This window comes from Trifolium pratense, linkage group LG7 (assembly GCF_020283565.1).
Source record: "Trifolium pratense cultivar HEN17-A07 linkage group LG7, ARS_RC_1.1, whole genome shotgun sequence".
NCBI lineage: Eukaryota > Viridiplantae > Streptophyta > Magnoliopsida > Fabales > Fabaceae > Trifolium > Trifolium pratense.
The window spans coordinates 28,632,984-28,702,156 of NC_060065.1; the positions used below are offsets into that span (position 1 = coordinate 28,632,984).

At 32.3% G+C, this 69,173-nt stretch overlaps 4 protein-coding genes, 1 long non-coding RNA gene and 1 pseudogene across 6 annotated transcripts; 4 read left to right on the forward strand and 2 right to left on the reverse strand.

Annotated features, from left to right (window-relative positions):
* The first annotated feature begins 16,679 nt into the window (after positions 1 to 16,679).
* LOC123895694 (probable methyltransferase PMT15) lies at positions 16,680 to 23,071 on the forward strand. 2 transcript variants are annotated; one of them, XM_045946174.1, is made up of 7 exons: positions 16,739 to 16,856; positions 16,898 to 17,662; positions 18,757 to 18,967; positions 19,906 to 20,206; positions 20,797 to 21,189; positions 22,509 to 22,586; positions 22,722 to 23,071. In XM_045946174.1, the coding sequence occupies exons 2-7, from the start codon at positions 16,949 to 16,951 to the stop codon at positions 22,945 to 22,947; spliced, it is 1,923 nt and encodes a 640-aa protein (XP_045802130.1). In that variant the 5' UTR covers positions 16,739 to 16,856; positions 16,898 to 16,948; the 3' UTR covers positions 22,948 to 23,071. The 2 variants fall into 2 exon arrangements, with proteins under 2 accessions (XP_045802129.1, XP_045802130.1); XM_045946173.1 differs by having other exon boundaries at positions 16,680 to 17,662.
* A 601-nt stretch (positions 23,072 to 23,672) lies between these two features.
* LOC123895696 (plant UBX domain-containing protein 9) lies at positions 23,673 to 30,009 on the reverse strand. Its single transcript, XM_045946175.1, has 11 exons — positions 29,752 to 30,009; positions 28,757 to 28,818; positions 28,099 to 28,609; positions 27,917 to 28,000; positions 27,728 to 27,847; positions 26,968 to 27,090; positions 26,665 to 26,868; positions 26,467 to 26,586; positions 25,873 to 26,016; positions 25,020 to 25,076; positions 23,673 to 24,031 (listed from the first exon to the last, which is right to left on the reverse strand). Exons 1-11 carry the CDS (start codon positions 29,833 to 29,835, stop codon positions 23,924 to 23,926), a joined length of 1,617 nt encoding a protein of 538 aa, XP_045802131.1. The 5' UTR covers positions 29,836 to 30,009; the 3' UTR covers positions 23,673 to 23,923.
* Positions 30,010 to 31,190: 1,181 nt separating this feature from the next.
* Positions 31,191 to 32,193, reverse strand: LOC123896190 (annotated as a pseudogene).
* A 3,709-nt stretch (positions 32,194 to 35,902) lies between these two features.
* Positions 35,903 to 40,477, forward strand: LOC123897293 (COP9 signalosome complex subunit 1). The gene is made up of 6 exons (XM_045947881.1): positions 35,903 to 36,483; positions 38,300 to 38,620; positions 38,814 to 38,930; positions 39,023 to 39,108; positions 39,610 to 39,844; positions 40,074 to 40,477. The coding sequence occupies exons 1-6, from the start codon at positions 36,088 to 36,090 to the stop codon at positions 40,248 to 40,250; spliced, it is 1,332 nt and encodes a 443-aa protein (XP_045803837.1). The 5' UTR covers positions 35,903 to 36,087; the 3' UTR covers positions 40,251 to 40,477.
* A 2,118-nt stretch (positions 40,478 to 42,595) lies between these two features.
* LOC123895545 (probable pectin methyltransferase QUA3) lies at positions 42,596 to 48,757 on the forward strand. Its single transcript, XM_045945956.1, has 7 exons — positions 42,596 to 43,609; positions 45,212 to 45,415; positions 45,721 to 45,931; positions 46,020 to 46,281; positions 46,765 to 47,139; positions 47,273 to 47,368; positions 48,242 to 48,757. Exons 1-7 carry the CDS (start codon positions 43,169 to 43,171, stop codon positions 48,447 to 48,449), a joined length of 1,797 nt encoding a protein of 598 aa, XP_045801912.1. The 5' UTR covers positions 42,596 to 43,168; the 3' UTR covers positions 48,450 to 48,757.
* Positions 48,758 to 50,320: 1,563 nt separating this feature from the next.
* Positions 50,321 to 51,674, forward strand: LOC123899343. Its single transcript, XR_006805571.1, has 3 exons — positions 50,321 to 50,844; positions 50,940 to 50,991; positions 51,531 to 51,674. It is a non-coding gene; the product is annotated as an uncharacterized LOC123899343 (long non-coding RNA).
* Positions 51,675 to 69,173: the final 17,499 nt, after the last annotated feature.

Sequence of the window (69,173 nt, forward strand, 5' to 3'; positions counted from 1 at the left end):
TTCTAGAAACATGTTTTATGGAAAAATTCCGGCTAGTCTATCAACTTGCTCTAACATGAAAGTGTTGAATTTGAACCATAACAATATAACAGGAAGCATTCCTTCCCATATTGGTGAGCTTGTTAATCTTGATTTAATTGATTTGAGTTATAACTTAATAAGTGGCAAAATACCTTATCAACTTGGGAATGTGAAATACACAACAGTATTGGATCTTAGTTTTAATCATCTCATTGGAACTATTCCAAGTTCATTAGGAAGATTAACTTGTCTTATAATTCTCTAGAGGGTGAGATTCCTTCTAGTCTTCAAGAATCTGTCGCGCCGGACGCATTGATTGGAAATGAGTTTTTATGCAACCAATTCAGATATTCCGATACTACCTGTTACTCCTTGTTAAATAATAGTTATATTATATTATTGTAAGGGTAGTTTAGTCTTTTATAATCCCTAATTTATATATTCTATTGTAACTCTTGTTCCTTATGTTTTTTGGTTTATTGTAATGGAAAACCCTAGCCTCCTTTTCTCTTTGAATAATCTCAATAGTTAACATGGTATCAAAGAGCTTGGTTAATCCATTAGCAATTTGTTGAAGATAAATAAAAGTGTGTATTTGTTGTTGGCTATTTTTATTGATTTCTTGAATTGATATTCTCTGCTCTTGCTATTGGATTGGATCGCACACTTTGGTCAAAATGATGCTTTGAAGTCGATGCCAATTTCAAAGGAGATTAACATCTTTAGGTTGTGATTTTTCATGATTATTTCAATTTGTGATTTAATTAGTTATTGTTTAGAAGGAAGGTTACGTAAGTGTTGGCTTATTTGAATGCTTAAGCAATTCTTTTGCAATATTTCTATTGAGGAGTAAGCCTAATTGGTTGGTTTGCATATTGCTTATTGAATTTGTTATTGGTTGGCTCCGTTGAGTTTTGGCATTGGGGGTGATTGGTTGGACTTCTACATTTGAAGCAATTGTTTGTTGGTTTATTTGATTGTTTGATAATATGGCTATATCTCGTTTGACTGACCCTTCTTCCGTTGGCATTGGTATTGATCATGTATATCCATATGAGACTACTTCAAGAGTGTTTGATCTTGCTGAACAGTTCCAAAAATTTCTCGCCACCCAGCCACATGCAACATCTGTCTCCTCTATTAAAGGTTTGACTCCTTCTAATTGTTCAAGTATTTCTTCTATATGGATCCTTGACTCTGGAGCATCACATCATATGTCATATGATCGTAAGTCTTTTTTGTCTTTAAATCATACTTCATCCATGTCAGTTATGACTGCTGATGGCACTCCTATGCCATTAGCAGGAATTGGGTCAGTGTCCACATCTAATTTGTCTCTTCCCAATGTTTATTATATTCCTAATCTCACTTTGAGTCTTGCTTCTGTTAGTCAGTTGTGTGATTCTGGATACTCTGTTATGTTTTCTTCTACTCATTGTCATGTGCAGGATCCACATTCAGGGAGGTTGGTTGGGAAAGGTCGTAGACATGGGGGACTTTATGTTCTGGATGAGCTAAGAGTTCCAGATACTGCAGCCTCAACTTCTACTTCCACTGATTTATCATCTTTTCGATTAAGTTTATCATCCTCTAACTTTTATTTGTGGCATTCTCGTCTTGGTCATGTTTCTGCATCTAGATTAAAATACTTGGCCTCTACTGGAGCTTTAGGAAAATTACAAATTAGTGATATTTCTGATTGTTGCGGTCGCAAACTTGCTAAATTTTCTGCTTTGCCATTTAATAAAAGTGCTTCTGTATCCAAAGCACCTTTTGACTTAGTTCATTCTGATGTATGGGGTCCATCACCGGTTCTTACCAAAGGTGGATCTCGATATTATGTCTCATTTATCGATGATTATACTCGTTATTGTTGGGTTTATCTAATGAAAAATCGTTCTGAGTTTTTTGACATTTATCATATGTTTCGTGCTATGGTTAAAACTCAACATAATGCTGTTATAAAGTGTTTTCGTTGTGATCAAGGTGGTGAATGTACTTCTAATAAATTCTCTGAGTTGCTTGCTTATGATGGTACAATTCACCAGACTTCTTGTACTGATACTCCTCAACAAAATGGCGTTGCTGAAAGAAAACATCGTCATATTGTTGAAACTGCTCGTTCTCTTTTGTTGTCTGCTTCTGTTCCGACTGAATTTTGGGGTGAAGCATTTCGCACTTCTGTCCATGCTATTAATAGAATTCCGTCGTCAGTCACCTCAGGTTTGTCTCCCTTTGAAAAATTGTATGGTTATAGTCCTGATTATTCTTCTTTGAAGGTATTTGGTTCTACTTGTTTTGTTCTTCTCCCACAAGTAGAACGAAATAAATTGTCTCCTCGTTCTATCATATGTGTTTTTCTTGGTTATGGGGATGGTCAAAAGGGTTATCGTTGTTATGATCTTTTAAGTAAAAAATTGTATGTTTCTCGTCATGTTGTGTTTCTTGAGCACATACCATTTTTCTCTCTTTCGTCTGATACACATACTCCTAGCAAGTCTGAACTAACTAATATTGATCCTTTCGGTGTCGATAATGATATGTCTAGTGACTGTAATTTTGAGAACTGCAGGGATGGTACTAGTGCTACTCCAGATACATATGTCCCTTTTGTCCCATCAGCTACTCAACAACCTCCTACGACTGTTGTTCCTGCTGCACCTCCTCTACCACCTCCACCACCAACACCACCACCTTCACGTTATCCTTCTCGTGATCGTAAGTCTACTCAATTGCCTGATTTTGTTTATTCAATTTATTCTGATTCTTTTGCTTCTTTTCTTACATCTGTTCATAGTTTGTCTGAGCCCTCGTCCTATAAAGAAGCTATTCTTGATCCTCTTTGGCAGAAGGCTATGGCTGAGGAACTTACAGCTTTGCATAAGACAAATACTTGGGACATAGTACCTCTTCCGCCAGGAAAACGTGCTATTGGGTCTCGTTGGGTATACAAGGTCAAAACCAAGTCTGATGGGTCAGTTGAGCGTTACAAAGCCCGTCTTGTGGCTAAGGGATTTTCTCAACAATATGGTATGGATTATGAAGAAATATTTGCTCATGTGGCCAAAATGACCACTATTCGCACTCTTATTGTCGTTGCATCTGTTCGTCAGTGGGATATTTCTCAAATGGATGTTAAAAATGCCTTTTTAAATGGTGATCTTCAGGAGGAAGTTTATATGGTACCTCCATCTGGTGTTTCTCATAATCAGGGTGAAGTATGTAAGTTGAAGAAAGCTTTATATGGTTTGAAACAAGCTCCAAGAGCTTGGTATGAGAAGTTCTCTACTGTGATTAGATCTCTTGGATTCCGCTCTAGTGATCATGACTCTGCTTTATTTGTTAGGACAACTTCTCATGGTCGTATTATACTCTCTTTATATGTTGATGATATGATTATTACAGGTGATGATGTTGATGGGATTTGTGAGTTGAAATTACAGTTAGCTAAAAGATTTGAAATGAAGGATTTAGGTCCTCTTCGCTATTTCTTAGGGATTGAAGTTGCCTATTCTCATAAGGGTTATCTTTTATCTCAATCCAAGTACGTACATTGCAAACATTCTTGAGCAAGCTGGTCTCTCTGATACTCGAGCAGTCGACAGTCCTTTAGAGATGAATGTGAAATATGTTCCCTCTGATGGGGTTCCTCTATCAGATCCAACTTTGTACCGTACTTTGGTTGGAAGCTTGGTCTATCTTACAATTACTAGACCCGATATTGCTTATGCAGTGCATGTTGTTAGTCAGTTTGTTGTTTCTCCCACTACAGTACATTGGGCAGCCGTGCTTCGTATTCTCCGTTATCTTCAGGGAACTCAATTTCAGAGCCTTTTGCTTCCGTCATCCTCTTCATTAGAGTTACGTGCTTACTCTTGGTAATCCTACTGACCGTAAGTCTACCACAGGTTTTTGTATTTTTCTTGGAGATTCTCTTATCTCTTGGAAGAGTAAGAAACAAGATATTGTTTCCCGCTCTTCTACAGAAGCTGAGTATCGTGCTATGGCATCTACCACTACTGAAATAGTTTGGTTGCGTTGGTTACTTTATGATATGGGTGTGATTGTTTCTGAACCAACTCCTATGTATTGTGATAACAAGAGTGCCATTCAAATTGCCCACAACTCTGTATTTCATGAACGTACCAAACACATTGAGATCGACTGTCACTTCACACGTCACCATCTTCAACATGGTACCATTACCTTGCCGTTTATTACTTCCTCCTTGCAGATTGCTGATTTGTTCACGAAGACGCATTCTATTAAACGTTTTCGTTTCTTGATTGACAAACTCTCGATGCTCCATGTTAACACATCGTGAGTTTGAGGGGAGATGTTAAATAATAGTTATATTATATTATTGTAGGGGTAGTTTAGTCTTTTATAATCCCTAATTTATATATTCTATTGTAACTCTTGTTCCTTATGTTTTTTGGTTTATTGTAATGGAAAACCCTAGCCTCCTTTTCTCTTTGAATAATCTCAATAGTTAACACTCCTCACCTACAAAAAGTAGACTTAGGACTCATATGAAGATTTTCCTTCCACTAATAGCTTTTCTTGCTCTTATATGCTCTTTGTATGTGTTCTTATGCTGGTGTAAGGCTTGTAGTTTCATGTCTAGAACAAAAGCTATGAAGAATGGTGACTTTTTTTCAATATGGAACTATGATGGTAAAATTGCATATGAAGACATAATTGAAGCAACAAAAAAATTTGATATTAAATATTGCATAGGAACCGGTGGTTATGGTAGTGTCTACAAAGCAAAGCTACCTTAGTGGTAGAGTAGTTGCATTGAAGAAACTCCACAATGTAGAAGCTAATGAAACATTGATTAGAAGGATTTTTAAAAATGAGGTGAGAATGTTGACAAAGATAAGGCAATAGAAGTATTTTGAAGCTATATGGTTTTTGTTTACACAAACACAATAGATGCATGTTTTTTGTTTTGGAATTCATGGAAAAGGGAAGTTTGTATTGTGTTCTACACAATGATGTTGAAGCAGAGGAGTTAGATTGGAGTAAGAGGATTGACATTGTGAAAAGAATTGCACATAGCTTATCATACCTTCATTATGATTGCAAGCCACCAATCATTCATAGCGATGTGACAACCAAAAATGTTCTGTTGAACTCAGAAATGGAAGCTTGTCTTTCTGACTTCGGCATTCTAGTTCATCAAATGAAACAATACTTGCAAGAACTTATGGATATCTTGCACCAGGTGAGCTTTTTTTCTGTTCAAGTTGTTCGAAATTCCGCCTTAATTGTAGGCCTCCCCCTATCGCCTTTATTTCGGATTTTAGCCTCCGACACCTTTAATGTGTTGGGTTAGTGGGTCGGCTTTGTCTCGCATTGCTTAAAACTATGACCTAAGTCATGCATATATGACTTTAGCAGTCCTAATTGTACAATTTGATTTTATAGCGTTCAGTTAGGCCTGACCTAAATTCTAAGTTTCATTGCTTCGAATTCCATAAATCTGAATTAAAACAGCGTTTGTTTTTCTAACGTGATTCATTTTTCGTGCAGAACTTGCGTACACTAATAGTGTGACTGGGAAATGTGATGTGTACAGCTTTGGAGTGGTACATCCGATTAGTGCAGCTTATAATGGGAAAACATCCAGGAGAACTTGTTTCATCATTAAGATTTGCATCCACTAGAAACATTCTCCTTAAAGATTTATTAGACAAGAGATTAATAGAAACCATCAATCAGCAATCTTCTCAAAATGTCAGATACGTCATTTAGTAGTTCAGCATACTACAAAATCGAAGAAAAGCATATCGACCAAATGTGATAATGACCAAAACTGAGTTAAGAAACAAATACGCTGCACAATCACACATAATACCTCCTGAAGACCACCACAAAATTTCCTTCGGTTCAGAGCATTGATTGAGTCACCTGATCGCACTCCAACTTTATCAGCAGGCGATCCTTTATACACCTGTGCTAGATCATTTCAAAGCTCATAGAGTCAAAGATTACATAATATAGTGCCAGAAGTTGATCAAGAGATAGCTTGGAGGCTTGAACCAATTATGAGATAGATTTAAAAATTGTGATTCCAGATATGCAAAAACCGATAAGAAGAAAACGGACGATGAAAGGAAACAGACATGCAAAGCAACATCACAGGAGGGAGATTAGCAATGTCAATCACTCACAGTGAACCCGAGCCAAGGTTGCATGACAATCCTGCATAAATTGGATCAAACAATCCCATATATTTAATTTAATATTCATTTTTTGTTACTATTAGCAGTTTAACACAGTATAAAGCTAAAAGTGTTGGAGTAAGCCCTAAGAGCCAATCTATTTTCATAGTATTTGCTTTAGGAGTTTGAATATAAATATGGCATTTCTTTATTATATTTGTAAGGTTGCAAAATAATGAAGTCCCTAGAATAGAAAGTCCGTTTAATAATTAAGTGTGACTTAATCATGAGATAATATTAAACATAAGGACACTATTCTTAAAGTATCCGTAGTCGAGCTTTAAGGTAAAGGGGATAACCTTAAAAGCATAAAGACTATTATGAAGATAGACTGATGATCACATCTCATGGATCATGGGATAAGGAGTTATCAAGTCTTGACGTAGGTATAAATATTAGGAGTAATATTTATACTGGATTGACCCGCTATGAGAGTACTACATGCAAAGTTATGCAAAGTGTCATAAGTTACTCTCATGGTGATAATGGTGTAAACCGCCCTTAGACCTGAAACCACTTTGTACCCTAGATGTGGAGTCAAGTACTTTGTTGCTGATCTAACGTTATCCGTAACAGGATAACCATAAAGGCAGTTGATGGGTACTTCACAAAGCATGCTGTGGGACAGTAGTGACCTAGATGGAATTTGCCAATCCTGCATAACAGGATAAATGTCATGGGCCCAATATTGAACTGGACAAAGATGACACCAAGTATGTTTTGTGTTCAATATAGACATAAAGGGCAAAGGGGTAATTATACACACTGATATTATCACAAGAGGTTATGTTTAGATCACATGTTAATTTCTCGTAACTTGAGTAGCAGTGATGTGTTGCTAGATACCGCTCACTGTTTATTGTAATAAATAGTGATTTATTATAATTGTCAATGTTACGGAAACCTACAGGGTCACACACATAAGAACAATCTAGTGAGATTGGAACACCGTAAGGTACGGTGCACCTTGGAGAAATAAGGAAATATGATAAGGGTATTATGGTAATTAAAATGAGCATTACATCATATGGTATGATGTAGCAAGAAGGGGGTGCAAATATGTACTAGACATATTTACATGAGAATGGCGCCCACTATAGCCCATTTAGTTAAAAGGGCTTTAGTGTAATTTTGCCATGGCAAGTGGTTCTATAAATAGAACCCTTGTGGTAAGGAGAAATAGTTACACACTTTTGTTACTCATTCTCATGAGCCTTTGTTCTCTCCTCTCTTGAGAAACCCTAATCACCTTTCTAGAGTTTTTGTGAAAAACCCTAATCCTTATTTTGTGCCTCCTTTCTCCTAACCCTTCAAACCATTGGAGCTAGCACTCCATTGAAGGTTGTTGTTCGTGTGGACTGGCTAGAGGCGTTATACCTTTAACGCTTGTGATCAAATTCGTTGGTGACTTGGTGGTGACCTTGTTCATGACGGTTCGAGGTTCTTGTTCGTGACCTTGTTCGTGATTCGAAGTGTTCGATAGCCGTTCGTGATTTAAAGGGAGTTTTCGAACCAAAAGGTAAAACTCTAAACACAATTCATGACCATTCGTAAGGATCACAAAAGGAAAATTTTAAAATTCCGCTGCTTTTATCGTATCAATTTTCCTTCAGTGGTATCAGAGCCACTTACGAAACCATGAATTGATGTTTGTTTAAATTCATGAATTCAGTTTTAATATGATTAAAACAGTTAATAAAAGATTAAAATCGAGTAATTAAAATTTGACGGTTGTTTGTGTATAAATTGGATGATTAACATTGAAACGGCTCCGGAATCCGACACTTGTATGGTGGAGCATGCGATATGTTGATTGTCCTAAGGTTACACGAACAAGAACGGTCAATACTTACATGTGATGTAAGTTTTGTGTATGAATTGGGTAATTAACATTGAAACGGCTTCGGAATCCGACACTTGTATGGTGAAGCATGCGATATGTTAATTGTCCTAAGGTTACACAATCAAGAACGGCCATAAACTTATATATGATATAAGTAACCGTAATGCAAAATGGTGTATGTGATATACCGTTAGTAATTTCGTTAAAATTATTATGAAAGTTATTCAATTAAAGCGAGCCGTGTTCATTTGTTTCGGAATCCGACATTTGTATGGTGAAACAATGACATGTTGATCAATTGGATTGAATTTGGTCATAAGGAATTTTGACGGCATGAAAGGGTTGCACAAATGTTGTGTCATTAAAATTAGGATTTGCAAAACGTATCAAGTGTTGATGCGAAAAGTAGATGATAAATATATTTAATTTTGAAATCGTTTCAAAATTCTAGAAATATCTTTTAAAATTGTTTTAAAAGATAATATCATCAATTTTGGAAATATTTTATTCAAAAGGGTTTTGATTAAATAATTTTCCATATTTGACAAATATATTTAATTATGAAATCGTTTCAAATCTCTAGAAATATCTTTTAAAATTGTTTTAAAAGATAATATTACCAATTTTGGAAATATTTTATTCAAAAAGGTTTTGATTAAATAATTTTCCATATTTGGAGAATTGTCAAAAGATTTAATTCTACTTTAAAATAATGTTATTTATTTTAGCAAATTTTGATTCGAAATATTTAATTGTGAATTAAATATTTGAATCAAACTTACCTGATTTGATCAATCGCCGGATTTAATTAATTATGAGACTTTAATAATAATAAAGTTTGTTTGTTATTATTATATTTGATGATCGGTTATGGCCTTAGTTTATTTATTTTATTGCATTTGGTTTTTAAATACGGCCTGCGTGTCGTGCCTTATCTCTATTCTCTATATTCTCTTCTCATCCACTCCCTCGTATGTAAAACGAGTATTCTTTTATATTATTATGTAATATTATGAAGAAGAAGAACAATGGAGGTCAACCTTGGAGATCATGCTTGGAGAAGTATAGATCGTTTTAGGTTAGATTAGGTTCTCTCATTGGCTTGGGAGAACAAATGCGCTATGGGCCATAACTGTTTCATATTATTATATTATGTATGTTGATGCATGTTATGTATGGAGTGACGTCATTGTATGTAAGCCGTGGTAAGGTGAGATCAAATTAATTATAAAAGCCCTCAAAGGAATTAATATTAAGTTTTATTGCTTTCCAACGAATAGCGCCCTTCAAGATCAATATCGATCAATGTAGGTTTTGCCAACGCGAAGTGCATTGTCAATATTGATAAGTTGCGGTGAGGTAATTTATTTATCCGATCGCTATTTAATGGGTCTAACTTAACTAAAGAAAATATAATAAGATTATATGACTTTAGAAGCAAGTATTGGGTTATTCCATATGATGGATTAGAATAAGTGTTATTCACCCAATAGAAAGGATATGAGAGTTGTATGAGATACAATTGGGAAGGAGTTTCCTACCTAAATAACTAAGTTTTGTGTAATCAGCCCAACGCTGACTTAAAACGAAGTGAAATATGGATCTCATTCTCACTAGAAAATCTTCCAACGGGATTTTCCGAATCAAATGTCGAGGGTCATTTGTTTTGAGTAAAATAGTGAGGGAGCGTATTTAATTAAAGACCAAATTAAATATGATTTAGTCATAATATCTTACATATCTTTGTAATTAGAATTTCGAAATACAATACATATTAAGTTGTCCTTATGAAGGACAAGATTTTCAGAAAGGAGTTTCTGTATTGGTACAAATTGAGAATTGTTCTCAAATGCGAGAAAACTATAAGTCTTGAACTATAAACTGTGAACAACCTACCATAACTAGATTGGAAAAGGGATACTTGTTAGAAGCATCAAGTTGACGTCTAGATATAGAATATATAATAAATGATGTGATCATTTAATCTCAAGTAAGATCCTTTTGAAGGAACTTTAGAGTATGATAAATTTCTCAATGGATCAAAAAGTTGGTCATAGGATCAATCTAACAAATTATAATGGAATAGATATAGACAAAATTGTTTTGAATATCTACCGGAATTTGTTGAGTTGAATGAGAATTAATTTGCACTATCAAAGATTTGAGATATAATATAAATAAGATTTATATTCCTCTTATTTGAATAGTACAAAATGGTTGTCAAAGTAGAACGGCTATGGTTAGACCATTAAATAAAAATGACGTAAATAGTTCTTGGAAGAGTCAAACCAAAAGTATGAAGTGAGACTTCAATAATGCACATATTGTTATAGAAAGTCAAAATTTCTATTTCTACATCAAAAGTATATGATACAAGATGTTGAATCTCAATTTTTCGAAAATAGAGATGCTTAAAGAATTAGAACATTGGCTATAATTTTAAGTCAACCCATATCTAGAATGAAAATTGTTTCATTGATAATGAGAGCTTATGCAATGACTTAAAATCGAGTTTGAAATGGAACACAATAATTGTTATTGAATTCCATCTAGTAATAGAAGTAGCAATTGTATATCTTGTATTGACAATATATGAATTGTAGCCTTAAATGATAAGACAAGTAATGGTCCTATCATTTAAGCAAAGTTTTCTATACTATTACTCCAAGTCAAGTAATGGACTAGGGTTCCATGGTCTTGATAGGGTTATCTATAACAATCGTGATAAGAGCCAAATATGATTTGGACCTTAAATATATCAAGAGCATTGTTGTTTAGTACAAATATTCGATGTGTCAATAAAATAACGCATGACCTATTTGAACAATATACATGAGATGTATGTCGACCACTAAACATATTTTGTATATTGAGTTTATTTTACTTCATTAACATTGATGATTAAAATCATTAGATGTTGGTAGGTGTATGACACCAATTAGAAATCTTTGAATTTGTCAAAGAAATTCAACAATGAAGAAAATAGAACTCGACAAAAGTATTTAAGTTATATGAATGAGTCATATCAGTAAATACTTAATTAAAAGACTATAATAACTATTTTATCACATCATGTTTGACATGATTTAAGGATAGTTTAATTATATATTGACTCTTTCTATAAATCTCTTTACTTATAATTAATCTTCACCCACAATTAGTTCCCTTTTAAAATGATCATAAAGACACCATATGCGATATGGAGGTAAGAGTACCAAGTTTGTCTTTATGAGAATTTTGGATTAAAATTTATTAGATAAATCTAATTCCAAATGAATGAATGAATAAGTGGAAATATCCTAAAGAAAGGGATATTGGTCCTATATCACTCTTAAGGACAAAAGGTTGTTTTGTTGCTAGGTTTGAAACATTCCTCTAGTGGGAGTGTGTCTCTAAAAGAGACAGTGGGAGTGATATAGAACTTGAATAAATTCAAGTACCACAAAACATATTTATTTAAAAGGGAATGCAAACCGGTTCCTCAAGGTTGTTGAAGAACCATTGTTTTAAAGTTGCACAAATCCAAGATAAGTCTAACATATCACATATGGCTACAAGGTATGGTTTTATCATGACTCAGCAATGTGATATGATTCTCATGGAAGATGAGTCTTTGACTTTCTAAAAGGTCGTAAGACGATCTAGATTATGAGAAGTGGCTAAATGCCATGAAATCTCATACAGAATCCATATACACTAACCTTATGTAGATAATGGTTATGTCTTCAAGATGAGTAAGACTCATACGATGAAAGTGAGTATTCTTTTTGAACACTGATATGGATGGTATTAAGAATACCTTATAATATTTGATTGCTTCTGCTAAATGTTGTACTACATGTTTTGGTAGATAGATAACAAAGTTGCATTCCTTAATTGGAATGACCTCATATATATGCGTTGGACATATACGTAAGGGTTTTGTTGATCCAAATGATGCTAGAAAGGTATATAACTTGTAGCTATCTAATTTTGATTAGATAGAGTTCTCAGAAAATTAAATTATTGTTTGTTCCTTTTATGAAGTTTTATGAAAACAAATTAACAAGGACAAACCTATCTAACTTTGATTAGATCGAATAAATTTGAATATTTGTTCCTTTTGAAAGTTTTGTGGAAAACAAATGAAGGACAAATATAAATCTTGTGCATACAAAGTTTTAGTGGGAGTGATAATATCTGATATCATATTAATCATCAAGACATTTTTCTTATACATGTGAGACATGACTAAGAAAATAACTCTTGATGAAACACTTAGGCAAGAATTCCTAAAGAGTTAGGAATAACCTATGTACCAAAATTGAAATTAGTGTTTGACACTAACTTACCTTCAAGAATATCCCTAAGGACCTTAAAGGAACTAAGGCCTATTTCTTGAAATAGATAGGTATGGGAAGGATCATTATAAGGAAGTTATAATGAAGGAAGTTTCCATACCAATGTATTGTATATCATGGCTGAATACAAGCATTGAAAGCTATAAGATAAGCTTCGTAATATGTTTGTTTCAGTTAAATAAGTTGAGTATTTAAGATTGGATCGTTTGGCTCATGATTGAGCTAAAGATATGTTTCCGGTGTTACAAGTCACATTAATCACATTAGTGATGGTAATAGTTTAATCTTGCAAGAACACTTGAAAATAGATCTCACCGACGATTCATGAATATACTTAGACACTTATATATTTCGATAGAGATCGAAATAGAACGTTGAAAGATACGTAAGATACCAACATAGGAAATAGTTCCTTATCCACTAACAAAGCCTCTTGCGCAGTTGAAGCGTGATGGGCATACTAAGTCTATAGGTATTAAGAGAAACCTAGATTGGCTTTAGTGCTAGTGGGAGATTGTTGGAGTAAGCCCTAAGAGCCAATCTATTTTCATAGTATTTGCTTTAGGAGTTTGAATATAAATATGGCATTTCTTTATTATATTTGTAAGGTTGCAAAATAATGAAGTCCCTAGAATAGAAAGTCCGTTTAATAATTAAGTGTGACTTAATCATGAGATAATATTAAACATAAGGACACTATTCTTAAAGTATCCGTAGTCGAGCTTTAAGGTAAAGGGGATAACCTTAAAAGCATAAAGACTATTATGAAGATAGACTGATGATCACATCTCATGGATCATGGGATAAGGAGTTATCAAGTCTTGACGTAGGTATAAATATTAGGAGTAATATTTATACTGGATTGACCCGCTATGAGAGTACTACATGCAAAGTTATGCAAAGTGTCATAAGTTACTCTCATGGTGATAATGGTGTAAACCGCCCTTAGACCTGAAACCACTTTGTACCCTAGATGTGGAGTCAAGTACTTTGTTGCTGATCTAACGTTATCCGTAACAGGATAACCATAAAGGCAGTTGATGGGTACTTCACAAAGCATGCTGTGGGACAGTAGTGACCTAGATGGAATTTGCCAATCCTGCATAACAGGATAAATGTCATGGGCCCAATATTGAACTGGACAAAGATGACACCAAGTATGTTTTGTGTTCAATATAGACATAAAGGGCAAAGGGGTAATTATACACACTGATATTATCACAAGAGGTTATGTTTAGATCACATGTTAATTTCTCGTAACTTGAGTAGCAGTGATGTGTTGCTAGATACCGCTCACTGTTTATTGTAATAAATAGTGATTTATTATAATTGTCAATGTTACGGAAACCTACAGGGTCACACACATAAGAACAATCTAGTGAGATTGGAACACCGTAAGGTACGGTGCACCTTGGAGAAATAAGGAAATATGATAAGGGTATTATGGTAATTAAAATGAGCATTACATCATATGGTATGATGTAGCAAGAAGGGGGTGCAAATATGTACTAGACATATTTACATGAGAATGGCGCCCACTATAGCCCATTTAGTTAAAAGGGCTTTAGTGTAATTTTGCCATGGCAAGTGGTTCTATAAATAGAACCCTTGTGGTAAGGAGAAATAGTTACACACTTTTGTTACTCATTCTCATGAGCCTTTGTTCTCTCCTCTCTTGAGAAACCCTAATCACCTTTCTAGAGTTTTTGTGAAAAACCCTAATCCTTATTTTGTGCCTCCTTTCTCCTAACCCTTCAAACCATTGGAGCTAGCACTCCATTGAAGGTTGTTGTTCGTGTGGACTGGCTAGAGGCGTTATACCTTTAACGCTTGTGATCAAATTCGTTGGTGACTTGGTGGTGACCTTGTTCGTGACGGTTCGAGGTTCTTGTTCGTGACCTTGTTCGTGATTCGAAGTGTTCGATAGCCGTTCGTGATTTAAAGGGAGTTTTCGAACCAAAAGGTAAAACTCTAAACACAATTCATGACCATTCGTAAGGATCACAAAAGGAAAATTTTAAAATTCCGCTGCTTTTATCGTATCAATTTTCCTTCAAAAAGCTCTTCCAAATGAACTTCATTAGTGAGCCTGTTTGGAAATTAGATTTTTTGACACATACTGTTCTAACAAAACATGGTATCTAAAAAGCTAAAGTAGTTATCACAAGGTCAAACATCCTAAAAAAGTTTTTTGCTGAAATGATTCCACAATACAGAGGACATCCTAATAATTCAAACTCCAAGGCAGATTAGGAATTCTGACATCACTGATTAAAATAAATATGAGTGAAGCAAAAGGAAAAATTAATCATTTTGAACTTAAATTCCAAAACAACAATGGAAGGTATGAAAAAACATTACAAGATCCATTTCGCTGATGGTTCACTTCCAAAGTCAGTTGAGGTTGACTTGACACTCCCATTGAGTCTCCGGTTATATATGTTGTTCAAGGCAACACTAAGTAAGAACTTCAATAAGGATTTCCCAGATATGGTCACTTTGATGTTGTTGGTCACACTAAAGAAAAATGTTTCAAACTCCATGGTTATCCACTTGGATATAAAAACCACATCATTCAAAGCCACCTTTACACGAGAATAATGTCTCTGATCGTGCTACTGTAATTAGTCATTCTGATAGCGAGTTCAATTAGTAGTTAATTAAATAATTTACCAGTACAATTTATATTTTTATTTGAGCTTTTATTATATATTAGGTTTTTTAGTTGAGTTTTAAGAGAGTTTGTAGTTCCTTCCCAAAAGAGATATAGTCAACAGGAGAATGTTAACATGTGCTATAAGGACACATGTTAAGTAAATTTTTATCAGAACTTGTGCATTTAACTTTCTAAGCATTAAATATTTTATATCATTAAATGCTAAATTTATACTTTTAAGTAGCTTAATATGTGTTGTTATGAAACATGTTAATATGACATTATTCAATAAAGTGACTACTGCGAATATTCGATTAGGGTCGTTGCATTAATTGGCTCTAATTCTTACCACATAAATTCCTTTTCCTAAACGTTTTGTTTATTTTTTGATCAAATACCTACAAAATTGGTGCAGTGAGCATGGAGGTTTCAAGATCCAAGAATTGGGGGTCATCAAAATTCAAAGTTGAGAGGTTCTCCGGTTTGAATGACTTTAATTTGGTCTATGGCCCATGAAGATGAGAGCCCTCTTGGTGCACTAGGGATTGTTTCAAGCACTACAATAAGGAGAATCTAAGATGGATAGAGTTTCCTGATAAAGATAAGAAGGTAATGTCGGAGAAGGTGCGCATTGTGCCATTATCTTGTAGGACAAAGTACCCTCAATTGAGCACCGGCTTCCCTCGGATAAAATACTTCACTTTTAAATTTGTTGAATAATTAATAATTATGGATTTAATTTAAATTATAAATCAGAAAAATTAATTATTCAATAATCTAAAAAGTAATGTATTTCTTTTTAAAAAAAGACACGTGTGAGCATATAACATATAAGAAATTAATTTATACATTTTAGTCACATTTAGTATTTTCAATGTACAATTTATTTATGGAAAATGCTAAACAGTCCCTCCGGAATACTATTTAAGAAACCAGATATAGTAAAATAGTATTGAAACTTGTGCAGTCAACTCATCGAAATTTTAAATAGTGTTATTTTCAATTTAAAAATTTATGTTTTTTTTATTTCCTTAATCAATGTCCCGGAACACTAGTTAGCATGACCCTTCTTTTATTTATCTTTTTAATTAATTCTTTAACTAGTGGTTCAGAAACATTTTTTTTAATGGTAAATTGTTAATTATCAATATATTACAATATTATGTTAGTTTTCTTCTTGTCAAGACTTTAGATCTGGACCTCCAACTCCTTAACTCTTAACTCAATTAGCTTAACCAGTTGAGCTAGACATCCCATCCAAAAACACTAGTTAGCAAAACTTTTAATTGAATAGCATCCTCAACAAATATCTATACCATAAGATATAATTGAATAAGAGGAGTGCTAGCAACACACTCTTTAACAAACACACTCTAACACACTCTCTTCTATTGGTTAAAATTTATATGGGTCCCATAAAAGTTATATGGGTCCATATTTTTTTATGTGACCCATGTGAATTTCAACCAATAAAAGAGAGTGTGTTGGAGTGTGTTTGTTAAAGAGTGTGTTGCTAGCATTATTCAATTGAATAATGATGTAAAAGTTTACTAGACTATAAAATGTGTAAACAGTGTATAACAGAATTTGAGAATAATTATTGATTAAAAGACAAAAGCAAGTTGATAAAAGAGTACCCAAGACAGATGGAGAAGACATGTTCTTTTATCAAAAACATCAAACATACCATACAAGCATAAGTCTATTTATTCGTTAAACCAACCAACCACTACCACTTACCCCCAATCTTCAAAACTCAACTATATTTCATCACTCTTCATCACTTCAAACCCTTTCTCTACTATCACTCTATTTCAATTTTCAATCAATGTAAAATAAACAACTACTACTTGTTAATATGAATATTAACTTTGCAACACAATTTCACAGTTTCAAATCCAAAAAATCAAACATATTCTTGACCAAAATCTACTTTGTCACCTTTGCAACTATCCTTTGCACTTTCTTTTACCTCCTTGGTCTCTGGCACCATTATCCTTCCACCACCGTCATCTCCGCCACCGGAGCTACCTCTTTATTATGCTTCCAGCAAAACACCACCACCACCACAACAACCACAGAAGAAATATCATCAACATCATCATTCGATAAACTCGACTTCGCCGCCACTCACCAACTCCCTGATCCACCACAAACGACGGCGCGTGTATCACACATCCCACCATGTAATCCATCACTCTATGAATACACTCCATGCGAAGATCAAACAAGGTCATTAACGTTTCCTAGAAACAAACTTATATACCGGGAGAGACATTGTCCGTTACCGGAAGAGATTCTCCGGTGTAGAATTCCGGCGCCGTTTGGTTATAAGTTACCGTTTCGGTGGCCGGAGAGTCGTGACTTTGCTTGGTATGCGAACGTGCCGCATAAGGAATTGACTGTTGAAAAGAAAAACCAGAATTGGGTCCGGTTTAATGGGAACCGGTTCAGATTTCCAGGTGGTGGGACCATGTTTCCACGTGGCGCAAATGCGTACGTTGATGATATTGGGAAGTTGATTAATCTTAAAGATGGATCTATCAGAACCGCCATTGATACTGGTTGTGGGGTACGTACGTTTTTACAGTAATTTTATTTTATTTTATTTTATTTTGCAGCACCAATATCTGCTTTTGTAGTATTTTACCATAAATTTTTTTTTTGGTACAATGTCATAAACTTTTTTTATTTGCTTATACACTGAATTACTGATCAGGATGGACCACACAAAAAATTCAGCATAAAATTAAAAACATGGACAGGCTTAAAACAAGCGTACACTACATGCCACAAAACAAGTAGTAGTGACATAAATAGAATTAGAGAGTTCTCATTTTCGTAAATTTAACTCGGTTGGTCGTTATATTATATATGTAATGGGTTGAAGTTTGAATACTCTATTTATTTACTGTAGCTTTTTTGCATGCCACTTTGCTACTCTAAATTGAATAGAATCCTCCTCATGTCTCTCTATTTAATTATTTACTCTCTTTGGCAAAACTTTGATAAAAAATTGATATATTTGTTTTTTTTTTCAAAAGTAGTTCAGTGACTAAAAATTCATTTTTTTTAAGGTGAATAAGCGAGAGTAAGAGTTTAAAGGCGCCGTATATAAGTGGAACACCAATAAAAATACAATAACATACACCACTTAATAGAGGTTCACTTATAATCTCATACTTAGAAAGACACTCTTCAGCTTTCAGACCACTAAAAAAGATATCAACTCGATCCAAAAAGATGCTATTAGATACTAACTTACGTTTATAACATGGATGAGTGTATAATTTTTAAAGTAAATATGATTAAAGTTAAATATTTGTTTATGATTAGGTATTTACGATTAAATTGACAATATAATAAATTTATACACTCTTGGTGTACATCAATTATTAAGTTTTTGTTATACATTTGAAATTGAATAATTTTCTTTGCATATTTCTCTTTGGGATGTCAAATCTATTCTATGAATCTATGTGCTTTTTATTGGATCAATTAACATCATGTATAAAAAAAATGTACTCACATCTATTAACATCACGGGAACTACACCATGGCACGAGAATTTGTACCTAGCATGTGTTCATCCAACACATCAATGTTTATAATTAATAGAGACAAATTAATTTTGCATGACAAATATTATATTTTTTACAATATCAGGTTGCAAGTTGGGGAGCTTATCTTCTATCACGTGACATATTAACAGTGTCATTTGCACCAAGAGATACTCATGAAGCACAAGTTCAATTTGCTCTTGAAAGAGGTGTTCCTGCATTGATAGGAATTATTGCATCAATAAGACTTCCTTACCCTTCAAGAGCCTTTGATATGGCTCACTGCTCAAGGTGCCTCATTCCATGGGGACAGTATGGTACATTCATAAGACCCTTACTCTAATATTAAGAATCAAGTTTTGCATAAACAAGTTCAATCATATTTTACTATTTTATTATCACATTAGTATAATATTAAATCCTAATATCATGTTTACAATATGATTAAGAGCTAGCATGTTTGTTATATTTATTTTATTTTTAAAAAACCACTTTTTAAAAATAATAATCATCATTTTTAGAAGTTTTCATATGTAAAAATTGCTTCAAATGAGAAGTTGTTTTTAATAGTAATAACTTATGTTGATAATATTTTTGAAAGATGATTTTTTAAAAATATAAAAAAAATGATTTTATTCGTTGTACATAGACAAACACAAAATATCTTTTGCTTTTCTTAAAAAATCTCTAATAAATAATCTCTAAATTATTTAATGTCAAAATAACTTTTTTATATAATATCTAACAAATGGGCGCTATGTGTATACATAAAATAATGTAAATCAGACTAATGTTATTTGTCCGAATATATAGAATTAGACTGAAATTCCTTACGTAAGGTTTCAAATTCAAGCTTTGAAGATAAACAAATGTGGTTAGAATAGAAGGAGGCCACACTAAAAATACTTTAGATTTTCTAGCAAAAATTAGTCAACAAAGAAAGTTACAAAAAATAGTAAAAACCAATTTACATATATAATAGTTACAAAAAATAGTAAAAACCAATTTACACGAAAGAGTGGTCGAAATTTACGTGGATTTCACCATGAATACTTCATAGAAAATGTAACTCGCATAAATTATTACCTAGATAAGAGTGTCGGAAAATGTATTGCTAGCGCTTCTCTAAGTTGTGTAGTTACTACGTAGATTTTACTTATAAACCATGTTCACATTTTTAAGCATATATTTTTTGTGTGATGTGACACTAAATATGTTTCTTGCTTAATTGGCAATGTTTATTGGCACTTGGCAGATGGAATTTATTTGACTGAAGTTGATAGAGTCCTACGTCCTGGAGGATATTGGATTCTGTCAGGGCCACCAATAAACTGGGAAAGACACTGGAAAGGATGGGAAAGGACTCAGGAAAGTCTCAATGATGAACAAGATGCAATTGAGAATGTAGCAAAAAGTCTATGCTGGAAAAAATTGATACAAAAAGGTGACCTTGCAATATGGCAGAAACCAACCAATCATATGCATTGCAAAATTAAAAGAAAGATTTTCAAGACTAGACCCTTCTGTCAGGAGGCACAGGATCCAGATATGGCTTGGTAATAAGACACTTTTTTCAGTTTTAAAGTTTTACATTCTGGTAAAATTTTCGTAACATAGTAATTCATATTGAAAGTGTGTTTATATTTGACACCGACAGATGTGGTTACATTTAAATTTAATTACACAATTTTCTCAAAATATATTGAAGGCATGTTGATGTGTCAGGGTCGTGTTCTATGTCTATGTCAGTACTTAGTGGAGTAAAATCATTAAATTAACATGCTTGACTGATAATTATCAGATTGTGTAACCATGTGTTAAATATTTGACAGAAAAAATAAATGGCACTCATTCTTACGGCCCAACCTGAATTTTGAGATGGTATTGAGTCTATACATGATCCATTAGGTCACTCGGTCACTCGCTATTTGACCACTCGGGTCACGCTCTAGATTTCCAGTCTTCGGGGGGAGTATTGAGAGTCTCACAATGATAAAAATGTGTTTATAAGCATCTCGCATCTTAGAAGCCGATCAACCGATTTTAAGAATTTCTATCCAATGCCAATGGGGTTGGCCGAATGATTTTTTTTTCCAGTCACATTTTATTTTCAATTATTTATTAAATCAAGTTTTATTTACTGTAGGTACACTAAACTAGATACATGCTTAACCAAACTGCCAGAAGTAGACAACATCAAAGAAGTTGCAGGTGGAGAATTATCAAAGTGGCCAAAGAGATTAACTTCAATTCCCCCAAGGATTAGTAGCCAAAGTTTGAATGGTATAACATCAGAGATATTCAATGAAAATAATGAGTTATGGAAAAAGAGAGTGGCATACTATAAGACCCTAGACCCTCAACTAGCAGAGAGTGGAAGATATAGAAATCTTCTTGATATGAATTCTTACTTAGGAGGATTTGCAGCTGCACTAGTTGATGATCCCGTGTGGGTTATGAACATTGTTCCTGTTGAAGCTGAAATCAATACCCTTGGTGTCATATATGAACGTGGACTCATTGGAACCTATCAAAATTGGTAAGTTTTTTCGGAATAAATCGTCAATTTAGTCTTTAAAATATGGGTAATGTTAACTTGTGCCCTAAGGGTGCCCTAAGGGCACATGTTAAGCTATCTAAAAATAGAAATATAGCATTTAATGATACAAATAATTTAATGTTTAGATAATTGAATACACTACAAGTTCAATAAATTTTTTTCACATTTATTTTCTTAACATGTGCCCTTAAAGGCACAAGTTAACATTCTCCTTAAAATATACTCCCTCCGTCCCGAATTATAAGAGAAAATAAAAAAATCACATTTATTAAGAAAAAGTAAAACATAAAAATTTGAAATATGTTTTTGTGGGTTTTCCTTGGAATAAGCTGCATAGAAAAATGTAAAAATAATTTTTATTGGTTGTTGTTTATTGAGAAAATGGTAGAGAGAGAAAATTAAATGCAATTTGCATTTAATTTTATGAGAATAAAGGAAAAACATTCTTGAAAATGACTTTCTCCCTTATAATTTGGGACAAAAAAAATGGGTTTTTTCCCCTTATAATTTGGGACGGAGGGAGTAACTCTTTCTAATTTAATTTTAAAAATATCTACAACATGTTCACATTAATCCTTCTAATTTAATTCGTTATATTCACCTATAACATTTTCATAAAAGGTGTTAAAATGACGAATTCATATACTTTAAAAATTAATAATATAATATTATATACTTTAGTGTCTAAAAAGTTGAATGACAAGCAACATTGCTAGATGAGTTAAAATATAAAAGTACCTTTATTCCAAAATAAAAATATAAAGTATCTCCCCCTTTATGTACCTTTTTGTAAAAATATAAAGTACCTTTTTGTTATGCCTAATTATTTTATGAGTATGATCCAAGTTGATTATTATTTAAATGGTCATGCTAAATAGTATCCAGAATAATAATTTAGGAAACAAAAATAAAAATAATAGAATTAAATGTACATATTACATTTTAATTTTCTTAATTATTGTCTCAGATTACTTATTTAACACATTTTATATAGTCATGGACCTACCACTAATAACAGCTGTAAGAAAAAAACTAAAAGAGTTCAATTATTGTAACGTTATCTGTTTGTTACACGTAAATTTTCTGCCATTATTTATTTATTTTTGTCCTTTACTACTGTTTTATGACATTATTTGTTACAACAATTTTCTGTCATTATTCTTGTCCTTTTCTAGTGTTTAACAGATGCTATTGTCCAATATAGTATCATGAGACATAAGTAGTAAAATTTAAGCCAAACATTTGTCTAAGCATGTGGTAGTTAAAAATCATTACTTACTGCTTTTGTCTTCTTTCAGGTGTGAAGCCATGTCCACTTATCCACGAACTTATGACTTCATACATGGTGATTCAGTTTTCAGACCCTACCAAAACAGGTAATGATAGTATCAATTAGATGTAATGGCCAAATCTATAGAACCTAAAATTTTAGATACACCTTAATTCAATATATTAGACTATATAAATCAAGATAGTAAAGCTTTGTGATTAATCAAATTAATGTGTAACAGATGTAGTATGGAGAACATTCTTCTAGAGATGGACCGGATTTTGCGGCCACAAGGTAGCGTAATTTTGCGCGACGACGTAGATGTGTTGACAAAGGTGAAGAGTATTGCAGATGAAATGCAGTGGGATGCAAAAATTACAGACCATGAAGATGGACCTTACGAAAGAGAAAAGATACTTGTAGCAGTCAAGCAATACTGGACAGCTCCAGCAATAGAGGAAAACTAACACAACAAGTATTAGTTCGTTTTGTTTATGTCAAAACTTTCATAGGAATTCAATTCTTTCAAACATCAATATGTGTATGTGGTAATAAGAGAAATTTTGTTCATTAAGTTATGGCTCCTTAACATATTGAGGCTTATCAGTTATCACACTTTTTATAAATTGTTTTAATATAAAAGAAAATTTGTAAGTTAATAAACAAATGTATGTAATATTTCTTCATGTTGTTCCAAGATATCAGAAGTATTGTCACAAATGTGTCTGTGTGTCTTGGTGTCTCCTACATATGCATTTAGATCAAGTTTATGTAAACCACCTCCACAGCGATTTACACGAGGATGATTACACAGCTCTTCTTCAAAGTGTGCATTTAGCCAAGCCTCGTCAAGTTTGTCAAATTTTGAAATCTCCATATGGAATCAAGCAGGCTAATAGCCAATAGGTAATGGTTTGTCAAATTACCCTCATTCTTGCTATCCTGCAGACCCTCGCAATCTGAGGATGGCCATTACTTGCTTTCCAAGCATTTCAGTTTCTTTTTTTCCTGCTCTATTGATCTATGCCAGTGGCATCATATTGACCAGAAATTATTTGGATTCAACTAACATAAAGCAACAATTTGATCATGCTTTAAAAATCAAAGATTTGAACATTTTGACCAAAGCAATCACAAAGTTCACAATCACATAAGTTAAAATCTAATGGAAACTGGGATCATTCTAAATTGTGATGAATGGTGCACAAAGAAATTAGAGAATAAGCTCAATTAAATGGTCAAGTATAACCAACAGCTAAATCTTTCATATCCAAATATAATACTTGACATGTAACATGATATGTACAGACAGCCCTCAGTAGTGTTCAACAAATATTATGCGTCTCAAAGACAACGTTTATCCCTAGAAAAGTCAAGTGCTACACCATGATAATTTTGTGGGTTCTAATGAAGGACCAGGATACTCAATGGAAAATAGGTAAACTAAATCAACTCCAGAAATAAAGCCTCATTCTTGTTGCTAAGGCCTACTTCATTCAAGGTAGCTGAGCTATCATTAATACTGAATGCTCGTCGCGGGTATGACTTTACCTGTTCAAATATCCAAGCAATGACAGTTGATCAATTATGCATCTCAGTCACATAGGGATCATGCGCTGGTCAATTATAACCAATGATCAAGATAATTGTCCCCATGATACCAAAATCAGTTTTAACTAATATAGATATATCATATACTTTAACCAAAGAGGAACAAAATTTAGAATGCCCCATAACCAATGCCAATGGCAGTTTTCATAAACAATAATTGCAATGATTACCAAATTAATTTTAAGACATGTTTACTTGAAAGTGTTTATAACGAGGGTAGTTAATGGATCATGTAAAACAGACAGATCGGTAGTATAAAAATCATTATATTCTGATATGATTAGATCACATTAATGTGTTTTAAATATTACCAACCAATATAGATAAATGCATTAGTACTATTTTGATATAAACTAGGAACAACCATAATTCATCTTAAGCTATTTAGATTGAATCAAATATAAAAATCTTAAGCTATTTAGAACACATCTATTATCTATTATTATAGTACATAAACTAAATCACGGAACAATTAATTGACACCTAGCCTTCTATTTTGCCATGTCATCATGAAGAAATATCTATCCTTTCTTCTCTACACCTAACCAATTATTCACCCATTCACCTATTGCACCTCTTTCATCCCTAACTACACTTTGTCTCCTCTCATTTCCACCTCGAAATGGTCTATTAAGTTAGATTAATTTTTCGCACAAGTTTCACCCACTTATTTTAACTAATTCTTATATTAAATCTCACTGGTGCAACTAAATTCCACCCGCGCACAGCATCAAGTACTATATACTATAAAGTGTGACGTCCTTAAAGTGGTAAAAAAAAGCATAATTTAATCAATTATGTATGAAAAAGAACACTTGACAACAGATTATGCCACCACTGAACAACAAAATTGTCAGAAACCATGCCATAGTATAGTAACATAAAGGTTCAATCCATAAATCAATTGAATAGGATAAGAAACACTCACAACTCTATAAGTGCCAGGCTCCACTGCTCCAGAAATGTCAATGAAATCAAAAAGAAGCTACAAGGTAGCAAAATAACATATTGTTAGAAATAACAAATATCCGAACTCTGACGGTAGTGTAAAATAAACATAGAAGTTTACTTCATAAGTATACTATCATAAATTAAGGGAGAGATAAGGAATTTTTGTTTTCAATTTCCTTCCTGTTTCAGCTTCATGTCTCACAGCTGAAGAAAAGCATCAATGGCTCATCTAGTAGAAGATATTTTCCCAGTTGATTTGTTAGTTGGTTCTTCATTATCTTGACCAAATGTGTGTCGAGAATTTACTCAACTCGCCAAGCAAGGTTTTTTAAATTACTATTGCGGTTGCAAATACATAAAATCCTTGAAATTGTATAAAATTACAAGAAAAAAGTGGTTGCTGCAACCACAACTGCAATAACGGTGTGGTTGCAGAGACCACAAACCCTTTCTGTTGCAGCCGTAATCACAGTTTTAAACCACGTCACCAAGGGATCAATGGCAAATTGATCATACACTGATCAAATGGTTACCGCAACTCCTTGAGGGTGTTCCTTGAGAAGTTGGGAGAGTGTGTTTTTAATTCATTTCTAGTTTTCATACCTTAAGGACAATGTTGAACTTTATAGGGGTTGGTAAAGGAGCATAAAAGGATATTTGCTTGGAAGAATACAAGGAAGACAAACTCGTTAGTTCAAATAATCATCTGGACCTAAGGGTAGGAGAATTGTATTTTGAAAGAACATATCAAGTGTGTCGTAGTAAAAAAAGAAACCCTAGGAGGAGATCTTGTCAACTTTACAACCTTCAGATTCTAATAATGTCTTTACCTGAAGCTTGTCAGTTTTGAAGAAGCGACGTTCACAACGACCACCGTCCGGCATTCGAACCACAATAGTAATTGCATTTTCATCACCTAATGGTGGTTCATTTGGAAGCATGATCTTTTTTGTATCAAGTTTTTTCTCCAATTCCTGCAAAGAGGTAAACACAATTCAGTGCTGTTGTAAAACCAATGGAAACAAAACTATCCTGTCAACGCAATATAAAAAGAAGTCAAATATGAATATCCTGTCAACGCAATATTCACTAATTGCCACAAAGAAGTCAAATATGCAGGTCCTATCCCAGATGAGCTGCATGGAAAGTATGAATTTGTATAACTCTGTTGAAGGTTTCACAGTTTCAGCATTTCATGCCTCCTATCTCTCTTTCACCCCACAATGGTAAACGGTGAGAGTAGCTAATCTTAACCACTCATCTTGCAGGGATACTGAACATTAGAAGTTACTCAGAGGCTATATGACTTTAACTATACTTGACCATACATGGATAATCCAAGGGTCGGAAAAAAATATTAGAAAATGTTTCGTAGCTCATCTACAGAAGGAAAAATCAAGTTACAAACTCAGCAAATGTATTACCGCTCTTTTAGGCATCTTTTCATGTGATTCTTCTTTCTTTGAGGAATTGGTTTCAGCTTTTTTGAGAGAATTCAATTCTTTTTGTTTATCAACTAGTAGTGATGCTAAGTAGTCAGCATCCTGCATAAAAATGTTGTCATGTTATGTTATCCTTTCATGGACATTGATCAAACAGTCACTGCATGCTAGAATCTAAACCTGTTGTTGTCGTAGCAATTGAGTTAATAATTGAGACGCTGAACTGGATGAAGACTGCATCTTGGGATCCACATTTTTTCCTGAATGATGTTGCAGACCAGGCAAAGATGAACTTTTGTGAGAATTATGATTGGGAATTTCACTGAAAAGTGCAGTTTCAATCAGCAATGCTTCATTGAGCTCGTCAGAAGAAATACCACCCCACTACATTGCAAAATAAAGCAACAAATCATTAGCATAACCATCAGTTTTAGAAATGAAGCTTTGCACATGCATCACATACTCTTGGGTCTCAAATGTTACCTTCTCAGCAATGAATGGGTCTCCATGTACTTGATGATGACCACCAGCATTGTGGTTTAATGGATTATTAATGACTGGTTGTGCAACATCTGAAGCTACATTTCGACTGGATGATGGTCCTGGCTTCGCTTGGAAAAGATATATATATTTATCAAAAGAAAGAAATACATGATTTTTTTTAAGTGAGATTGGATAATATATATATATATATATATACACACACACACACACACACAATTTCTCCCATGAAACTTCTCTATGAAGTGCTTACATTCAAATGTGTTGTGTGTGTGATAAGAAGGCAACATGTACCAACTTAAGTTTTTTTTTAAGATGTACCAACTTAAGTTAATACATTTGAATCAGAAAATTTAATAGTTTTTCAAATTTACAAAATTAGGTCAGTCTTCTAACTATGACAGTCCATAATGACCTGAAATGACCAAACCCAATAGAATTTGGTATTTTGATAAACACTGGTTAGGCATGGGAATGGACAAAAGTAGGAGAAGAAAGTTGGCAGAACTAGAATATATAACCCCAAAGGCTTTTAAGTAAAACTAAAAATATGTTTGAGTAACATACAAATGCACCCAAAAAAATTAAGATCTAATAAAAAAAATCAAATTTTGTGAACTATGGAATGGCCATGGCTGCATGAATAATATAGAACCACCCAATACATGCAATGTCTCTGCTTTAACACCCAGGGGTCTTGCGTGTGTAAATAAAAATTGCATCAAGTTTATGAAATGCCCACCTCTAGTCTGCTTCTGCTTGTGTTGGTTTTCTCTCCCTTGGCTAATAAAGCATGAGTGCCAAGTACTTTCTTTTCCTCTTTCACTTGAAGCTCGCGTAGTGCTTCCTCTTGCTCTGCAGTCTAAATTCAACGCAATTAGGACAGTGCAACAAATTGAGTCATAGGATAGGATTAAAAAAAATTCAAAACCTGTAAGGACAGTGAAATGACATGAGCCAAATCATCATCTTCTTGATGAAAGATACTTTGAGGAAGCTCATCGTCGGAAAAATCCTGAAATGATATTTTTTTTCATGGAGGATAAAAACTTAGCAAACATAAAGAAATGAAAGTAAAAATAAAATAAAATTATTAAGCTTTATGCTATGTACATTAGGAGCATTCCATGAAGAGCGTTCTGTGCTCTCCTCTTTTGAGGCTTCGATTGCAGCTTGAATCATTGCATCCTCTACATCTAGATCACGAATACGTGGAGAATTTGACTGAGCTAAAGGGTAGTTATTTTGATAATCATTTGTCCCGTAATATCCTTGACCATGAGATGATAAATTGCCATTGTTAACTGCACCTGCATAGCTCAATCCTGGTCGATAGGGAGACACAAGTGCACTATCATTCCCTGTAGGAAATTCCCTCCCCTCTCCTTGAGGGGAACCATGTGGTGGTGTACTACTTGAAAGCGTAGTAGAACCCAACCCATTACATAGATCTCTAAGTTCTCTCCTGTAGTTCGAGTCAAGTAGTAGTGAAGGTCTAAATCTTCTAGCAGCATTGAAAAAAGGCAAAATTCCACGTGACCCGGCGCGGTTTTGGTTGCTTTGGTTATTTGCTTCAGAGTAATTATAGTGTGGAGTTGCGGTGGCAGCAAGATTTTGCTCCTGACTAGATAATTTAGACACGAGAAGAAAGAAAAAAAAAAGTCAACGTCTTATGTCTAGTAAGATACCAAATTCTGATAAAGGCATTAACAAAAGATAAGAGGATGCGAAAGGATAAAAGAAGTTCTTTGCATGAACTCCATTGCCATACATGTGACTGTTTCCTTCAATAAAATGCGCATTCACAGCTTCATTTAGATTGCCTCCATATTCCTGCATACAAAAGTTATAAAAAAAAATGTCAATAAATTATCTTTTTTTCTTTCTCCATACTCCATTGCCAATTGCCATGTCAGTGTAAAATGTTGTCAATAAATTTAGCCTTCAGTCTCCATTGCCATGTCAGTGTAAAACAGTTTTACATTGACGGTGTATGTCCTTTAAATTCATATTTAAAAGGCTAAAGTAAAATCAATCAAATGATTTGTACATATTAAAGCAATAAATTTTCTCCCTTTTTTTGGTTCAATAAGAGCAATTAATTCTAACGTAAACAAATATTATTATTTTTTGTGGAAAACATAAACAAATAGGTAAAAAATTATACGGACCGATAATAAAGAAAATAAATTTGTTTAAATAGAATAAAAACAAAATTTGGTATATTTGCAAACCAAGTGATTGGACTCGGTGTTCAATGAGTTCCCCTAGGACAAATCGTTCAAGAAAATCCAAGTTCAATTCCTAGAAGAACAATTCTTGGCTCGGCTTTACTTATCTCCTGGCCAAACTCCGAATTATCAGACCCTTCCCATTAGAACCAGAGAATTAACACAAAATTAACAAAAACACTCTCTAAATAAGTTACTCTTTTGTCCCTAATTAGAAGCCTTTTCCAAATTAAAAATCATCTCTAAATATTATCACATTTCTAAATTACTATATACATTTATTAATTATTTTCAAATATACTCAAAAGAACAATACACAAAATGTACCCATTAATTCCACATTATTTGGAGAGTGAAACAAAAACAATGTGAAAAAAATCAATTCTACTTATGAATGAAACTAGAAAAAGTAAGGTAGCAACGATTTTGATCCAAGATCGTGAAATTGGCGAGTGTATGTCTAAGATTGCGCAGATCAGAAAAATGAAGAACGTGAATGTGAAGTAGAAGATGAAGAGATGAGATATGAAACTACCTCTAATTTCTGAACGGCGACGAACTCCGATGCTCCGGTGATACGCATGAAGGTTGCAACGGCTTCCGGTGACGGCGTCGTCATTGCGGAAAAAATCTGGAATTCTTGAAAACTAACTTGTGTTTGTGAAAAGAAGAAAAGATGAAAGAAAAAACGGAGAGTGAGGAAAGAAAGTGTTTATTATCGAAATGCGCGCCACCTTTATTCAACTTTTATTTCATTTTTCGTTTCTATAGTTCATTTTGTTGGACTCGTGTTGATTAACAATATAGCTTCCCACCGTTTTATATTCATCACTCACAATAGGATAGTTTGTGGTGCGATTTGGTTCGGTTTTCGTAATCGCGAGATAAAAATGTATGTGGTTTGGTTCGATTGATTTTTAAAAAGTCATTCAAAACAAACAAAATCAATGTGGTTTTGATTGGTTCAGTAGGTGCGGTTTATAGATAACGTTTCAGTACCGAACAATTTTAAACATAAAAAAAAAATTTGAAGTTCCAAAATAGCATTGTAGTACCAATAAAAAAAATTTATCCAAACTAATATTATAGTATCTTACAGTTTTAAATATCCAAAAAAAAAACTTGAATTTCCAAAATAACACCGATAAAAGTTGTTTATCTAAAATAACATTACAAAACCAAAATAACATTACGGTGCAAAAAATAAAAACAACTTGAAGATTCATTAATTTGGTCTTGGTAATTGGACTATGTATATTGGAATATAAATATATAATAATAACTTAATGTTGTTTTTCGGTATCCGTTGTTTTTACGGTTTGCGGTTCAGTAAGAAAGTCATCCAAATACATCAAAACCAAATGCGGTTTTTGCGATTTTCGATTTGGTTCAGTTTGCAGTTTTACTTTTGGATTGGTTCGGATACGATCACCCTTACTTACAAATACACAATTGTGCGATAGGATATCAACCGAATTAAATTTATAGAAATTATATAAATCTTAATTTAATTAATAAAAATTATTATGTAAGTATGCGCGTAACATTATCCCCTACGATTCTCATATGTGTGTGACCGGTTGTGGAGGGATGGAGATAGCTCATCACTTGTTTCTTTCCTGTCCCGTTTTTGCTCCATTGTGGTATTTGGTCAGATTTTGGATTGGCGTATCATCGGTTGAACTGTGCGTATTGCAGGATCATTTTGTTCAGTTCATTCACTCGTTCGGAGGGCAACGAGCCCGCCGCTCTTTTTTGCAGCTCATCTGGTTATGATGTATCTAGCTAGTATGGACCGAGCAGAATAATAGAATTTTTCAGACAAAGGAAACGATAATTCACCAAATGTTGTACAAGGTTCAACTACATTCGCTTTGGTGGGTAAAGGCTTATAATGACAATGTTGGCATAAATTCTCATTTGTGGTGGTCGAGCCCTCTTTCTTGTCTGGGCATCGACTAATATTCTTTGAATTCATACTACTTGTAACTCTTTGAATTCATACTCTTTTGGGTAAAGGCTTATAATGGCAATGGTCCCAATGTCAATAACCACAAACTTTCCTATAATATTTTTGACAGGTAAAGGTTCTTCTTTGGGACGATAAATCTCATACTTCGACAGATCGCCATATTTTAGTTTTGCCAAATAGTGATGACTATATCCACAACACTAATTGGCATATTGTTTACCATTTGCATCCCTTTACGAATCAATTCTTAAGTGAAGACATTAAACTACAAAAATAAGTAAACAAAACAATTAATTTCACAACATATGATATATATGGGGAGGGATAGCACCCCAATTATGTAGGTCATAAGCAATCTCCATTTCCGAGTTACCACAACCAGCTATCAAAATGTTTTTTGGTTCATATTTTGAACCAGATTTGTAGTGTTTGGAATGTACCACATCTCCTTCAAAAGTTCCTAGTCCAGGCACATTAGGAATATAAACGTTTTTTAGTTCATATTTTGAACCGGATTTGTAGTGTTTGGAATGTACCACATCTTCTTCAAAAGTTCCTAGTCCAGGCACATTAGGAATATAACCTTTCCTATTTTCACTGGTGGAGATCACAAGATAACTCGATTCATAAACTTCCAATGTGTTTTCCCCGCGTGTTCTTTGCTTCAACCCTCCATTTGTTACTAACCTCATCATACTAAGCGGACATATCACATGACAAAAGCGAGGTTTTATATTGAAATATTCGACATATTTGTCTATGTATTGAATAAATTGATCTTTCGATAGGTAGGTTGAGCCAGAGGGTGGGTGAGGCATGAGAGGTAAAGAGCAAAACTCGCTAGCCAAATAGAGGTTTAAATGATCATAAGCATTTTTTCCTCCAAAGAGAAGCACGACAATTTTTTTTTAGTATGATATGAGAGATGAAATTTTGTGTTAGACAAGCTGAAATCCCTAGGTCAGAAGGACTGGCACCTACAATTACAACTGTGAATTCTTGCATATTGTTGTTGGCGGTGATCTACGATATAAGTATCTTTGATATTTTTAAGCGAGCAAGAAATTGTAGAATTTATAATCTAGTTTGGAAGCTAAAGAACATATAATAATGCATGAACGAAACACAACACAATCTTTTTCCCATTATATTTTTGTTTGACTTTACATTGATTGAATTAATATATATATTTTTTTAAATAATTTCTATATGACTATTGTAAAAAAAAATATATATATATATATATATATATATATATATATATATATATATATATTTTTTTTTTTTTCTATAAAAATTTCTTTATTAAACATTCATGTTAAAAATCGTATAGAAAAAGTGACAATGTACATGCATTGTTTTTATATTATTCCCTCCGTTCCTTTGGAAATGACTTTTTGAAATAATAATACTAAATTAGCCTAATGTATTTTTGCACATTTTCTTTGTATTATACCCTCATTTTAATTTAACGGAAAATTTCTATTTTTTTTGCACACAATTTTTTAGTATTAACTAATTTTATTGAAAAAAATAAGAGTAATTGACAAAGAGTATATTGACAAATCGTACCCGTAAAATACCAAAACGACAGTTAAATTAAAACGCTAAATCCATAGTCAAAAGACAGTTAAAACATAACACGGAAGTAATATTTTTATTTTTACCGAAGGAAACGTAATGCATTGTATTCATAATTTTTTTTTTTGAAAAGGCAAAATTTATTAAAGAGTGAATTGTGCACAAGAAATGCAAAATTCACTACTCCAATCCAAAATAGATACAAAGAAGCCTCCAACACAAAAGCTTAAACATCCAATTTAACCTTGAAATAATACAACAGACTAAATAAAACTAAATAAAACTGCCAAAAAAACAGCACCATACAATGGATGATGCATGATGCACTACAAGAGAAATGCCAATGCAGTAAAAAGAAGTCATGCCAATGCCAGGCAAACAAGCAGGAAGCACTTTAACAGCACAGTAGAAATTTGCCCAAAAAAACAACACATCATAGGGCTATGTTAACAACACAGCTCTCTCAAAAATATCACGTCTTGGGATCTCGCGACACGCCACTAATAAACTTTTGGGTTTTTCAAGCGGGGCTGCTCACAACCCAAGACAACCGGAAACTGACCTTAAGAGATGCCACTAAAACAGAATATTTATAAAGAGTTGAAAAATAGAAGAGTTTATCTTAATCCCTCTCCTCCTTAGGCTTTGTTTGGATTGGTGGTATGAGATGGAATGGAGTGGTATGTGATGGTATGGATTCCATCCCATTCCATCATTTTCTCTTATTTTTCTTCCCCTCCAATTTGGGGTGTATGGGATGGAATACAAAATGTCCAAACAATGGAATACATTTTATGCTTCATTCCATCCCGCTCCGCTCCATTCCATCTTATTCCATTCCGCTCCATTCCGTTATGTACCATCAATGTTTTGAAACAATCTCCAAGTTAGCATCGAAAGTCTCAACGAAATCAGCGGACTCCACACATCCCCAACCCAAATTGGATCTTCACCGTCTCCATCAATGAGCGACTAATACGCATTTTTGGTTGTGTAACTTTCTCCACCCCACTCCCAACTATCAACCTCCTCCTCCTTTCTCACTACTCTCATCACTAGGCTACTACAAACCTCCACTAACTTGACCTCTCATTGAAACAAATTTCTCCTCCTCCAATTAATCCTCATAACTCCCTCCTCTTCTATTTACATGTCGAAAACCAAAATGTCATTGACAATGGAAATGTCATAAAGCCTATCAAATAGCTTATACAAACTTTCACCTCCCACCCAAGGATCTCTCCAAAAAAGTATCTCCTATCTAAATTTTCACTAAATTTTCCTCAAACCAGTCTTTTCCCCCTTGGATAGGAGACTTCTTTATAAGGTTCAAGTCCCTCCACCATATCGAGCTTTAGATATTCATCTTATCCAAGCTCTTCCCGTATCTAAACACTAACACCCTATGCCATAACGCCTCATCTTCATTTTTTAATCTCAACCACCACTTCCCTAAAAGAACTATGTTGAACAATTTTAAATCTTTAATTCATGATCCTCCCTCTTCTTTTGGTTTACACACCCTTTTCCACTTACGGTTCTAATTCAACATTAGTAACCTCCTATACTTATCTATAATATTGTCAAACTCGGTATTATTCATTATTTTACTATTAAGTCCCTTCACCACTCGTAGACAATCTGTCTCTATTTGAACCACATCATAGTTAGTATTGTGAATCCATTGAAGCACTTATAAGGAGTAGTATTTTTATGTTGGTCTAAATACATATAATTTAAATTATCAAATTAGGTTGTACTTGATGTCAATTTGATAGTAAAATTGTTTATGTTTCTACCTTTTTATGTGTATTAATCTTATTTATATATTCCTTCTATAATTTTTTTTATTGATTAAATTTTTTATGATCTTTTCTTATTCCTATTTTTAATATAATCTTTTTACTATACTTTATATATAATTTTTATTATTATTTTTGTTTTGTTTATATTTTTATGCGTAGATTCATATTTTTAATTAGTTTATTCATAGTGTAAAAAAAAAAATTAGTTTGTTCATATTTTTATGTACATCTTATTAATAAAGTAAAACTATAACGAATAATATAAAATTTGAAATATTATTAAAATAGCTAAGAAGCGAGATTAAAAATAATATTCCAAATTGAAAATTTTTCCTTATTTATTTAATTTTCAATCTACTTTATTTTTAATATACTTATATTATATTGTTAAAGTAGATTGAAAATTAAATAGTAAATTTTTTATTTTACTTATATTTAAACCTAAAAAATAATAGGCTTAAATGCAGTTTTGTCCTTCTATTTTGATTAAATCGGAATTTTACCCCCTGATTTAAAACACAGACGTTTACCCCCTTATTTTATAATTTTTTGGATTTTGTCCCCCCTAAAATTTTGCTTTCGAGTCACCACTTCAAAGCTTCCCACACAACTCAATTTGGATCAATAATTCACCAAATGGATATCGAAATGACTGTAATCGAATTATCTTTCCAAAAAATCAAACTCCACTGAATTTGGAGTTACAAAGAGAGATTAATTACCGTTTTAGTGAAGGTATGTCCCCCAAAATTCTGCAAAAACTCTGCTTTTGAGTTACAACTTCAAAACTTCGCACACAACTCAATTTGGATCAATAATTCATCAAACGGATACCAAAATGACCGTAATGAAGTTATCTTTCCACAGAATCAAACCCCACTAAATTTGGAGTTACAAAGAGAGATTAATTACCGTTTTAGTGAATGTATGTCCCCTAAAATTCTGCACAAAATCTGCTTTCGAGTCACAACTTCAAAACTTCGCACATAATTCCATTTAGATCCTTAATTCACCAAACTGGTACCGAAATGACCTTCAAATTCAACATCAAATTAATCTCTCTATGTAACTCCAAATTTAGTGGAGTTTGATTCTGTGGAAAACTAACTCGATTACGGTTATTTCGGTATACGTTTGGTGAATTATTGATCCAAATTGAGTTGTGTTAGAAGCTTTTAAGTTGTGAGTCGAAAGCAGAATTTTAGAGGGGGCAAAACCCAAAAAATTATAAAACGGGGATAAAAATCTGCGTTTTAAAACAGGGATAAAATTCCGGTTTAATTAAAATAGAGGGTAAAATTCTATTTAAGCCAAAATAATAAAAGCAAGAACCCACATTCCATTCGGTACAGTGGTAGTTGTGTAGAGAAGTACTATGATGAAGGACGAGCATTGAACATAATCAAACTGTCACAGCAGAAACTAGAAAGTAACTCACTGAGTCACTCACCACACCGAAACAAATCGCTCCGAGTCCAAACCCTAACCCTAATCCCAAATCCTTCTCCACCACATGGACGGAGACGATGAGATATCAGGGCAAATGATCGACGAAATCTACGCCAACGGCGGCGAAGAGACCGACCAGCGTAGTCGGAGAGCAATCATGAGCGGCGATCAGCTCGATATCGAAGCTTACGCAGCTCTCTATTCCGGTCGGACGAAGATTATGCGGTTGTTGTTCATCGCTAATAGTAGCAAAAACCCTACGGTACAGCTTGACGCACTTCGTATGGCTTATGATGAGATTAAGAAAGGAGAGAATACTCAGTTGTTTCGGGAAGTTGTGCAGAAGATTGATGGTAGGTTGGGTCCAAATTATGATATGGATTTGAGTTGGTGTGAAGTTGTTGAACGAAAGGCTGAGCAGAAGAAGGAGAGGCTTGAGAATGAGCTTAATGCTTATAGGGTAATTTTAACTTTTCATGATTTTGGATTTTTATTATTTTGGAAGATTTTATCTGTTTTTTTCAGCAAATTTATGAATTTACATTTTGATTTTATGAAGTTTTCGACATGAAATGAATTAGGGTATGTTTAGATTGACTTATTTGAGGTTATTGACTGTTTGGGATAGCTTAAACAAATTAGGGTCCGTTTGGATTGACTTATTTTTTAGCATAAAATAAATAAGTTTTTATGTATTATTATAAGCTTTCAAGATAGTTTATAAAAAAAAGAACAGCTTATAAAGACACAACTTTTGTTGGTGAAAACTTATGAAGTAAAATAATAGTTTATTTATTTGTATAAGCTATTTTCATAAGCGCAAAAATAAGTCAAATCCAAACGAGCCCTTATGACATGTCAATAAGCCAATTTATTTCCATAAGCTCTTAAGGATAGCTTATGAGTACAACTTATAGCTTATATGAAAACAATTTGATTTGATATTATTTTTGTTATAGAAATAACAAATACATAAGCACTTAGATGATCTTTGAAGCACGAACACGACACGGATTGTGATACGTTGACATCGATAATAATTTTAGAAAATGACATAACTCAATGTAATCATGTGTCGTGTCAGACATTGACGCGTGTTCGACACCGGGATATGCCTAATTCGAGGAGTGTCCGTGCTTCATAGTATATGATAAACATCTCATTAAACTGTTTATCCAAAGAAGGCTTTAATCTAAATATAATAGGTAATATTTGTTAAGAGTCGCTCTTTATCGGAAATTGATTGAACCTTGTTAGTTTGGACTTTGGATTTGCAGCTTTTAAAAGGGTGGGGGTGCACTTTATAGACCGTTGGTTGAACTGTTGAGATTTGATTAACTGTTTAGTTTATTGTATATATGTTTTTATTACAATATCACAAGTGTTGACTATTAATCTATTATAACTTGCACTTTACCCTTCTGAAGTGTTAAGTGTGGCCTTGTTTTAGGGGATTCAAAATCCTGATTTATTTATTCAAACTGTTTTGTAGTGTCAGATACTTTCAGTTTTTGTATTGCTATTGGATAGATTTGTTGTTTGATTGTAACATCTGTTTCTGTTGATGCTTCTGGTTTTGACTATTGTATTGAATTGAATTGTGTACATTTAGAAACCTTGTGGGCTATGCTATAGGTTTAAGGTTTAGATTTTTGTTTGGACATATCATCTCTTTACATTTGCCTTGCTTTGCTTTTTGACGCTTATTGGCGGTTAGTAGTGGGTTATGTATTTAGCTCGAGATAGATAGAGTTCGTGTTGGGTTGATGCCAAGAAAGGGTTCTGCAGATAGTTGTGTTTACCATGTTCTGTGAACTATTGAGGGTAGATGGTTGTTTTTAGTAATTGTGTGCTCTCAGGCTGGAAATTCTGCTTCATCTTATAATTGGTTACTGTGTTAGTGCTTGATGTAATGTATCAATCGTGCAAGATTATATTGTCACATCATTTCTATTTGATATGGTTGTGATTGTGAATTCTGAAGTAGTGTCCCAGTGGAGCTTTACTTTATATCATGGGCTATGCGTTTGACACATGAAAGTGTTTCTAACTATGATTGGCATGGTAAAGAAGCTAGATGGGTTCCACCCAAACCCAAAAATAAGAATAAAAATATGGAGCTAGATGAATAGGTTTCACACTGGGATGGGACTTTCTCCTCTTGCATGATATTTTAATATGATCTGCTTTCTCCTTTTTTATTTGAATTACCTTAATTAAATTACTGTTGCTGCTTATACTAGTCTCTCCTTCAGGATTGCTTTATTTCTTTTCAGACAAACTTGATTAAAGAAAGCATAAGAATGGGATACAATGATTTTGGAGACTTTTACTATTCTCATGGTCAACTAGGGGATGCTTTTAAAAGTTATGTTCGTACTCGGGATTATTGCACTACATCAAAGCATATAATTCATATGTGTTTGAGTACAATTCTGGTCAGCATTGAGATGGGTCAATTTTCTCATGTCTCAAGCTATGTTAGCAAGGCAGAGCAGGGAACAGATCCCCTTGACCCAATAACAATTTCCAAGCTACGATGTGCCGCAGGATTGGCAAATCTAGAGACTAAAAAGTATAAGCTTGCTGCTCGAAAGGTCTGTGCCGTTTCTCTCTTTTTGACTCTAATTTAAATCTGCTCAGAATACTTGATTATTCAAGGATTGCTGCATGATTTATGAATTCTCTGATTTGGAGTTTGAGGATTCAATATTCATTTATTATTGTTCGACACATGATAAGCTATTAACTTTATTTCTTTGGCATCCACGTTTCTGTTATTTAATGCAGTTTCTAGAAACAGGCCCAGAACTGGGCAGTCACTATAATGAAGTAATTGCAGCTCAAGATGTTGCAACATATGGGGGACTTTGTGCACTTGCAACATTTGATAGGGCAGAGTTAAAGGCAAGTTAAGTTCTCCATTATATTTTCATGACGATTATTTCTAATCGACTACTCAGACATTTTTTCATGATTTTATTTCTTATACTTCGCAGAGTAAAGTTATAGACAACTCCAACTTCCGGAATTTCTTAGAGTTAGTACCTGAAGTAAGGGAACTGATAAATGACTTTTACTCGAGGTAAGTGGGTGCAAGTGCTCTCTGTTTTCTCTGCTGTTCACTTATATCCTCCATTAAAAAATCATATGATTGGGGTAGTTGTATACTGTATACATAGTACATATAATTATGGTAATTAGGATAGCTGTAAATACAATGTATATAATACTCTTCCATTACGTAGTTTAGACATACAGTTCTGCGATGTCTCTAATTTCTCATCTTACTTCACATGGTCTGTGTAACATTGCTCATAAGCTGCGTGTCTGAAAATATGTTTGGATTGTAACATTTCTCATCTTACTTCACATGGTCTCTGTTTTTGTCCTTTTGATTTGTTCTCACTTCTCAGCAAATTAAAAAACATTTTTAAATTGGATTTTTTTGAATTGATAATTTGTAATAATGGACGTTACATCTTTTATGTTACTCAAATTGTTTGTATTACATGCACGTTTTTGTTTGACATCTCGGTCTCTTTCCGTGTACGGAAACATTGACCTCCTTTCTTTGTTTTTGCAGCCACTATGCTTCGTGTCTGGAATACCTCGGGAACCTCAAAGCCAACCTGTTGCTTGATATACATTTGCATGACCATGTTGAGACACTTTATGATCAAATTCGTCATAAAGCCCTTATCCAGTATACACACCCATTTGTGTCTGTTGATTTGAATATGATGGCTAATGCATTCAAGACAACTGTTGTTGGACTTGAGAAAGAACTCGAAGCATTGATTACTGATAATCAGATACAGGTTTGTTGAATTAATACGCCTCGTTGTTGTTGTTGCGGTCATAGCTCAACTGCATTATGTAAAATTATACAAATCTTAGTATTGCCTACTTCACATTATATTTGTGCCTTCCATATAACTTTGGCATATGATTTAAAATTTTCAATGCTTTTACATAAAAACACAAGAATAAAATCCTGCCTGGGATTTGTACAAATCATGATTTATGGAACCTTTTGGATCTGTGCAGGCTCGAATTGATTCACACAACAAAATTTTGTATGCACGGCATGCAGATCAAAGGAATGCCACCTTTCAAAGGGTTCTAGAAACTGGAAGGGAATTTGATCGTGATGTTCGTTCCATGTTGCTGAGATCGAATCTTATTAAGCATGACTACAATATTAGGGCATTAAGGAAACTTTGATTATAGATCGAAGACAATAGGACCAAGGTTGTTATTTTACATATTCACGGATAATAGTCAATTACAATATGGAGCAAGTTTGGAGAATATTTCCGTACCTTATGGCGGATATAATCAAGGCTGCAGCAAATAGTAATTTGTACAACATTTAACGATGTTTTATGGTTGCTTTTTGTATATACTCTTTGATAGTTTTAATCAATTTCTCACTAGATCTCCATTTCCTATTTTTTGTTTTGTTATGTATTGTTACTGTCATGACTTATGAGGTTGCTTTGACACAATAATTGGAGTTATCATATATTCATATGATGATGATGATGATGATGATGATGATGATGGGTACTAGAAAAATGAAATAGAAAGAGGCATAGTTTATATTGATATAATTATAAATTGATTGTTGAGTTAGATACTTAATAGCTAATTGAGTTGATACTCTATACGGACCTAAGGTATAGTCTTACAGTTACAGGTTTAGAGGCTGGACATTGTCAAGAGACTCAATTATAGAGAAAATTTGAGTTTGAAGTTAGTGATAAAGTGATCAATTTAAATTAGCTAAATCCACAGAAGTAACGTGTCAAATAAGCTGATCAGCTTTGATGCTACCAACCGTGTTCCAGAAAAACCGTTTTGTAGGAAAGCCAATATATAGAAATTTTGTACTGAAAATGACATTCTTTATCATTTTCCTTTTAGGGCATCTTTAATGGGGGAGTTTGACTCGTTGCTTATTCTTAAATTTGTTGCTTAGTTTGTTCTTTCATTGGAGTGTGCCTACATGGAAAGATACATTGCTTATATTGAAGCAATCTTGCTTGAAGAAGCAACTAAAAAAATGTGAGAACTTGACAATTAAATAATACTATATTTTCTTCGATACATGTTAGCAACGTCACTATTTAGTATATTGGAGTATTATGTTACCACCGTTGGAATAAATTTGTGTAAATTGCTTAAATTTTATGTGACAAATAACTCAAGCAACTTTGATGAATTTAGAGTAAGAGGATGGTGTCCTAGTAGGAAGACTTTTGAACTCGAAAAACATTATAAAAGAATTTACATTTACCTCTCTATAAAAATATTAGCAAAACTCAAACTCGGTGTTAAAAAAAACTCTTGAAGTTTATTTATTTATTAAAATGAAGAAAAAAATCAATCTTTTATTAAATAAAATTAAAAAATAAATAAATAAATGAAAAAACTGATTTCATATTTTCTATTTTGATTACTACCATGATATAGATACGAAGTTTTCACTATCATTAATGGTGATTAATCTCTATTGAAGAATTTATGGAATACACAAGGTGAATTCTCTCGATTTTTTTCCCAAAATATACCCCTACCCCCCTCTTATTTCCCGTAATACCCCCCTCTCAAAATTATTTCCCGTAATACACCTCTCAGGAGACAAAATCTGACGACGCAGCAGGGGGGAAGGGTAGCGCCATTCAGAATGGCTCCATTGCCTTTGGGTAGCGCCATTCTGAATGGCTCCATTGACCAAGACTAATTTATTTTGTCTTTTTCCTGTCGGGTCTGCATGCGCATGGGAGGGAGAGAATAACCGGGATAGTAAGCATTTTCTAAATTTTCATTGAAACGTTGAGTTCCCGGTGATTCAAATGGTTGGTCGTCGAAAATGAAAATTCTGCGAAAATGAAAATTTCGCGGAATTTTCATTTACGCGGAATTTTCATTTTCGCGGAATTTTCGTTTTCGCAAAATTTTCATTTACGCGGAATTTTCATTTTCGACGACCAACCATTTGAATCACCGGGAACTCAACGTTTCAATGAAAATTTAGAAAATGCTTACTATCCCGGTTATTCTCTCCCTCCCATGCGCATGCAGACCCGACAGGAAAAAGACAAAATAAATTAGCCTTGGTCAATGGAGCCATTTAGAATGGCGCTACCCAAAGGCAATGGAGCCATTCTGAATGGCGCTACCCTTCCCCCCTGCTGCGTCGTCAGATTTTGTCTCCTGAGAGGTGTATTACGGGAAATAATTGAGAGGGGGGTATTACGGGAAATAAGAGAGGGGTAGGGGTATATTCTGGGAAAAAAATCAATTCTCTCTCCCAACTAAATTCTTTCAATATGCAGGTGTCAGGAATCGACCCGCATTTGCTGTTTAATTGCCCCAAATATCCTTATCACACCAATTCATTTTTGGTTCTCATATACATATACGAGGGAGCCGAGATTCAAACTCCAATCATAACATCATCCTAATAATTTTGATTGCCAATTGACTTGTGAAGAAGTAACAATTTATTTTCTTATGAAGAAAGGAACAATTATATTTTTATGGATATATATTTTTAAAAAGTTGGGAGGAAGTAAATAATGACGCGCTATTACAGTCAGACTGTGACTGTGAGCATTTACCTAATCACGATAGGATTCCACTTCACTTCCACACCCCACCGGCCCACCCAGTCTCTTCCTTCAAACTAAATCTTCTTCTCTTCTCCACACAGTCAGTGCCACTGCAACTTAACTTACGAGTATTTTACTCCCACCGTCAACAAATTCAATTCTTATTCAACACAAATTTAAAATAATATAGTATTAATAATTTACTTCTTACTACTATAGCAGTACTCTGTTATTTTACTTGCTTCAGAATCTAATCTAATCTCTATATATCTTCCAATCTACAAAATTCACCACTGTCATCAACAAACAAAAAAACCTGTTTTATTATTACATGCAAGCACAAACAATATCTCAGATCCTTCATCTTCTAAAAATCTCTCAACACTTCTCAATAAATCTTACTCCATTTTCTGACCCACCAATTTTTTTTTCCTATTTCACCATAAAGCATCAATTTTTACCCACAAAATGCATCAAAACCCAACCCCAAGAAACTAATTTGATCAGATCCAGCTTAATTCTCAAATGGGTCATGTAAATCTTCCAGCTTCAAAGCGAACTAGCAGCATAAACTACAACCCTCGTCAATGGAGGCTTTTAGACCTTATATCCGCTGCGTTTTTCGGCTTAGTGTTTCTGTTTTTTGTTCTTGTATATACCCCACTTGGGGATTCTATGGCCGCCTCAGGTAGACAGACGCTGCTGATGTCAGGCTCTGATCCACAGCAGCGTCTGCGTCTGTTGGCGGCTATTGAGACAGGACAGCCTCGAGTTATTGAGGCATGTCCTGCTGATGCAGTGGATCATATGCCTTGTGAGGATCCAAGGCTAAATAGTCAGCTTAGTAGAGAGATGAATTATTATAGAGAGAGACATTGTCCGCCGCTCGAGAATACACCTCTTTGCCTTGTTCCTCCGCCTAGTGGCTATAAGGTTTCGGTGCAGTGGCCTGAGAGTTTGCATAAGGTATGAACTATGAAGCATATAAACTGATACTTTAGGCACAAGTAATAATTTAAGGGCATGTTTGGATGTGGCTTTGGAGGGGAAGGAAGTGTTTTGCAGGGTTAAATCTATGTTTTGGATATAACATTTCAATCATACTCATACTTAATTCATTTTTAAGAACATCTTTATAGCTTTCTTAATTTAGAAGAGAAAAATAAGTCCTCCTTTTGTCCTCCAAAATCTTGCATCCAAACATATCGATGAAAATGGAAGTGAGTGAATGTAATCACATGTGTTGTGTTGGACACATGTGAGACAGTAGACATGTCTTTAATATGATTATGAACTTTCAGTGCTGCATAGGTTATGCATGATGAGATTGTTTTAGATGCTCAAGAAGTGCAGGAGTGTTGGTGAATTAGCGAATTCTTTTGTTTGTTTGTTTGAATTTTGGTGCTTTGTGCTTGCTTTTTGCATAGGGAACTAGCTAGTATGTTGAGTGTTAACTACTCAATATGGTTTTGGAAGATAGGAAATTGGTTTTTTTTAGGGTTTTAAGTTTGGTATGGAACTATCTGTTTGTGAGTTTTCTAGTATGTGATTATTAGTTCAGCTTTAACATGTTAGCATCTAGAATTCGTCATTTATATATAGGATTTTGGAGTTTGAGTAAAAAAGATAGTGATTGCATTATAAGATACTTCTGAGTTCTGGGTCCATACCCTTGTCGTTAATGTGAAGTTTTGATTTGATGTGCCTTTGTCCAACGGGAAAGTAATTGTGTTATGTTATGCTTTTGGTGTTTGACAGTTGATAACTGATAACGTCTGTATTAGGATCATTTGACAAATGAAAGTCATTTTATAGGTAATTGGTGTTCTGAATGATTTGTTTGAATTTTGTGTCTGTAAAGTTTTGGGGTAACCTTGACCCTAAGACTTTTGTTTCAAGAATCTAGGACAAAAATATTTGTCTCTGAAATAGGGCATAATATGTCTCAGAAAAGACCTTTTTGTTGGAATATGTTTGAGTTTGTCATTAAAGGAGGCTTGCAGCTATTAGGATGTAGTGTAAAATCTTTTTCAAAAAAAAAAAATGTAGTGTAAAATGAGAAAAGTGTGATAGAAGAGTAGGAAAAGTTGGAGAGAAATGAGGAGACAAAAGTTAAGTAAAGTAAGGCCTGTTTGATTTGACGAAACATTCCATGTTTTTATTTCTTATATTCATTTTTTATCACAAAAAATTCATTTTCTTTTGTAGCTTGTTTTTCTGTTTCTAAATAGTGTTTTAGGAAATGTCAAACATAATTTTTGAATGTTTTTGCTATTTTGTATACAAATCATGAAAAAGAAGGATAAAAGTGAAAATAAAATAGCATTCTGTTTGGTAATTTAAAGAGGGAAAAAAATATCTTAAAAGCAAATAGGCCCTAAATTACCTATACAAGGCCGTGAATAACTAGTAACTTTAGCAGATCCTGATTATTTGAAGATCCTCCATTAACATTCTGTTTTTATTTACGATGAGGCACTTCAACCTTATGTCATACAATAGTGTAAATATTTTCTATGTTTTTCTTTAGTGAACCATCGGTCTAAAAGCTCTAATAATCCTCTGTAGATATGGCACAGCAACATGCCGCACAACAAGATTGCTGACAGGAAAGGTCACCAGGGATGGATGAAACTTGATGGTCCGCACTTTATATTCCCTGGAGGTGGCACAATGTTTCCAGATGGAGCAGAGCAGTATATCGAAAAACTTGGTCAATACATTCCAATGAATGGCGGTGTTCTCAGGACTGCTCTGGATATGGGCTGTGGGGTAAGAGCTATTTCCTGTGTGCTTTACAGACATTTATAGATAGAATTTAGGGTCATATATGTTTTTAGTCCCTATAAAATTTACATTTTTCATTTGTAGTCTCTGCAGATCACAAAACTAAATGCTTTTAGTTTTAGTCCCTCATTAGGGACTAGAAGCATGCAATTTTGTAAAATTTTTAGGGACTGAAAAGTGGGGGTATATATGGACTAAAAACAAAATTCAAGATAATTATAGCGACTAAAAATATATTTAACCTTATTATTGTTTAATGTGCAACTGAAAATATTTCTCATGTTTTACAGGTTGCAAGTTTTGGAGGATTTTTACTATCACAAAACATTTTAACGATGTCTTTTGCTCCAAGGGATTCACACAAATCACAGATACAATTTGCTCTTGAAAGAGGAATACCAGCTTTTGTTGCCATGCTTGGTACTCGCAGACTTCCATTTCCTGCATATGGATTTGACTTAGTCCATTGTTCTCGATGTTTAATTCCTTTTACAGCCTACAGTAAGTTCTTCATTGCAGCGCTCCTTTTCATATTTTGCAAATTTCTTAATAGACGTTGCCGCCCTAATGTGGAAACTGTGCCTTGCAGATGCAACTTATTTCCTTGAAGTGGATAGGTTACTTCGCCCTGGTGGATATCTAGTCGTATCTGGTCCACCTGTCCAGTGGCCTAAACAAGATAAAGAGTGGTCTGATCTCCAGAGTGTGGCAAGATCTTTGTGTTATGAACTGATTGCCGTAGATGGCAACACTGTCATCTGGAAGAAGCCAGCAGGGGATTCATGTCTCCCCAACCAAAATGAATTCGGTCTTGAGTTATGTGATGAATCAGATGATCCCAATTCTGCTTGGTAATTTCCACTACGCTATTGCTAGTTCGAGCTCATTTTCCCTCTTAGTTCTTACTATTTTTGCTTCACATTTTTCCATGTTCAACACTGATAAGATATAAATCTTTATGCTTGCTAAGAATTTATGCATCATATAGACCTAATAAGAATATCCCTCGGGTGAAACCTATTTTAGTATTTGTTTACGGACTATAAAAACCTAATATGGTAACTTGCCCTATCCATTCAGGCAACACAAATTTTAAGATATAGTATCAAATTCTATCCAAGATCTATGTAGACTACCCACCAAACCTAATAGTGTTGAACGTGAGGGGGGTGTATAGGCAAAAATTCAAATCCCGCATTGAAAAAATGTATGGCATGAAAAGTGTTTAAAAGTCGGCTTTGCAAAGTTGAATTAGACCCAATATATAAACTGAATAAAAACTTTCTCATTGTAGTTACTCGGGACTTCCAAAATTAATATGATCTATTTTGCAGGTACTTCAAATTGAAGAAATGTGTTAGTAGGATATCTTCTGTGAAAGGGGAATATGCTGTTGGTACAATTCCTAAGTGGCCAGACAGGCTAACTGCTCAGCCACCTAGGTCAACACTCCTGAAAAACGTCGCTGATGTATATGATGCTGACACTAGGCGGTGGTTAAGGAGGGTTGCACACTATAAAAATACTCTAAACACAAAGTTGGGAACTCCAGCTGTACGGAATGTCATGGACATGAATGCATTCTTTGGAGGTTTTGCAGCAGCACTAAAATCTGATCCTGTTTGGGTAATGAATGTAGTTCCATCTCGCAAGCCATCCACTCTTGACGTGATCTTTGACAGAGGTCTTATTGGAGTCTATCATGATTGGTAGGTTTTACCTGAAATGTGAAGACTTTACCTTTGACTTGTTTTAGACTTTTATAGGACCATGCTTTTAAGAAAAACCTTTTTTACCACTGCATAATACTATGGATCTAAGTTTTCCATTTGCTGTTCCCAGGTGTGAACCTTTCTCAACATATCCTCGCTCCTATGACCTGATCCACGTCACCAGCATTGAATCACTTATAAAAGATCCAGCCTCTGGCAAAAGCAGGTAATTTTATGCTAAATAAAATTCTAATTTGATGTCACCATATTGGTCTTGGACTTCTTAGGGAGGATTATGATATGATTGTAAAGACCAATTTGAAATTTCGGTGCTTAATTTCGTGCGTTAGATCTGTAATGAATGCCTTGTACTTCTGTTTCATATAGCATATAAATGTACATTTTGAATGCTTTGTTTACATATTCATATGTAAATGTAAAATTGATGGTCCACTTTTTCAACTTGGGGCTTGTTTAGATTGACTTATTTGAAGTTATCTATTGACAGTATTAGTATTTGTGATACAGCTTGAGAGAACTTATGATATGTGCATAAGCTGTTTTCAGCTTATTTCCAAAAGCTCTCCAAATAGTTAATGAAAATAGCTTATAACTTGTATGAAAACGGTTTGACTTTGTTTTAATATTTGTTATAGAAATAGCTTATAGATAAACAATTATGCTATAATTGTTTGATTAAGCTGTTTATCCAAACTGGGCATTAGCTTGAATATTCCATCACTGAAAGACATACTTGTTCACTGAGATTGATAAGAAATACAGTACTAGTCTGAATTAATGATTTTCCTACATTGCCGGTTTCACTCTTAATACTCCCTCCGGTCCTATATATAAGAGACAGTTTACTTTTTAGATTCATTAAGAATCTAATGTATCTAGACCATATTATGAATTAAATACATTAGATTCTTAATGTATCTAAAAAGTAAACTTTCTCTTATATATAGGATCGGAGGGAGTATATAGATATTTAATCTCAACTTTCAAAGCTTCCTGTATACAATTCTCAGATGATTACTTCTTTTTTTCTCTCACATAAACAAGAGCTCACCCTATTTCTTATCGGCTTCAATTGCAGATGTAACCTCATTGATTTGATGGTCGAAATAGATCGAATGTTGCGGCCAGAAGGCACCGTTATTGTGAGGGATACCCCTGAAGTAATTGAGAAAGTAGCTCGTGTTGCTCATGCCGTGAGGTGGAAACCTACTATATATGATAAAGAGCCGGAATCACAAGGCAGAGAGAAAATCCTAGTTGCAACCAAGACCTTCTGGACTCTCTAATTCACATCCACTAACACAGCTATGTAACCAAGGTAAAATTTACTTCGAAGATGTTGGTTTTGAAGTTAATCTATTATATGCATCAAAGGGATGTGGTTTCCCTTCTTGTTCATGTTGTATACAATGAGAAAGTAAAGTTAGGATATGAGAGAAATGGAAAAATCTGTGATGACTTTGTGAAGATTTATATGAAAGGCACAAGCCTATGTTAGTTATATTGTCTTTAGATATAAGGAGGATAACTTGTAATTCAATGCTTATATTTATAATTATTACTTATTCATTGAAAAACAATTATTGTTTGGCTATTTAATAGGTGTTCTCTTCATAAATAATTATTACCGTGATTTTGAATCGATACATTGAATCAATAGCTGTGTTTTCGATGATTGATTGTTACCATGATTCGAATCAAGCTGCCATGATGAACTACCAGAAGATTTATGGTGAGATTCATCCATATTGCATTTAACAAAACCCCTTGGAGGAGCTCTATCAACTAACTCCAATGTTGGTGGAACCAAGTTGTCAATCACTCCAATATGTTTGAAACCACCATATTGCATAGTATAGGTAAGCTAGTTTGACATCATGATTTGAGTTTTCTCATTAATTTTTATATAATATAATCTAAAATACAAAAATTTGGAATCTAATCTAATAAAATAGTGTCAAAGGAAAGTTTACCAATTTATAAAATATGAAAAAAAAAAAACTATTTAAATAAAAAATGTAAATTAAAATATACTTCATTTATTCTCTTTTAGTTGTTTTTTTAAGGTTATTTACACAAATCAAAGACAATCAATTTTTTTTCCATTTTTTATGGAATTATTTGTTATCCTATAATACCCTTAACTATTCATTATCTCATTCCAGTCATTTCTCCTTAGAATCAAAGAAACTAATAGTAAAATTATTGATATGATAAAACTAGTTAATGTTGTATTGGACTAACCGTTACGCTTTTACATCTATCTATCTATCTATATATATATATATAATTGTAAAGCAAACTTTTTTTTGCTGATGTGGCAGCCTAACAAAGCTCCTCATTTTTTTCTTTTTTCTAAGCAAGAGTTGATGTTTATGTGTCATTTTTCATTACACATTAATTTTTTTTTTTTGTAAGCTCATTGCACATTACTTGATTGATGTTAAAAAAAAAACGCATAACTGATTAAATGGAAAAATTTAAGGCAACCACTTATATCTTCTTTCGGTGGCACATGAGAAGTTATGTAACAACCAATAAATTTCATAAACAAAAACCAACAACAATAATTAGAAAAGAATACATGGAGTCAAAGAGTAATAGTACACATGACACAATAATTAAATTTTAAGTTGACGTTTTCTTCCTTATTATAGTATATATATAAATAAAATTGTATCAGACGGTGGACTCTATAAGCAATACACAAGCTCACTAATTTTGGTATAAATTTTGTTTTGGATAGTCATCATTTTCTCCAAACAATTTTCAATGGTATCCAATTATGTTTGATAGTTTTTGTTATTTTTCTTACTCTTGACACATGTTTTGACTATTCATATTGTTTTCTTAGATTGCTACTCTTTTTTTCTTTTCTTTTTTTAATTTTGCTCTCAATTTGTTTTTTTGTGTCTCGATCAATGTTAGAAGAAAAAAAAAGAGGTAATTGAATAAATATTGCACTTCGTTTATTTTTTATATCTTGAGTTATTTTTTTATGTGTTTGCAGAACACAAATTCGTCATTTGTATCTCAATCAACGTAGAAAAGTCCTATTGTGTCACAATGTCATGCCTTCTTGAATATTTTTATCATATGTGTTTGCTATTGCTCTATTCAATTTTCATGATTTTGTGCTTAATTTCTTTTAAAATACTTTTATGGATAGATTTGAATATTTGACTATCTTTGAAATACTCCCTCCGTCCCAAATTATAAAGGAAAAAAGCCCATTTTTTTGTCCCAAATTATAAGAGAAAAAATATAATTGTAACGCAAACTTTTTTTTTTTTTGCTGATGTGTCATCTCTACAAAAACTCTTATGCTTATGTGTCATCTCTACAAAACTCATATTTTTTCATATACATTGTCATTGTATATACTCTTATGTTTCCTTCATGTTTGTAACTCCCAAATAACTTTCTCATTAATTTTTATGGCCTAAATCATATGAAAAGTTGTAAATTTTTTGAAACGGTACACTCTTTTAATATTAGTAATCTTTTGCTATTTTCCTATCAAAAAATCTTCTTAGCCTTTCAATTCCCACAAAAAATTAAAACATGACATTAATTGACTATATATATATGTGCCTTATGAACAATTTCTTGGTAGATATGAGTTTGTGGACTTTCAATTTGAGAGGTGTGTGTATTCCAGAAGGAGAATAATAATCAAAGGTTTGTATTTTCGTTTTGTGTCCTTTTTTTCATAATAATCAACGTATGAAGTTCCTCTTTTAATTTAAGCACTAACCAATTCATATTTGGTGTAGCTTTCTGAGGCGTGCAAATAGAGTGGTCGATTGCTACCGCAACATATAAAGGGTAACATTTAACCTTGAAGTGGCAAATATATATATATATAATTGTAAAGCAAACTTTGTTTTGCTGTGTCATCTCTACAAAAACTCTTATGCTTATGTGTCATCTCTACAAACTCATATTTTTTCATATGCATTGTTATTGTGTATACTCTTATGTTTCCTTCATGTTTGTAACTCCCAAATAATTTTCTCATTAACTTTTATGGCCTAAATCATATGAAAAGTTGTCATTTTTTTGAAACAGTACACTCTTTTAATATTAGCAATTTTTTACTATTTTCCTATAAAAAAATCTTCTTAGCCTTTCAATTCCCACAAAAAATTAAAACGTGACATTAATTGACTATATATATATGTGCCTTATGAACAATCTCTTGCTAGATATGGGTTTGTGGACTTTCAATTTGAGAGGTGTGTGTATTGCAGAAGGAGAATAATAATCAAAGATTTGTATTTTCATTTTGTGTCCTTTTTTCATAATAATCAGCGTATGATATTACTCTTTTAATTTAAGCACCTACCAATTTGTGTTTGGTGTAGCTTTTTGAGGCGTGCAAATGGAGTGGTTGATTGCTACCGCAACATATAAAGGGTAACATTTAAGCTTGAAGTGACAGATGCATGTTTGGATACAAGTTATGCCATCGGGAACTTTAGTAAGCTGTCATAAAATTAAAAAATATAGTTGTACAATTGTAAAATTTGATATATTGTTGTGGAATTAATTTAATTCCAAACCTTTTTTCAAACTTCTTTGGATTGAGCTAGATAGATGACATGTATATGTATGATGAAAAGATAAGATTAATGATAATAATTGTTTGCTATGTAGAGGGTTGGCAATTGTATGTATGAGTTGGATAGTGTCAACTTTTATGATGTAGTAACTCTCTTGATTTGTAGAAAAAATCTTATCAATTTCTCTTATATAGTCCGGTAATTGTTTACTATATGTAGAGGAGAAACAATTGTATCTGTGTTTTGTATGATGTGAGCTTTTATGTTGTAACTCTTTTGGTTTGTAGAAAATCTTCTCACTTTCTCTTTTTCTGTATAATAAATTAATCTCTAATATTAATGTAATTAAGCTTAAGTTACAAAAAATTTCCACCCTTTCTCATTCTATTAGTCATTATATATGCTAAAAGCAATCTCATAAATCATAGTGTTTCATCTCATAACAAATAAAATAAAATTATAGTGTTTACAAACGAGCAGTATAAAAAAAAATTATGAAAGGTGAAAGATAACCCTTTTAATGTTGTTTTTTGTGTACTTATTTTGAGTGTCAAACCTTTATGTACAATCACTCCTCATACATATATGGGCATCTGAAATTTATATTTGAAGCTTGGAAGAGTTATTAGTTTTATCGTAGAAAAATAGTAATTTTCTAAAATTTTGTAATCTCATTGTGTCTTTTTTTTTTCTTCTTCATATTCAACGAGTGAGACATTGTTGCAATGCATGTTATATACAACTCCTATGTTTCCTTAACATATTGTACTTATGTGTCATCTTTACAAGACTACATCTTTTAATTTTTGAGTAAAGGTTTGTTTGATTTTCTTTTTATTTGTGCTGGATATACCTAATAAATTTCCCTTTAATTAGTTTATGGTTTTTTTTTAAAAAAAATAAAAAATTGCCTAACAATATTACTTTTTGTTTTTTTGTAGTTTTAGCTATTTTCGTTGTTTATCCAAATATTGTTAAATCGCTTTTTAAGTTTGTTATTTTTAAGATAATTATTAAATAGTATAATATATTTTTTAAACGAAGTAGAAATAAAAGAGACAATGTTTAAGAATAACAAATGATTGTTACCAATTAATTGAGGGAAAATAAGAGTTAGTGGTGATTACTTATTAGTATAATTGAAAGGATAACTCTGCTCTTACATATTCTTTATATTAAGTTGATATCATTAGCCATATTTATTCATTGTGTGTTTTTTATTTTTATTTTATCAAATTCATAAGGAAAAAAGAAAAAGATATTATGAATTGAGGATTATAAATGCTAGACGTTTAAGATAAAATCCCATATTTATCTGAAGAATATTAGAACATGTATGATTTCTTTTCTCTTTTAAAAAATATATTCTTTTATTAAAAATGTTCTTTTGAATTCTAGCTCTAATATAAAATTTGACAAATTATAGTGAATCGAGAGAGAAAATGCGAGAAACATAGAGAGGATAGTGGATATAAGTCGATGTCGATCCTTAAAAATATATTAGTAGACTATACTATAGTATGTCTTTATGACAAAGTTTTTTTCTTTATGATAAGTCGATGTGAATTCATGATGTGAATCGTAAGCTGCCAAAATAATATCAAACCGATCAAAATTAAAATGAATAAGATATTCATTTTCAGTGCAGTATCCTTTCGCATGCTTAGCAAACTCATAATCTCATCGTTTTGTTTGATCAGCGATATGACAAATTTATTCAAGCGGAATGACAATGAAATGTTTTGGTAATATTGCGACTTTGATATGAAGATTACATCTTTCATTTTAATAGTGTTTTGACTTTAATTTGAAATATATTTAGAGGATTAAAAATATATTTAATAACCCTATAAAATACTATTTACACTACACATGCATGACAAAGTTGTTTCGAAAGTTCTTTGAATATTTAGTCTAATATAAAAAGCCTCTTTAAAGTATAAAAAAAATTAATACTTCAAAATAATTTACGATTAATTAACATGTCATCTTCTTCTTATAAATTAAATGTCAAGACAAGTATCAACCATTTTTTTCATATAAAATAATGATGAGATTGAAGTATAATTAAGATAAAGATAGAGAGCTACAGAGAATGGTAGATATAAAGAATGTATTAAAATGATCCACTGTATTTTCATAAAAACAAAAAATACATTAAAATAAAAATTACACTAATTTGAAGATATATAAATTAAACCCAGAAAAAACAAGATTAATAAAACAAATTTTTAATATAATACACTAATCGAATGCACTTCTAATAATTTCTATATACACCTGAATGACACATTGTCTGTGTTTAAAACAATTTTTATCTATCTATATATATTATAGATTCACTTGAATGGAGAAAAAAAATTTAAAATATTTTAAAAGTCACTTTTATAATCGAAGAATAATTCAACACATCTAAAAAAATTATCATTTTTAATACAATTTATTATAAAACGCAACTTTTTTTTTTAAAACATTCTAATCAAACCCGTACAACGCACTCCACTCTGGAGAGTTTCTTTTGGTTTCCCTTGTACTTCTCGCTTGTTTTTATTGTTTCTTATTTTACCTTTCCGTTTCTTAAGTAGCAGCCGTTATAAAAATAAGAAATTTGAGAGGGAAAAACACCCTCTAACATGAACTTTTCAAGATTTTACACCGTCGCTATTTACAGATCGACAGGCGGCGTGCAAGAAAACTTCACAATCTTATTTTCAAGTTGGGATTACTAAATGTATATATGTGCTCCAACAGGGGATATTGGATAATAGTTTTTTTTTTTTTTTTAATATATTTAATTTATTTTATTTTTTTTTGGTTAAGTAGTCCGGTTGCTATAATTCCACATTTTTAAGGTGAATAAATGAGAGTACCAGAGTTCTGACCCCGGTTTCACATATTACAAGCAATGTCCCTATCAACTAAGTTATGCTCGCGGGGACTAATTAGTTTTTTTTTTTTTTTTTTTGACGCGGGACTAATTAGTTAGACAAATATATTTTAGTTGTTATTATTAGATGCTTTGCTCTTCATCTTGTTAAGTTGATCAAAGTCTCCCCATTTTTGCATCTATTGGAAGATATTTTTTGGGAGTGTAAATTTTACTAAAAAATAATTTTCGATAATGTTTTTTCTAGTGTGAACAATGCAACATGGGAAAAGAGCAGCCATCTTAATATTATCCGCGCCTTTTTCTACTTGTTAGTTTATTGGGCTTTAATCCAATTTAGTTGGGACTGACGGGCCAGTTTCATAAAGTTTATTAGTATAAATAAGACTTTTTGTTTTCGTGCCCCTGGTTGCTCTCGCGCATCCTCGAAATTTACTTAAGTAGTAAACTTAGAGGGCGCAAAATCTGGAAAAAAAAATAGTTTGCATCCTGAGTTCGCTACTTAAGTAGCTAACCTTGTAAAACAGGGGTGACGGAAGGGTGAGAGATACAAAAATATTAAATTTTATAAGGTTCGCATCCTAGAATGCGAACTCCCCCCCCCCCCCCCAGTTTTTACTATTTACACACTCGCATCCAATGCTACGAGGGGGTTATAATTAGAAGTCCGAAGGACGCTTGCAAAACGATATCTATGTCCGATGAAACCATGTACAACTCAAATGAGACACTTATAATAAAACGAGGAGAATATTAAAGATTACTATCAATTTGAATTTCAAGATAAAACATTGCGGCCTCGCAGGATAATGAAAATCCAAAATCACTTACCGATATCCATGTCAGCTGAAATCGTGTACAACTCAAATAAGACACTTATAATAAAACGAGGAGAATATTAAAGATTACGATCAATATGAATTTCAAGATAAAACATATCGGCCTCGCGGGACAATTATTTCTCTTTATTTTGACATGATTAACGTATGACAATGCTGTATATTAATTATATCTTGGAAACAAGATCCTAAAATTCAGTTGAGTACTTGAAAGCTAGAAATAAATTAATGAAAGAGCAGGTTTGCAGTGTTTCAGATTTTGCAAACACCAAAAAAATTTAAAACCAAAAGAAAATAATTTCAAAAAATTATTGTAGCTTCTTATATTATATGATTGGTTGTGGGGGAAAGTACTTCACTTATTATATCCAATTCCTAGTTACTACTAGAGACAAGTGTAGATAAATTCAAGTGATGTGTGTATTGCAGAAATGAGAAAGTGTATAATGTAGTTAAGAATGGAAAGCTTGCAAAATTGCAGGGGAAGTGTCCTACAAGGCAGAGCCCATGTTTGGAGCGTGTGGTGTGACCCTCTCATTTAATTTGTTGGTTGTTTGAACATTTAAGTTCATATATAAGGGAGTGTGTCTAAACATTCGGGCAAATAATCATTTTGGTCTATGAAAGTGTATCTCACTATCAAATTCATATCTGAATGTATTGAAATTGCAATTAGATAAGTGAACGTCTTTTTTATTAGTTATTTTGATCTCAAATATGTTATTAGGTAATCAATTTGGTTCTTAAAATATATTTTTCCTTAATCAATTTAATCCATAAAAATTACTAACAAAAAAAGCACTAGAAATATATTTACAATTTTGATACATTCATATATCAATATGACAACGACTTACATTTCACGAAACTAAAATTGTAGTTTGCCCTTAAACCTTTTGATTCATGATATGATACTAAGGAAGTTTCAAAATAACATTTATTTTATCATATTAGTCATTTTATAAGTGCATTTGATCCGTAAAATAAAAGTGCATTTGATCCTTAAAATAATTTGTATGAATTAATATAATCAAATTTTTTTAATATTTGATGTGAACTGAGTATTTTATTTGCGCAATTGAAAAGATGAATCTTTTGAATTAGATAGGGCAAATGGATGACAAAGTTCTTTCACGAAGATTTTCAATTTCAGAATTTATTTTAGAATTATGTTAATTTTACATAATAATAAATCATCCCTACAATCTCATTTAAAGCCGCTAGACTACCTGATAAAAAATAAAATAAAAATATAGTTGTTTGTTTATGGGATGAAAAGGAAAGATCAAAACAAACAAGTTGATATGGACGATGCTTCCAAACCTTCAATGTGACACCAGAGAAAGCACTATTTTATTTTTACTAGTCGATCAACATATTCATTTCATTGTCTAATTAAGGTTATGATGAAAGGAGATGCTCATCAATATGATCTTAAAACTGTCTAATATGAATATATATAAGATAGTTGCATAATTAGGTTTAACCTAGTGTCTAATTTACCTTCTTTTTTTTGTAATTCTAAATTATTATTAGAATTTCATTTTCTTGAAAATGAAATGATTAAGAAAAAGAAAAAACCCGCAACAGAAATTAATTCGAGTGAGGAGGAGTTGAGACTTTCTCTTACCAAAGATAAAGGAAAAACTCTGAAATATCATATTTATGGAAAATGCTATATACAACAAATTTTAGCATCGCGAAAGAATCTCGACAAATGTGACACCAGTCAAACAATCGGCTAATTTTTTTTCAATCATTTATGATCTGTACACGTAAATTGTTGTGATTTTTTGTAAGTATTTCTTCGCTACATACAACACTTCTCATAGTTTATTTAAGGTTATACTAATATGTATCCTATATATTGAGTACTATATAATTTTCAAGAAAACACTTGATTTTTAGTTTCTTATCTAATGTCAGCCTTAAAATACAAGTTAATATTTCAGATTTATTAGGTGGTGGAACATTTACTCTATTTTTTTGGTAGAAAGGAACTTCTACTTTTTGATAGTATATGTAAGGTTTTTTCTAGGTTACATTCACAAAGAGGTGTGCAAACAGCACACCTGATGTGGATCCAATTAAAATTGGACAACTGGATTATTTCTCTCTCACACTTTTAATTATTATTTTATAAAATGTTCTATATACTTTTATTATTTTCACAATTGGCCCAATCTTTATATTGTTTATTAATTTAAATTATTATTGTAAAAATTAATTAAAACAACATCACAATACAACTAAAAAAAATCACAACATCATTGTTCTTCATCTCTTCCTCAATATCCTGTTAAAATTTGGCATCAACTCAAACGAGGCATAAACAAGCTCAAAACTTGAGAGAAACTCATATCTAAAATCCATAATCTTCTTCTTCGTTTTATTTTTGTGAGCATTCAAATTGTTGAGTTCCCTCTTTGTAAGCATTCAGATCTAAAACCCAGGTTTTTGTTTTACACTATTTGAATCAAAACTAAAATCATAAATGTATTGTAAATAGTTTTTGTGATGCTTCTGGATAATTAATTATTATTTTCGACATTTAAATGTGCTGCAACTTTCGGGTTTGGTGCTGGTTTCGCGGGTCTGTAAACGGGTCGATGTGACCCGACTGAAGGTTGAAGGCGATGCAATTAATTTAGTATTTTTATCAATTCAGATTTTATATATATCATATAACGCAAACAAAGGCAAAACTTATTCCTGTGTCGTTGTGGCTGAAGTGTTGTTCCTTTAAAAAGCGCGTTGCGGGTTCAATTCCCGTCCCTGACATTTTTGTTAATTTTTTTTTTTTTAATAAACACCTAGAAAATACAGAAAAAAAAAAGAAGAAAAAATAAGCAATTTGGATAAAACCTGGATTTGAACACGGGTCCTAAACATATTAAGCAGATAACTTAACCATTTGAATAGGACATTATCCTATAAAACGTTTCACTTAGTACATATATGTATGATTATCTATATATTAACAATTAATACGTTATATATGGAATATTATTAATTGCTTCCTGTTTATTCAATTTAACTATTTTGGATTAAATGTAAATACGATTTATATAATTTTAAATGATTACGGAGTAGCCGCAACATCATTAATTTAACTAAAATTATTTCGAAAACCACCAAATGTTAGTTGGTTCGGTGGTGATTGGCACTGAACTTGGTAGGGAGGACCACGGTTTGATCCCCCACAACTGCATTTGGGAGCGGATTGAAACCACTTGATGCCAGAACTCGCTCCGAACTCTTGACTACTAAGGCCCCCTTCCCCTAGGAATCAGAGGGTGAAAGAAAAAAAAAAAATCCAAAATCATAATCTTTAACTGAGAGTTATACTTTTTTTAGCCGAAGCACCGTTAACACTAGTATTAGACTAAGATTAATACTCCAATTGAAGTTAATGAATTAAAAATTATAAAAATTAAGTATAATTTTGACTTAACATTATACTCAAGTTCAACTAAACTACTATCATCCCAAAGACTTTGATCTAATTCAAACCATAGTCTTTGACTGAGAATAAAATATTATCTAAGTCAAAATTTGGAATATTATTAAAACTGATAAGGAAAAATTAGTAAATTTGATAGTAATCAATTGGGTAAATTGTATTTTTGGCCCCCTAACTTTCACAAACTTGCAACTTTGGCCCCCCAACTTTTATAATAGCACTTTTGGCCCCCTATGTTTAGCCTCTTTTGCAAAACCTCAATTTTGTGAAAGTTAAGGGGCCAAAAGTGTAATTTAGCCTAATCAATTTTATTATATTAGAAGTAGATTATTCTCTGGTTCAACCGAAACAATATTAACCCTAATTTTTGACTGATGGTTATATGCCTGTTGATATTAATTACTTAAAATTACAAATATAAATTTAAATTTTAAAATAAAGTAAAATTTCACTTAAGATTATCCGCTTTAATGACTTGAAAATTAATTAAATAATCTAAAGTTTAAAAATACAGTAAAATTTGACTTAAGATTATATTCCGATTTAACCGAATAACTATTAGTCATAGTCTTTGATTGAATGTTTTATTCTTGTTGTAGTTAATGACATAAAAATAATATAAATAAAATTTATTTTGACATAAGATTATAGTTCGGTTGAAGTTAATGACTTAAAAAATATTTAAATAAATACAAATTTAAAAATAAAGCATAATTCGTCTTACGATTATACTTGAGTTGAAGTTAATATCCTAAAAATCAAATAATTAAAGTAAAATTTAAATATAAAGTACTCCGGAGTATAATTTAATTGTGAATTATATTTCGTTTCAACTGATGTACTATTAACATATAAAGTATAATTTTTAAGTCGTTAACTTCAACCGAAATATAATCATCAGTCGGAGACTAAGGATTAATAGTGTTTTGGGTTAAACCGGGGTATGATCTTCAGTCAAATTATAGTGCTTTAGTTAAAAGGGAGTCGCAATGTTGCCGCTCTTCACTTGGTAACATGAAATAGTAATTTATTGAAAAGTAGATTAAAAGATAAAAAAATAGAAAGGATATAATATTTGATAAAAAAAGAAAAGAAAAAGAGCAATGGTAAAACCATCACCAAAAAACTTTAGGTACGGTCTTCATATTAATATATGAATATAAATATAGATAATGTAAAAATTATGAAAAACTAGGCTACCTTATTAATATATTAGTAAAAACATAAGTCTTGTAAAAATCGCCAAAAACTTAGGTCCATGTATTAAATATATGACTTATACTATATATGATAATTAAATGTGCATTATATCTCAAAATTTATTATAATTTTGCTAACTGTATTAGTATACATAATAAAAGACTTAACATATACCTACATGAAAAAGTAGCACAATTGGTGTTGTTGTATTCTTATCTATGCTTTCTATCTCAGCTGTTCGAATCCACTGAAGGTGGGTTTTTTTGTTCTTTTATACTTATTTTTTGAAACATTGTTCTTTTATCTTAACTTTTTCAAAAGTAATAATTTTAACCAAAAAAAATCCTAACTGGGATTCGAACTGCCGTCCTTCAAATAAAAGCCTAGAATCCCAACCGCTCTACCATATCAGTATTCTTTGTTCTATGTTTCAATGAAGAAAAATATATTGACATGCATGAAATATTTTTTTTTAAAACAAAATCTGGTTGTCTTCAACCTCCAGCCGGGTTGTGATACAACCCGATGACCCAAGTAAGATCCGACCAAATCTGAGTATTTTAACACTAAAATCAATGTTTAAAATCACATGCACCATCGGAAATCATTCTCTATATGATTTTCAAACTCATTTTCAATGATGAATACCTTAAATCTCAGATTTAAATACATCTCAAAATCTTTTTTTTTTAACATCAAAAATCTCAATTGGAAAGTGAAGGTCAGGCTGTTGTTCAAGGGGAAGACCTTCGAATTCATCACCGTCCCAGAAATCGATGGTGGTGGCAGTGGAGGCGTGGATTTGGGAAGATTGGGGGATGGAGAAACATGTTTGGAAAGACTGGGGAGTTGAGAAACAGTAATTTTTGGGATCCATTGAAGAACAAGAACACTAATTGTAGATTGTTGAACGTGAGATTTTGGATTTCTTTCAAAGATAAATTTATTTAATTTTATTTGGAAATATGAGATATTATTAATTCAAAGTGGGGGATTATGCAAATAACAAAAACTATAAGTTTAAATATGCAAAACAAAATTTAATGTATAAAATAAATAGTCAATAAAGTCCACATGGTCAATTTTAAGTGGTGCCACATCAGGAGAAGGTAACTAGCACACCTAAATGGGAATGCAACCTAGCACTCACCTATATGTAATGACTATGAATAATGAATGAGGACTTCTATATGCATGACTACCTCACAATCATAACTTACACAGGTGCATATATATAGCCAAAAAAATAAATGAAGGAGTTGGTATATTAATGTCATCTGTAAAGACATGGCTGGTTGATAGTTGCCTCTCCTAAAAATATTATGCATAATTCTTGCAGTGGCTACATGAATTAAATATATGTGTACAATGTCAACATTGAGGAATATTACAAACAAAAAGAGAGGTCTTTAACTTGGAAATTTGGAGTTTAAGCTCTACTAAATTTTTTAGAGGAAATAAATATAAATTTTTGTGTGTATATTTTGAGTTCAAAAGTAAAAGTCTTCCTTGGCCAAGCCTAACATATAAACAAGTGGTTCATGTGGTGCATCATGCACAAGTCTCGGATAACATTATAACGAATACAAATTTTATAAAATCGATTATTGGAATGAAAGATTATATCATATAGATCATACATAGAAATTTTTTGAAAAATTGAAAATTATTTGATATTTTATTGAGATTCATCTAAATTAACAGTATTTAATAAAACTCATAAACCGTTAATTTTGATGGATTTCAATAACATATCAAATTATTTTCAATTTTTCTAAAAATTTATATGGATGATCTATATGATATAATCTTTCAATCCAACGATCGATTTTGTAAAATTCGTATTCGTCATAACGTTATTCAAGCCTTGTGCATAATGCATCACATGAACCACATGTTCATGTTAGAAAAAGCCAGAATTACATGATTTTGCAAAGCCACCACCAGAGATGCCAAAGATGCAAGTAGTGTAATGTAGTTGGAATAGTTGGTGTGTTGACTTAAATGAGTTTTTTTTTTTTTTTTTTTTTGACAAGAGCTTTAAATTCTTTTCAATGTACACCGGCCATTAAATGTGTATGATTGAACATTTTGTTTTGACTTATTAAAACCTTCATCATCGCTCCTGGAGCCTTGGAACGCTTTCATAATTAATATCATGATTGTTACCACTCTATCTATCTTCTGTTTCTTTGAAGGAATTGCTATGCATTTGGATTATCTCTCACAATATTTCCCTCTAACTCTCTCATCCACCTATTATCTATAGTATTTCCCTCTTCTATTATTCATCTTTTCATCGTTTTAAGTATTTTGTTCGTTCTCAGTTGTTTGTTTTACGGCTATGTATAATTTTGATTATTAATATATATTTATGTAATATTGTAGTAAAAAAATTTAAAAAAAAATTTTAAAAATATTTTTTGAAATAAATTCAAAAACATCTTATAAATTAATATTTATTTTTATTTATTGATAGAGGACAAAACAAGTAGTAGACATGTTAAACTAAGGGTGTGTTTGTTTCAAGGTATGAAATTGCATTTCTTGGAATGATATTTCTAGGAATATTATTTCCAGGAATAACATTCCTACTCATGTGTTTGGTTAAAAAATTTAGATTTCCTGGGAATGTTTTTAAAATTTATATAAAATAAAAAATTGAAAAAATAAAAATGCAAATAAATGGGAGTGGTAGTGGGAAGTTATGAGAAGTTATAGGAAGTTGAGTTTTATTCCCATGAGAATGTTATATTCCCACCCTATTAGCATTGGAATAATAAGTGTAGAAGTTATGTGTAATTAACATTCCTGGGATTAAAAAATTCCTGGGAACAAATTTTCAAAACTTGAAACAAACATAGCAATGTTACATTTCAGATCTCATATTCCCAGGAATAACATTACAAACCTTGAAACAAACACACCCTAAGTCATTTATTTTAGAACGAAGAAAGTGTTTTATATTGATTTGGTAAATAAATCATACAGTAAAATTTATTGATTTTATCTCTCCCTGTAAAAAGATAACTAACTTAATGGAAATGGCGACCACCGCAATTCCTAGGTTAGTTAAGAAAAAACATAGTGTTACAAATCACTCTAACACTTTTTTTTAATATAATTTTCATTGGATAAATTTATGTGTGTCCAACCACTTTATGTAAGCTATTTTCAAAATGATAAGATCTATATAAATTTTATCCAATAAAAAGTGTAATTGTTAATATATAAGAAAAGAGTTATAGTTAGTTTACATGAAGTTATTATCAACAATTGGTCCAAATGCAGGGCTCACCCGAGACTAAGACCACCAAGACAATCGTCTTAGACCTCCAAAAATTAAAGATAAAAACTACTTAATAAAAAGGCTCATACTCTACAAATTTCAAAATTAATATTGCGTCAATAAAACTAAATCAATTGATTAAAATATCAAGAAAAATCACTATTTTTTCTAAAATACTATGTGTTATAAAAAGTTTCTTTTTTTTTCTTCATTATATATGCCTCATATTTAAAGCTGCCTCAGACCTTCATATATGTTAGGCTGTCTCTGTCCAAATGATAAGGAGTTTGATCTTTGACTTTTGTGTATAAAAAAATTCGATTGAAAGTGAAGAATCTATCTTATGTGTCCCACAAACTCCCCACAAAAATTAGTCATCTATAAACATCGATGAAAAACTTCGTAATGACACGTATCATATTATGTAACCAAAAACAGAAGTTAATTTACATGAAGGTAAACATGGGTGCATGCATGCATGCATTATAAAATACAATGCAAACAAAAAAAAATGAAACAAGCAATTAACAAAAATAAGTTTAGTGGTCCTTCCTACATCAAAAAGAGTGAGCTCAACAAATAAGATATAAGGATGTCATTGTGAATGAATTAGGAAGTGGACTAATATTCTACCATGGGGACAATATCTTTAATGTAAAAGTAATGATATTCTACCAAAAAAAAAAAGTAACGATATAGTAATATTGAACATTGTAAAAAATTGAACTCCACAAATTAATGATATCTCTAGTCAAATCTAAGATTAGTCTTTACATGAAGGTTGAACAAAGCTGTCTATTTCCATTGCATTTAACTTTTGGGCTAACTTGATTACGAAAGGTCATGTGGGAATTGTGGGTCTTTGATTGGCATAAACTCAACCACCATAGCCTTTATTTCTGTGCCACCATGACTATAGACCTATATTTCCGGTTTGAATTTCCAACGGCATCAACATGTTTTGTAAGCACATTTTTATAGTAGGATTGTAGGAGTAATTTCATTCACTAGTTCAACTCGTTCATAGTATTTTATTTTACAAGTTCTGAAGTCGTTTGATTGTTTGATGTGAAATGTCTCCTTAATTAAAATTATATTCCTTTTTTTAGACAAGATTAGTAAGATATTATTGAGAGTTTAGCTCGGTTAGTAGAAATTTTTTAGAGAAGTGTATTTAATTTAAAAAAAGACAAAAATATCATTGTACTAAAAATTGATTTAGTTTTTATTTGAATGTTGGTACTAAGTTGAAAGAAAATGACAAATTTGGAAATAATGTAATGTTGGGTTTTCTCTCCTCTTTCTTAGAGATAAAAAAAAAGACGAGGTTCAGACTTTTTCTTTCTCTCTTCTTATTTTCTTTTCATCGTCAATCAAGAGAAATTGATAGTTTCAATTCAACTTCTCTCCTTAGCCTCTCTCGCCTCTTTTTCTGCTATTCCAATCACAACAGGTTACTTGACAAAAAGGAAAAGTCTCACATTAAATAGAGGAATTGAGATTAAATAACATATAAGTGATTCATTGCTTTAAATTTTTTGGTGAAGATATGATGACCAACTTCGTAAAAAAAAAACTCAATTGATATGTGATGTTTTTAGGCATTATTTCAATGTTTGTTGATATTATATGAATTATAGTTGACATAGAGATGAATTAAATAAATTAACGATTGGGTCCATAAATTCTATATCAATTGATAGAAATATCGAAATTGCTAGTGTCGGACGCCGTGACCGAGGTTCAATCCCCGATCTCTTCACTTTGTGTGTGTGTGAGAGTTTCTAATGATTTGTCATTTTATCTATGTACCAAAATAAAATTAATGATTGGTAAATAAATAAAATAATAATATGTGTTGTTTCAGACGTGCTGCGGTGAAATGATCTTTGTGAAAATTCAAACAATCTGATCCAAGAGTTAAGGGCAGGAAGTTCTTATATATTCTACTCGCATTAGGCTCTAACCAATTGGCATTGAGTTTCCCTTCTACTCTTTTGAACCAAACATTAGCGTATTTTTGTAAATAAGTTTAGATTGATACTCTTTTTTGTATGTTTTTTGAACCGGCCGGTTTATTTGCAGGCAAATTTTTTTAATTTTTTTTTACGCTTAATTTTTTTTTTACGCTTTATTTCTTTTTTGTTACATTAAACAACACATACAAAACGGATGAAATTGTTTTGAAACGAAACAAATTTCACTTGATATCCAAAGCACAACAAAAGTAACATTGGATAGGGCAAAAATAATAACAATATAAATGAAACAAATGCTTGCTCAAAATTATTAACTCATTTGAATATTCCAAGAAGAAAGTAACAATTTCATCCCATGAACTGAAATTTATAGATCAATCACCGAAAAGGTCTAACTTTGGCTAACAAAATCAATATTAGGCATGTTTGAAAGAAGAAAAAAAAAATCAGTGAGATGAAAGAAAGAAAGAGAAGAAGAAAGAAAAGAAAGAACAAAGATCTGGCTAAATAGTGAGGAGAAAAGAATCAAAGAAAAGAGAGAAAAAAGAAAGAAAAAAGCCTAACAGAAGGATGAAGAGAGAAGATAGAGCGGCTGTGCAAGTAGGTTGTGTAATAGGAGTAATGAAATTTCAATTTTAGGGTTATAACTTTTATTTGGGCTTTTGGGTCAACAAAATTAGGTAAATTAATAGCCCAAAGTATTATAAAAAGACTACTTTTCTTTTAAATCAAATAAAAAAAATCAAGTATATTTTACATACAATTTTTTTTTTTTTTTGGGTAAGATATACAATTATTATTTATTCTTTTAAAACCTATAAACATAATTTATTTGTATATGACATTCTTTATATAAAAATTTATTTATTATTATTAGTAGTATATGTCATTGTTTTATAGAATTTATGGCATTCTTTTTATGAAATTTTCAAATTTTCATATTTTTTATACTTTTTTAAAGACTGAATTATCCAGTTCAACCGGTTTAATAACTATATAGTCTTATCATAGAGACCGGTTCATTCCATCGGTTTAATCCGGTTTGTCATGCGGTTCGACCAGTGACTCAGTGGTTCGACCAGTGAACCAGTGACCCAGTTCCCTCGCTGGTTCGATGACCGGTCTGGTTTTTAAAACACTGGTTATTTCCACTATTTTAACGTTTTTTTGGTTGATTACACTATTTTAACGTTATTTTCACAAATATGGACAAATTACGATTCGATTCCTCACAAATATGTACATATTATGATTTGATCTGGTGGTGATTGACGCTGAATTTGATAGGGAGGATCACGATTCGATCCCCCACAAGTGCGATCAGGAGAGACTGAAACCACTTTATGTCAGAACTGATATCTGAACCAAATTAGACGGAAAGTTAATAGAAAGTGAGTGGAAAGAAAAAGATATACTTAGTAAATGACATAACTACCCTCGTAAAAAAATAGATATTACTTATGCATTTATTTGTATTATTATTTAAAATTCTAAATAAGATATTAATATATTATTGACTGATATCATTTTATATCAACAACTTACGAATGACTTTTTTGACAAATAAAAATAAAAACGTAATTATGTGGTATCAAGCAACAATACTTGGCATATGTGGGTAGTGGTACTAGACTAAGATTCAGATGATACTTAATTATACTTGTGCGCAAATGATATTAAATTTTTTAAAAAAAAATACTTGAAACAATTGAAAGGGTATTTGTGGAGTATATTGAATAATTTTTTTAGATTTCTACGATGATGAAATCCACTTCTCTTGATGATCCAAACTCAACATTCACCTATAGCTTGAGAAGAAGTTGGACCGAGTTAGTCTTTACAAGACATAAGGGTGATTTGGATAAATAAAATATTCAAAATCTAAGTTTAAAATGTCATATTCTCATTTTTAAATTTGAAACTGACGTTTTTGAAAATTTGATATTAGGTTAGTCTAACTACTTAAAATATATTTCATATTATCATCTTTAAATAAGTAACGTGAAATGTCTCCCTTTTTCAAAAACTTGAACCCCTTGGATATATACACTACATTCTAAGAGAAGAATTATGTTTTGGGTCAATCTCTAATTGGTATTTAATCAACCGTCTCATTCTTTGACATTGTATATTCATCATTTATCTATTTGACATTGTGTAAAATCACACTCTTTTTTCGATTCTACATTCTACTATTTTATTAAGGTCTTTACCGTAAAAAAAAAATTAAAAAATTATTAAGGTCCTTGTTCTTCACTCTTTGTATAATGAGAATGAATTCTCTCAAGTGGGAAAAAAATTGAGGAAATAATGTAGAATATGGGATATTGGATCATAAATATAAAATAATAATTAAATTTAAAAGAAATTGAGAGAAGTTGATTGATGGTTGAAATGTAAAAATTGAGGAAAAAATTTTGAGCGGATCAATTCTCTTGTATACCACATGAAACAACACTCAAAACAAAGATAAAATCGCTTTTTTTTTCTCAAAGTTTTTTATAGATTTTTTATGGGAATACGTAAAGTCAGTGCATTGAAAATTATATTGTTTAATTTTTTGAATAAAAATTTTCTTTAAATGGAATGCTTAAAGAGTGCTCCGAGAGCGCTCGTTAGCAAGACCTTTTTTTTTAAGGTAAACCAAATGTATCCTCCGCGTGCAACTGCAAAGACTAACCCACTTCTAGGTAACTGAGATTCATTTAAGAGTTTAACCTCTGTGAAAACATTTTGTGTTGGGGGACTGCTGCCAATACTCGAACAATAATATGATGAAGACGAACATGATGATGATGCACATAAATTCCAAAGCGTGTGTGGAAACACTAAACTTTAGGTTCAATTCGCCCCCATAAGTTTATGTAAACCGGATGCAAATGAGCAAATTCCCTTCAGGATACTTTGGAAACCTTGACATGGATTGCACATACATATCAAACATATCGATCAATGATATTTTACGGAATAAAGTTCCCTCAAATACTCTCGTGCACTAGAAAAATGAATAAATGATTTAAGAATATATATATATATATATATATATATATATATGGGGGCTGCTAATTTAGACCCAGTTGGGTCTAAATTAGCAAGGTGCACCTTTTGAGTTGGACAAAAATACCCTTTCTTTTTTAAAAAAAAAAAAAAAAAAAACATATTGGCGCTGATCCAGTGTCGCGTGCCTACCGCAGGACCACCGTTACAGACCGTTGATTTCCATCAGACGGCCAACACATGATCTCATCATGGCTGTCGGATCAATCAGACAGTCCAGATCATCCATCTCCATGATAAGCCAGCGCGTGTACCACACTAGATCTGCGCCTGGAGAGAGAAAATTTCATTTTAAAAAAGCAGGACACGTGTCAACTGCTGGGTGGTTGGCGTGTTTTTTTTTTCATTTAATACTTTAAACTCAATTATTTCGTTGTAAATTAATTTTTTATTTTTTTATTTTTATACCAAAATTCATAATTTTTTTTTGTCTACAAATAGAGACTTGGTTCGTTTGATTTGGACACAAAAAAAAAAACTCAATTTTTCACTACCTTTAATTATCTTTATATAATACTGTGAAACCATTTAGCTGGTAGAATTGTTTCACAGTATAACTCTCTGAAACCATTTTACTGGTAGAATGGTTTCAGTGAGTAATTTCTTAATTGTTTGCTTCTGAAACCATTCTGAAACCATTTAGCTGGTACAATGGTTTCAGAGCGTTGTACTTTGAAACCATTTCACTGATAGAATGGTTTCAGGGGAGTTGATTTTTAATTGTTTGCTTC

Coding starts and splice junctions, on each gene's coding strand:
- LOC123895696 (XM_045946175.1), bottom strand. CDS start 29,835: ATGACGACGCCGTCACCGGAAGCCGTTGCAACCTTCATGCGTATCACC. Junction 28,001..28,098: donor CTTCATGGAATGCTCCTAAT/GTACATAGCATA, acceptor ATATCATTTCAG/GATTTTTCCGACGATGAGCT. Junction 26,869..26,967: donor ACCCATTCATTGCTGAGAAG/GTAACATTTGAG, acceptor TTTGCAATGTAG/TGGGGTGGTATTTCTTCTGA.
- LOC123897293 (XM_045947881.1), top strand. CDS start 36,088: ATGGACGGAGACGATGAGATATCAGGGCAAATGATCGACGAAATCTAC. Junction 38,621..38,813: donor ATAAGCTTGCTGCTCGAAAG/GTCTGTGCCGTT, acceptor TATTTAATGCAG/TTTCTAGAAACAGGCCCAGA. Junction 39,109..39,609: donor ATAAATGACTTTTACTCGAG/GTAAGTGGGTGC, acceptor TTGTTTTTGCAG/CCACTATGCTTCGTGTCTGG.
- LOC123895545 (XM_045945956.1), top strand. CDS start 43,169: ATGGGTCATGTAAATCTTCCAGCTTCAAAGCGAACTAGCAGCATAAAC. Junction 45,932..46,019: donor AATTCCTTTTACAGCCTACA/GTAAGTTCTTCA, acceptor TGTGCCTTGCAG/ATGCAACTTATTTCCTTGAA. Junction 46,282..46,764: donor GATGATCCCAATTCTGCTTG/GTAATTTCCACT, acceptor TCTATTTTGCAG/GTACTTCAAATTGAAGAAAT.
- LOC123895694 (XM_045946173.1), top strand. CDS start 16,949: ATGAATATTAACTTTGCAACACAATTTCACAGTTTCAAATCCAAAAAA. Junction 17,663..18,756: donor CCATTGATACTGGTTGTGGG/GTACGTACGTTT, acceptor TTACAATATCAG/GTTGCAAGTTGGGGAGCTTA. Junction 18,968..19,905: donor CATTCCATGGGGACAGTATG/GTACATTCATAA, acceptor GGCACTTGGCAG/ATGGAATTTATTTGACTGAA.